Source organism: Eriocheir sinensis, chromosome 2, assembly GCF_024679095.1.
Source record: "Eriocheir sinensis breed Jianghai 21 chromosome 2, ASM2467909v1, whole genome shotgun sequence".
Taxonomy (NCBI): Eukaryota; Metazoa; Arthropoda; class Malacostraca; order Decapoda; family Varunidae; genus Eriocheir; species Eriocheir sinensis.
Genome location: NC_066510.1, coordinates 10,832,036 through 10,904,124, shown reverse-complemented (window position 1 = coordinate 10,904,124; position 72,089 = coordinate 10,832,036). Strand labels below are relative to the sequence as shown.

General features: G+C 43.3%; 1 protein-coding gene and 1 long non-coding RNA gene across 37 annotated transcripts; one reads left to right on the top strand and one right to left on the bottom strand.

The window, feature by feature from the left end:
- Positions 1-35,541: 35,541 nt before the first annotated feature.
- Positions 35,542-70,716, top strand: LOC126999336 (uncharacterized). 2 transcript variants are annotated; one of them, XR_007753261.1, is made up of 13 exons: positions 35,542-35,679; positions 36,186-36,315; positions 55,937-56,527; positions 57,065-57,191; positions 57,307-57,848; positions 59,309-59,390; positions 60,122-60,231; positions 61,666-61,795; positions 62,959-63,096; positions 63,262-63,413; positions 68,918-69,079; positions 69,554-69,700; positions 70,206-70,716. It is a non-coding gene; the product is annotated as an uncharacterized LOC126999336 (long non-coding RNA). The 2 variants fall into 2 exon arrangements; XR_007753260.1 differs by having other exon boundaries at positions 58,620-59,390.
- Positions 50,723-55,919, bottom strand: LOC126999231 (uncharacterized). 35 transcript variants are annotated; one of them, XR_007753257.1, is made up of 3 exons: positions 53,152-55,911; positions 52,816-52,899; positions 50,723-52,731 (listed from the first exon to the last, which is right to left on the bottom strand). XR_007753257.1 is itself a non-coding variant. In XM_050861762.1 (3 exons), the coding sequence occupies exons 1-3, from the start codon at positions 54,049-54,051 to the stop codon at positions 52,483-52,485; spliced, it is 1,233 nt and encodes a 410-aa protein (XP_050717719.1). In that variant the 5' UTR covers positions 54,052-55,840; the 3' UTR covers positions 50,723-52,482. The 35 variants fall into 35 exon arrangements, 31 of the variants coding, with proteins under 31 accessions (XP_050717719.1, XP_050717773.1, XP_050717642.1 ...); XR_007753259.1 differs by having other exon boundaries at positions 50,723-52,647; XM_050861762.1 differs by having other exon boundaries at positions 50,723-52,647; positions 53,068-55,840.
- Positions 70,717-72,089: the final 1,373 nt, after the last annotated feature.

Below are 72,089 nucleotides of genomic sequence, written 5' to 3'. Positions count from 1 at the left end.
TCTTTCTCAAGAATATATTTTTGTATTGTGTGTCTGCTTTATTGTTCTCATATGCCTCTATATAAAAGTGTGCGTACCTGGCTTCAGCCTAAAAAATGAATGAACAACACTTATCTGTATTTATAAACCCTTGCCCTGTTGTTCCTAGAAACAATAGGCTAGGTTAAAGCCTGGTACCCATACTATTATATAGAGGCATAAGAAAACAAAAAATCAGAAATACACAATGCAAAAATGTACTCCCAAGGAAGGCGATAAATAATGATATACGAATGTGAGTTGGCCCCGCCCCCCGGCGTGACGTCATAACGCAGGAGCCAATCAGCGAGCAGCGGGAGCGGCGGCGACACGTAAATTCTCAAAATCTTTGCATTAAAACAGCCTGTAATCCGCCATCAGATTGTTGGGGTGTTTGCTGCTATTGTATATTTCCCTCACATCAATGTAGATTTATACAGGCTACTTGATATTTTTGTTTGTTTTACGGGAGAGGAGAAAATTGAGGAGGAAAAGAACTTTCTCCCAGGCAGAGCATTGACACACATTTCGCGGACGGGCTGCAGCAACAACACTAATGGTTGTGATGGTGATGACATGATGACGGTCATGTTATAATGGTGAATGTGTGAGATACTATGAACCACGAGGCACATACGGTGATAGAATCCAACATGTGGATCAGGGCAGCTTCACCTCCCTGTCTTCCCACCACATCCGGCGAGGATGGGTCCAGGGCCCAATGCTTCCACACACGCCTCGTGTGGAACTAATCTCCGAAAAGAAGCAACAGCCAAGGAGCCTGTGTTGTCGCCTGGATGAGGTGTCGCCTCTCGTTCTGTGCTCAGGTCGGCCATCCCATGCTTCAGGGGCACCAGGACACTCTGGCTCCAAAAGCCACCACACATCTACAATATGGACTATGGAAGCCACAGTGGTGAGAGTGACATTAGGGTGTGTAGTGACTTGAGTAGGGAAGGAAAGGGGGATCTTAGACATATATATATATATATAGGTGATTTAGTGTCAGGTAGTATTAGTGATATGGTTGGATATATATATATATATATATATATATATATATATATATATATATATGACATCAAATATTTTGATGTTTCAGTCTCAAAAATAAACATGTGAAGTGTCATTTACTGTTGTGTAGTAGTAAATAGTAGTAGTTTAGTAGTAGTAGTAGTAGCAGACATGTAGTAGTAGTAGTAGTAGTGTAGCAGTAGTAGTAGTAGTAGTAGTAGTAGTACTCAGATGGTAGTAGTAGTAGAAAACATTATTATTATTATTATTATTATTATTATTATTATTATCACCATCGTCAGCATTTTCATTCCTATCATCACCATTATAACATAGCCATCATCATGTCATCACCATTATAACATAACCGTCATCATGTCATCACAATTATAACATGACCATCATCATGTCATCACCATTATAACATGACCATCATCATGTCATCACCATTATAACATAACCGTCATCATGTCATCACCATTATAACATAACCATCATCATGTCATCACCATTATAACATGACCATCATCATCTCATCACCATTCTAACATAACCGTCATCATCTTCATCACCATTATAACATAACCGTCATCATGTCATCACCATTATAACATGACCATCATCATATCATCACCATTACAACATAACCGTCATCATGTCATCACCATTTATAACATGACCATCATCATGTCATCACCATTATAACATGACCATCATCATGTCATCACCATTATAACATAACCATCATCATGTCATCACCATTATAACATAACCATCATCATGTCATCACCATTATAACATAACCGTCATCATGTCATCACCATTATAACATAACCATCATCATGTCATCACCATTATAACATAACCGTCATCATGTCATCACCATTATAACATAACCGTCATCATGTCATCACCATTATAACATAATCATCATCATGTCATCACCATTATAACATAACCATCATCATGTCATCACCATTATAACATAACCGTCATCTTGTCATCACCATTATAACATAACCGTCATCATGTCATCACCTTTATAACATAACCATCATCATATCAACACCATTATAACATAACCATCATCATGTCATAACCATTATAACATAACCGTCATCATGTCATCACCATTATAACATAACCATCATCATGTCATCACCATTATAACATGACCATCATCATGTCATCACCATTATAACAACCATCATCATGTCATCACCATTATAACATGACCATCATCATATCATCACCATTATAACATAATCGTCATCATGTCATCACCATTATAACATGACCATCATCATGTCATCACCATTATAACATAACCATCATCATGTCATCACCATTATAACATGACCATCATCATGTCATCACCATTATAACATAACCATCATCATGTCATTACCATTCTAACTTGACCATCATCATGTCATCACCATTATAACATAACCATCATCATGTCATCACCATTATAACATGACCATCATCATGTCATCACCATTATAACATAACCATCATCATGTCATCACCATTATAACATGACCATCATCATGTCATCACCATTATAACATGATCGTCATCATGTCATCACCATTATAACATAACCATCATCATGTCATCACCATTATAACATAACCATCATCATGTCATCACCATTATAACATAACAATTATCATGTCATCACCATTATAACATGACCATCATCATGTCATCACCATTATAACATGACCGTCATCATGTCATCACCATTATAAGATAACCATCATCATGTCATCACCATTATAACATGACCGTCATCATGTCATCACCATTATAACATGACCATCATCATGTCATCACCATTATAACATAACCATCATCATGTCATCACCATTATAACATAGCCATCATCATGTCATCACCATTATAACATAACCGTCATCATGTCACCACCATTATAACATAACCATCATCATGTTATCACCATTATAACTTGACCATCATCATGTCATCACCATTATAGCATGACCATCATCATGTCATCACCATTATAACATGACCGTCATCATGTCATCACCATTATAACATAACCGTCATCATGTCATCACCATTATAACATAGCCGTCATCATGTCATCACCATTATAACATGACCGTCATCATGTCATCACCATTATAACATAACCGTCATCATGTCATCACTATTGAATGTCAAGTCGGCGAAAAACTGGATGGTTGTGACCATCACCTAATCCGCCTAAAGATCAGAACAGACCATGAACTCACCGAAAACACGTCCAAGATTCCAAACTACAAAAGAGCCAATTTTAATTTCGCTCGTGAGCTGCTAACCCAGACAACTTGGGAACCCATGACCTACACTCCTGTGGACGGAGCGTGGAATGGCTTCAAGAACAAACTCAGGGAGGTAGAGAGAGCAACTGTTCCCATGAAGACAAGGAGAACAAATAATGCCACAAGCCCACCATGGATGACTACCCAGGTTCGACGGGCGATTTATTTAAATAAGAGAAAATACAACTCGCTCAAAGAAAACGGCACTGACGAGGCACGCGAGCAATACCATCAAAGCCTCAGAGCTTGCAGAACACTCATTCGCCAGCGTAAACGCGACTATGAAAAGCAAATTGCACGCGAAGCCAAGTCCAACCCGAAAAAGTTCTTCACGTATATAAGAACCAAAAAGGAGACAAAAAGCAATATCGGTCCCTTAAAAGATGAAAGTGACGTACTAACACAGGACAGTAGACAAATGGTCGAAATCCTAAACAGAAACTTCGCGTCTGTGTTCACGGTCGAGAATACCCAGTCCGTAACCGAGAGCCCTACCCCACCGATGGGAATCACTCCCCTAGAAATTGGCACAATCGAAGAACGGGATGTGAAGAAGTACCTAGACAAACTCGAGACAAACAAGTCTACCGGACCCAGGCTGCTCAAGGAACTCAAGCAGCAACTCCTCAAGCCACTCACCACCATCTACAATCTGTCACTACAACAAAACAAAGTCCCAAAACACTGGAAACAAGCGAATGTAACTCCGATCTACAAAAAGGGAGACGAAAGTGTGGCCCTAAACTACAGACCAATCAGCCTGACCTCTGTGGCGGGAAAAATCCTCGAGAAGATCATCAGAGACAAACTCGTTAGGCTCCTTGAAGACAACAACATCATTTCCGATGCTCAGCACGGTTTCAGGAACAAGCGCTCATGCTTAACCAATTTATTGGACTTCTTCCAAGGTATCTATGAAAGCTGGGATAATCATATCCCCAGCGATGTTATATATCTAGACTTTCAGAAAGCCTTTGACAAAGTGCCACACGAAAGACTCCTCAAGAAACTCAAGTCGGCGGGATTAGGCGGCAATCTGACAGCGTGGATCAAGAACTGGCTCACTGGAAGAAAACAACGAGTTGTACTCAACGGACAGGCCTCCGAATGGCTCCCGGTCACAAGTGAAGTGCCACAGGGGTCAGTGCTGGGACCCATACTTTTCATCATATATATCAACGACCTAGAACTAGGATTGAAATCCAATCTTTCAAAATTTGCCGACGACACAAAGGTGGGTGGGAAGGCCCTCACAACGGCAGACTGCAAAATTATCCAGAGAGACCTGGAACAAATCACTCGGTGGTCAGAAAAATGGCAGATGTCCTTCAACACTGCCAAATGTAAAGTAATGCATATCGGATCCAAAAACAGCAACCACATATACCACATGGGTGGCGAACCACTACATGTTGTGCAAGAGGAAAGAGACCTCGGGGTCACCATCAGCAGTGACTTGAAACAAATAAAACACTGCAAGTCCGCCTGTAAGAAAGCCAATACAATGCTTGGGTTTATATCGAGGAACTTCGAATACAAGACGCCGGGAGTTATGTTATCCTTGTACAATTCGCTGGTAAGGCCCCACCTGGAATCCGCCGTGCAATTCTGGTCTCCTAATTACAGGAAAGACATTGAATTACTTGAGAGAGTACAGCGCCGCGCCACGAAGATGATACCATCACTGAGGACGAAGCCCTATGAAGAGCGACTCGAGCGACTCGAGCGACTCAACCTCTTCACGTTGGAAAAGAGACGCCTGCGGGGAGACATGATACAAGTCTTTATTAATAAGTACCTGAACAAGCTCAGCAACGTTGATCACTCCAAACTCATCACGCTACAAACCAACCTGAGAACAAGAAACAACGGAAAAACAATTCAAGCAAAGCGATGCAGTACCGACATCGGCAGGAGTTATTTCTCGAATAGAGTTGTTCGCCACTGGAAGAGCCTTCCTGCAGAAGTGGTTAGCGCAGAGACCATCAACTCCTTCAAGAAACCCATTGATCGCCACTTTGCTGCATCGGGAGTGAACTGAACGTTCCCAAGAGTAGATACACAAGCGCTTTAATCCTTCCCTGCAAGCCACTCCTATGGCAAACGGATTGATTAAATCACTGAACGCAGGCAGCCTAGTAATGAGCCAACAGGCTTTCTGCTGCCTGCTAGTCCGTAGTCCGTAGTCCATTATAACATGACCGTCATCATGTCATCACCATTATAACATAACCGTCATCATGTCATCACCATTATAACATAACCATCATCATGTCATCACCATTATAATATAACCGTCATGTCATCACCATTATAACATAACCATCATCATGTCATCACCATTATAACATGACCGTCATCATGTCATCACCATTATAACATGACCGTCATCATGTCATCACCATTATAACATGACCGTCATCATGTCATCACCATTATAACATGACCGTCATCATGTCATCACCATCACAACCTAGTGAAGTGACAGTATCAGTAGCCTGTATAAATCTACATTGGTGTGAAAGTTCTACAATAGCATTCGTATACCATTATTTATCGCCTTCCTTGGGAGTACATTTTTGCATTGTGTATGTCTGATTTTTTGTTTTCTTATGCCTCTATATAATAGTATGGGTACCAGGCTTTAACCTAGCCTATTGTTTGCTGGGAACAACAGGGCAAGGGTTTATAAATACAGATAAGTGTTGTTCATTCATTTTTTAGGCTGAAGCCAGGTACGCACACTTTTATATAGAGGCATATGAGAACAATAAAGCAGACACACAATACAAAAATATATTCTTGAGAAAGACAAAAAAAATAATGGTATACGAATGTGAGTTGGCCCCGCCCCCCGGCGTGACGTCATAACGCAGGAGCCAATCAGCGAGCAGCGGGAGCGGCGGCGACACGTAAATTCTCAAAATCTTTGCATTAAAACAGCCTGTAATCCGCCATCAGATTGTTGGGGTGTTTGCTGCTATTGTATATTTCCCTCACACCAATGTAGATTTATACAGGCTACTTGATATTTTTGATTGTTTTACGGGAGAGGAGAACATTGAGGAGGAAAATAACTTTCTCCCAGGCAGACAGCATTGACACACATTTCGCGGACGGGCTGTAGTAATGACGTCACTAGTGTCACCGTCTCCACGTGCTCGCCACCGCAGAGGCTCCGGCGAGGCTTAGATGAAGACTTTCACCGCCACATTGTGTCCAGCATGGCGGAGGGCAAGGCGGCACGGCTGAAGGCCTTCATCCCCAAGCACTGTGACGGCCAAGAGATGGACGCGGCCGGCCTGACGCCCCTCCACCGCGCGGCGCAGCGCGGGCTGTCCCCGGATATGGTCAGCGAGCTGCTGCACCTGGGCGTGAGCCCCCACGTGCTGACCCCCGACGGCATGACCCCCGCTGACCTGGCACGGCGGGCAGGGCACGAGGAGGTGCTGGCGGTGCTGACCAAGCACCAGTGTGGAGAGGTGAGTTGGGGCGAACACAGTCCTGATAGCGGTGGTGGTGCTGCTACTACTACTACTACTACTACTACTACTACTACTACTGCTACTACTACTACTACTACTACTACTACTACTACTACTACTACTACTACTACTACTACTACTACTACTACTACTACTACTACTACTACTACTACTACTACTACTACTACTACTACTACTACTACTACTAATACTACTACTACTACTACTACTACTACTACTACTACTACTACTACTACTACTACTACTACTACTACTACTACTACTACTACTACTACTACTGCTACTACTACTACTATTACTACTACTGCTACTACTACTACTACTACTACTACTTTTTTTTTTTTACTACTACATAAATGATACCTCCACCCATGTTTATTTTCCCGACACATAGTCATGGAGGGCTCCATAGCTTGGAGGTCATTAGCCCCAACTCTGTTCGCTAATGACTGTGGCATCCAACCATATCACTAATACTACCTGACACTAAATCACCTATCATCTATTACGTCTAGATCCCCCTTTCCTTCCCTACTCAAGTCACTCCCGACCCACCCTAATGTCACTCTCCACCACTGTGGCTTCATAGTCCATATTGGAGATGGTGGTGGCTTCTGGGCCAGAGTGTCTGGTGCCCCTGAGACATAGGATGGCCGACCTGAGCAGGGAGAACGAGAGGCGACACCTCATCCAGGCGACAACGTGGCTCCTTGGCTGTTGCTTCTTTTCTGAGATTAGTTCCGCGAGGCGTGTGTAGAAGCATTGGGCCCTGGGACCCATCCCGCCGGATGTGGTGAAGACGAGGGGGGTGAAGCTGCCCTGATCCACATGTTGGATTCTTTCACCGTATGCCCTTGTCTTCTCCTGCTCGTTCCTGTGGTGGGCGGCTTGCAGGGGCAGCTCACGGTGACAGGCAGCCATCGGGTCGAATATGCGGATGTCCATGAACGCCCGCTGTCCGCGCACCCAGAATCCGCGGGTACTTACATAAACCCGTGCCTCCTGTGAGGTATTGCCTGTCCTGTACCGGAGGTGTTCGCCGTCCAGGGGAAGCAGTGCCGGCTCGGTAGTGACGTCTTGGCATACCTCCCCAAGCATGCTGGCTGTCAGATCCCTCACTTCATCGTGTCGAATACAGACGAAGCCTCCTTTTTTACATGTCATGGTGTGGGTGACATCATTTGGTGATCCACATGCACAGAGATCAGGCAGTCCCTCAATCGGCCAGCCATATCTCAGAGCAATGGCGTCGACAAATTCTTGTTTGTTGAGGCTGAAGCCCTTTGCTCTGATTGGTAATGACGTTAGCCAGTTAGAGGCGCCTGCCTCCTGTGCTGTGTGTATTTTTCTACCCATTTCTGTGGACAGGTGGTGTGTAAGACGGTCCAGCTCGTCTTTTTGGGCCTGTTGCCTTTCTTCTGAGATTTTTCTTTTAATATCTCTTATTTCTGTTTGGTCTATCTCGCCCTCTGCCTCCTGAGCGATGATCCTGTTGATGAGTGACCTGGTAAGGCTGATGGAGTTTTGGTTCTCCTTATCTGCCAGCTTCTCAGGGTTGGTGATCCCCATCCCACCCAGTCTTGGGGGAAGTGCTAGCATATCCCTCTCTTCCTCCCCCAAAGCATGATATTTCACCAGCGCCGGCAAGAATACATTCTTGACGGCATTTTCCAGTGGTCGGAGAAGTGGACTGATGCCGGGGATGGTACTACTACTACTACTACTACTACTACTACTACTACTACTATGACTACTACTACTACTACTACTACTACTACTACTACTACTACTACTACTACTATGACTACTACTACTACTACTACTACTACTACTACTACTACTACTACTACTACTACTACTATGACTACTACTACTACTACTACTACTATTACTACTACTACTACTACTACTACTACTACTACTACTACTACTACTACTACTACTACTACTACGACTACGACTACCACTACTACTACTAGTACTACTACTACTACTACTACTACTAGTACTACTACTACTTTTTTTTTCTTTTCTTTTTTATAACGGGCCTCCATCTATTAGAGTTGCGTTGTGAGCGGTATATTTTCTCAAATCCTTTCACAAAGCAATTCATTGGCCCCACCCCGCCAATGACTGTGGCCGACAACCATCTTTATTTAATATTACAAACTTTACTAAACATTTTATTTTTAAGCTAACAGAGTTTGTGGTTGATACGACTATCAACCACCGTCGCCTCAAAGTCCAGGTCAGCAATGCGGGTGGTTTTGGGTGCAGGTGACCTGGTTCCTCTCAGGCAGACCAAGGCTGACCTCAGGAGGGAGAAGGACAGCCTGCATCTCATCCAGGCGACCACACTGCTTCTTGGCTGTTGTTTCTTATCCGCCAGTGTTTCGGCGAGTCTTGCGTAGAAGCTCTGCGCCCTTGGTCCCATCCCTCCTGCCGTCGTGAATACTACCGGGGTGAAGGAGCCCTGGTCCACATTCTGTATTCTTTCTTCATATGCTCTGTTCTTCTCTTGTTCGTTTCTTCTGTGGGCTGCATCAAGGGTCAGGTCTCTGTGGCAATGGGCCATGGGATCAAAGATCCTTATATCAAAGTATGCCCTTTGTCCACGAGTCCAAAACCCTCTGGCGCTAACATCCACTCGTGCTTCGTTCGAAACATTAGCGGTGCGTCTGGCGAGGTGTTCGCCTTGCAGAGGGAGCAGCATGGGTTCCACAGTCACGTCGTGGCAGACTTCTTTCAGCATCTGAGCTGTTACGTCTCTTACTTCATCATGTCTCATGCAGACGAAACCTCCTCTCTTGCATGTCATGGCATGATTTTGGTTGAAGGGTGAGCCACAGTTACACATGTTTGGGAGCCCATCCACTGGCCAGCCATACCTGAGGGCAAGGGCATCAGTAAATTCTTTTTTGTTTAAGTTGAAGCCTTTTGCCCTGATAGGTAGTGTGGTTAGCCAGTTTGAAGCGCCACTTCCTGTGCAATATCTGTCCTCCTCCTTGTGTCTTCTGGGAGTTCTCTCATCAGGTCACTCAGAGTGTCTCTCTGTTCTCCTTCTCTGTTTATGGAGATTTCATTCCTTAGTGACCTAATATCTTGAGGGTTGTCTTCACCCCTTTCATTTTGATTGGTAATATATCCGGTCAAGGAGGCTGTGATTCGGATTGAGTTCCCGAATTCAGACTCAGCCAGATTTTGCGGGTTGGTGATGCCGAGCCCACTACTACTACTACTACTACTACTACTACTACTACTACTACTACTACTACTACTACTACTACTACTACTACTACTACTACTACTACTACTACTACTACTACTACTACTATTGCTACTGCAACTACTACTACTACTACTAATAATAATAATAATAATACTGCTATTACTGCTACTACGACACATAACACAGGGTAACAACCAAAAAATCGTCAGGGGTTTCTCAGCTGATTCTGACTAATTTTGGTGTTCTGAGTCCGAATATCACACTGATTTTGCTCTATCAGATCAACTTTTTGAGATACAGCCATAGGCCTACCTGACGAGCTATACATATGCTAATATCAGGGGTTTTGAGTTCAATCATATTTTTCTTGAAGAATATATCGAATTACAAAACTAACTTACTTCTCTAAATTAGCTGCATACGTGTCAGTCAGTCATCCTGCTGACAGTCAGCTGCATCCTGCTATTACATATTACATATATTTTTTTTTAATATTTTTCAGGTCATTGATATGGCTTCGGCGCGACGGTCATGCAGGAATAATCCTGACGTTTTCTGCTACATCTGCGGAGAATACACGCTGTCAGTGGACAGGAAGAACATCACAGGATTTGTGAAGCGCGCCTACCAGGCTTACTTTGAAGTCAAGCTGGGTGACCAAAATAAGTCCTGGGCACCGCACACGGTGTGCAAGACGTGCGTGGAATACCTCCGGCGGTGGACGAAGGGCGCGAAACTTCACTGAAGTTTGGGATTCCGATGGTTTGAGGAGCCGTTTGACCATGCATCGGATTGTTACTTCTGCGCCATCAATACTACTGGCATCAAACGGAAGAATCGGCACAGCCTCCAGTACCCCGACCTTCCATCTGCCCGCCGTCCAGTTGCTCACTGCGAAGAAATTCCTGTACCAGCGTTTAGAGAGCTTCCTGACAGCGACGACGAGGCCACCACTACAGACGAGGGAGGAGATACAGAAGAGGAGTATGGTCCGCAGCCCTTTTCACAAGGTGAGCTTAATGATCTGGTTCGGGATCTCAGCTTGTCGAAGACTTCCTCCGAGCTGTTGGCCTCTAGACTCAAAGAGAAAAATCTACTTGGCGAGGACGCGCGTATCACTTTCTTTCGTAGAAGGCATGAGGACTACATGGGCTACTTCTGCCAGGAGGAAGACCTCGTGTACTGCCGAGATGTCGCCGGTCTTGTTGTTAAACTCGGCGCTTCTAAATACGATCCGAGAGATTGGCGACTCGTCATTGACAGCTGCAAGCGCTCTTGAAGTGTGTGCTCCTCCACAACGGGAACCAGTTCGCTCAATCCTCTTGCGCACTCCACAACTCTCGAAGAGAACTATGAAGCAGTGAAGTACGTGCTCGACAAAATCCAATATGAGCAGCACCAATGGATCATCTGCGTCGACCTCAAGATGGTGAACTTTCTACTTGGTCAGCAGTCCGGGTTCACAAAGTACCCATGCTTTATATGTATGTGGGACAGTCGAGACAGAGCCCAGCACTATGTAAAGAAAGAGTGGCCGGCGCGAGAGCAGTTAGTACCTGGGGCGAGAAACATCATAAACGAACCTCTTGTTGACCGGGAGAAGATATTGATCCCACCGCTGCACATGAAGCTTGGGTTAATGAAACAGTTCACGCGCGCTTTGGACAAGGATGGGAGGTGCTTCAACTACCTGTGCTGAGCCTTTCCTCGACTGACCATTGAGAAGCTGAAGGCCGGCATTTTCGATGGCCCACAGATACGGCAGCTCATCAACGACACAGAGTTCCAAAACTCCATGAACACGCTGGAGTGCGCCGCCTGGAAATCGTTTGTGGAGGTGGTGAACAACTTCCTGGGGAACACGAAGGCAGCAAACCACGCCAGACTCATCAGCAGCATGATAGAGGCTTTTCAAAAACTCGGGTGTTTGATGAGTATAAAGATGCACTTCCTATTCTCACACATGGAGAAGTTTCCTGAAAACCTTGGGGCGATGAGCGACGAGCAGGAGAAAGGTTCCATCAGGACATGCGCCAAATGGAGGAGAGGTACCAGGGAGGTGGATGCAGTCATGCTGGCGGACTACTGCTGGTCGCTGAAGAGAGACAACCCAGCAGCTGCTCACGCACGGGAATCGAAGAAACGCCGATTTATGCCGTGAACTCTGAAATTTTGTGTCACGTAACGTTTATTTAGAAGTATTATATGCTTTTCAAATTTGATGGAGTAAATAAAAACTGAATGAATTTGGATACGTTGACTTTTATTTCTTGAGGAAAACGGAAAAAATCGTCAGGGTTTCTCAGCTGATGATCCGCAGAAATTTGTTTTTTTACGAAAAATCGATTATAAAAAAAATTCTGTAGCAAAAAATCTTGACCTGATTGAGCAAAACCAAGGTCATTTTCGGACTCAGAGCATCAAAATTAGTCTAATTCAGCTGGAAAACCCTGGACGATTTTCAAAAAATATTTTTTTGTTACCCAGTGTAATCATGGAGGGCTCCATAGCTTGGAGGTCATTAGCCCCAACTCTGTTCGCTAATGACTGTGGCATCCAACCATATCACTAATACTACCTGACACTAAATCACCTATCATCTATTACGTCTAGATCCCCCTTTCCTTCCCTACTCAAGTCACTCCCGACCCACCCTAATGTCACTCTCCACCACTGTGGCTTCATAGTCCATATTGGAGATGGTGGTGGCTTTTGGGCCAGAGTGTCTGGTGCCCCTGAGACATAGGATGGCCGACCTGAGCAGGGAGAACGAGAGGCGACAAATCATCCAGGCGACAACGTGGCTCCTTGGCTGTTGCTTCTTTTCCGAGATTAGTTCCGCGAGGCGTGTGTAGAAGCATTGGGCCCTGGGACCCATCCCGCCGGATGTGGTGAAGACGAGGGGGGTGAAGCTGCCCTGATCCACATGTTGGATTCTTTCACCGTATGCCCTTGTCTTCTCCTGCTCGTTCCTGTGGTGGGCGGCTTGCAGGGGCAGCTCACGGTGACAGGCAGCCATCGGGTCGAATATGCGGATGTCCATGAACGCCCGCTGTCCGCGCACCCATAATCCGCGGGCACTTACATCAACCCGTGCCTCCTGTGAGGTATTGGCTGTCCTGTACCGAGGGTGTTCGCCGTCCAGGGGAAGCAGTGCCGGCTCGGTAGTGACGTCTTGGCATACCTCCCCAAGCATGCTGGCTGTCAGATCCCTCTCGTCATCGTGTCGAATACTGACGATTCCTCCTTTTACATGTCATGGTGTGGGTGACATCATTTGGTGATCCACATGCACAGAGATCAGGTAGTCCTCAATCGGCCAGCCATATCTCAGAGCAATGGCGTCGACAAATTCTTGTTTGTTGAGGCTGAAACCCTTTGCTCTGATTGGTAATGACGTTAGCCAGTTAGAGGCGCCTGCCTCCTGTGTTGTGTGTATTTTTCTACCCATTTCTGTGGACAGGTGGTGTGTAAGACGGTCCAGCTCGTCTTTTTGGGCCTGTTGCCTTTCTTCTGATATTTTTCTTTTAATATCTCTTATTTCTGTTTGGTCTATCTCGCCCTCTGCCTCCTGAGCGATGATCCTGTTGATGAGTGACCTGGTAAGGCTGATGGAGTTTTGGTTCTCCTTATCTGCCAGCTTCTCAGGGTTGGTGATCCCCATCCCACCCAGTCTTGGGGGAAGTGCTAGCATATCCCTCTCTTCCTCCCCCAAAGCATGATATTTCACCAGCGCCGGCAAGAATACATTCTTGACGGCATTTTTCCAGTGGTCGGACGATTGGACTGATGCCGGGGATGGTGCGCATCAGGAACGTCCACCGATGTTGGATGCCGTGGGTGTACGCTGAATAGGCAGCGTGTGGCTCAGTCTTGGCAATGGCAGACAAAGCTTCTATTTCCTTCACCCATTCAGCTACTTTGTCTCCCACGTACTCCTTCTTATATACCTCTGTCCCGATCACTGCACCTAAGTGTCGTTGTCCGTACTGCTACTACTACTACTACTACTACTACTACTACTACTACTGCTGCTGCTACTACTACTACTACTACTACTACTACTACTACTACTACTACTACTACTACTACTACTACTACAATTACTACTACTACTACTACTACTACTACTACTACTACTACTACTACTACTACTACTACTACTACTACTACCACCACTACTACCACCACTACTATTACTACCACCACTACTACCACTACTACTACTACTACTACTACTACTACTACTACTACTACTACTACTACTACTACTACTACTACTACTACTACTACTACTACTACTACTACTACTACTACTACTACTACTATTGCTACTGCTACTATTACTACAACCAATAATAATAATAATAATAATAATAATAATAATAATAATAATAATAATAATAATAATAATAATAATAATAATAATAATAATGATAATAATAATAATAATACTGCTAACCACCACCACCACCACCACCACCAACTACACCACCGCAACCACCACAACCACCACCACCACCATCACCACCACCTCCACCACCACCACCACCAACAACAACAACAATAACAACAACAACAACAACAACAATAACAACAACAATAACAATAATAATAACCAATAACCACCACCACCACCATCACCACCACCACCATCACCACCACCACCACCACCACCACCACCACACACCACCACCACCACCACCACCACACCAATACCACCACCACCACTACCACCACCACCACACACCACCAATCACCACACCACCACCAACCCACACCCCCCCCACCACCACCACCAACAACCACCACCACCACCACCACCACCACCACCACCAACACGTACCACCAACACCACCACCACCACCACCACCACAACACCACATCACCACACCACCACATCACCACCACCACCACCACTCACACCACCACCACCACCACCACCGCCACCACCACACACACACACACACACACACACACATTACTACACTGCCACACACCACCATTATTATTACCACACACACACACACACATTATCATTATTACCATCATTATTACCACATTTGTTGCTGCAGTAGTAGTTGGTAACAGCAACAATACAGTAGTAGTAGTAGTATCATTATTAGTGCCAGCAGTTGTAGTAGTAGGATTAATAGTTGCAGCAATGTTGTAGTAGTAATAGTAGCCAATAGTAGTAGTAGTAGTAGTTGTAGTAGTAGTAGTAGTAGTAGTGGTAGTAGTAGGAGTAGTAGTAGCAGCAGTAGTAGTAGTAGTAGTAGTAGTAGTAGTAGTAATAGTAAAAATAGTAGTAGTAGTAGTAGTAGTAATAATAGTAGTATTAGTAGTAGTAGTAATAATAGTTAAGTATTAGCCTTTATTTCATAATACAGAATATATCCACAGCTGTGATATACAAATGTATTACATAATCAAGAATACAAATTTTCCTCTTCCACGAAAACAGACAATCCTTAAAAAGTTGTATGCACAGTTTTAGTTGTCATAATCACGCGCACTAAACCATTCCATCAGCAGCCCTAAAACATGCAGGGCGTGCGTCAGGCTGCATGCCCTTGCACCCATTCAACACGAGGTCTTAACATTTCTGAATTTTCATAAAGATTATTAATATTATACACATCATAAAATCATGCTGCCTAAAAGAGTCCTCTTAAAAACCGGTACACTGTTCCTAACGAGAGGCTAAGTGGCCTGGGCAGCCTCGTCCAGTGCCTGGCCCGGACAAATGCAGTGTGGTGCCTGAGAAGCAGCTGGTCACACCGAGCCGCCGGGATGTGGCTGCTGGCAAACTCTGGAGCTTCACAAAGTCTGTTCACTGCCTTACTAAAAGCAGTGTCAAAAAATTCAAAGGAGTTAGGATTAAAGGAGGAGTGATAGTTCCGTATAGGAAGTCCGTAATCAGGAAAACACAATGATTTAAAAATAAATAAATGTGTCTTTATCAGCGTATTAAAATTCCCTGAATATGCCATAAAATTCCCTGAAGAAGCATAACAATTAGTGGGTCTAAAATCTATGCCATTAGCATATCTAAAGTTAAAACAAATATAATGTCCAAGACACTTGAAAGCCTTTACCGCCTGCAGCACATCACCATTCAGCTCAGCGTTACGTGTTGGCTCGTCCGTCCTGTTACTGAATATTACACATTTTGTTTTGGCTGTGTTGCTTGTAAGGCGGTGCTCGTCTATACATGTAACAAGTTTATGATATAAAATCTCCATTTGTCTAACTGTTTCTGTCAGTAAAACTTGATCATCTGCATAGGCTACAATATTGCATCTATAATCCCCAATGCAGCAACCAAAATTAGTGTGCGATATTTCATTAACGATACTGTTTATGTAAAAGTTAGGCGAAAATGGGGACAGAACACCCCCTTGTCTCGCACGTTTCTCTATGAAGCAATAATCACCGACGGAACTCTGCCATTCAACACTCACTCGCTGGCTCCTTGAGTAGTGCATAATCAGCAGCACCGCATCAACAGGGACGGACGAACTTAACAACTTTATCCCAAGAATGAAATCAAAAGCTCTACTAAAAGAATGAACGTGGCGAGGTCTGACCTCCTGTGTTTAGAGTACTTCATAGTAATCTCTTTCAAGAGGAAGCAGGCATCAGTGGGGGACGAACCGGTTTCAAAACCCACTTGTCTAAAGCTCAAGGGAAGCTCCTCAGCTGATATATCTAAAACAAGCATCTCAGAGATTTCCAACAAGCATGAAGACTGCATCACATTCATCACATTCTTTTTGACATTTTAAAGCACGGGCAACAGTACCCATTAGAAAACTACCAGGGAGTAGCAGTGAGCGAAACACGCGTTATAAAAATATGCAAGGTTACATAAGAAACAGTCCGAGGCATTCTTCAAAACAACGAGTGCACCTGGCCATGTCCTTGGCCTGCGTTAATTAAGGCGACAGATAAGTTCTTAATTTCTTAATTCTTAATGTTACGCTGGATGTTAGTAAGTACATTTTCCTATCACAAAGCCAGAGTCTTATAATTTCGTAACAAATATCCGCCTCTGCATCAGGATTGCAGAGAGGCTGATTGAGCGAAAAACGTTAGAAAATATTAATATTGATGTCACCACTTTGACCGCCAATAACGTCAAATAATTTGCTGAAACTTTTATTTTTCTTAACATCTTTCACAAATTGGGTTTTATCTTTTCGATGAAATATATTCACAGTAGACAGACACATTTCATTGTGTTCATTCTTTATACACTCCTTGAGAGCCTTCTTGAGCTCCCTTCTACTCATCAACATCTCGTGAGGACTTGTGCCTCGTAACCTGCCATGCCGAACCCAGTTGAGGTATTTTTCTCTGGCAATTCTGTGTTTGCCCTCAACACACCGGTTCCACCGTGGGATGACACTAAATTTACTCTTCTTAATATATACCTCCTCATATATCTCTGGCTGGATCTCCGAATGGTGTGTGTAAGATTTTGGTAAAGTTCATCAATGACTTTAAGATGTTCCGGGTCACGGCAACCTGTCCTACAACAGCTGTAAAGGGATAGTGAGGAGACGTCATGGAGGTGGGCACCAACAGTGTTATTAATCTCATCTGTTTCATGATCCTTAAGTTTATTTCATCTGATGTATCTTTATCAGTGGAGGGCACGAGAGGTGGGATCGCAGAAAGACATCCTGCAAAGCCAAGTGTTGCATCCAGTGGAAAATGATCCGAACCAAACACACTCTGCAGCATACTAATGCTTTTGTCCTTAACACAGTCATGTTCCTTACCGAGAACGTGATCAGGCTATTTACAAACAGACTTACCGTAACCAAGGAATGTCTATGAACCGTCGTATTATTTAGCCACAATAGAAAAAAAGCAATTTCTCTCCACAAAGTCAGTCAAATTTTTTAAAAATGCACAATGAAAAGTACAAAATATCAAGATAATAATCTAACTTGGACAGGGATTCTAGGTAGGTATTTAAAGTTGCAGTTTCCCATATATCACTGTTCAATAACACATTGATGAAGCCAACATTAACGCCACAGAAATTAAAACTAAAAACCATAAAATTCTTCCCTAAAGCCCCATTATTCATCTCCAATGGAAGGTTTTCTTCCACAGGCCAGCCAGCCCCCCTCCGGCCGGCCCCTGTGCTGGCCAGGCCCTTTAGTACGCGGCCCCAACACAGCACACTCATAGTCCTCATACACAGAACCTAAAGTGCTAAGTTTCTCAAAAGTTATAAAGCTTTCTTGTAAAAATATAAGATCATGTCCTACGGTGTTTAATTCCTAAATGAGTCAGTGTTTATCCTCAAAGAACAACAATTGCAAGTACACCAAGCTAATAAACTAGACTCCATCATAAATGAGGCAAAACAGTCACAGAATCAATCACCAACCAACTCTCAGGCACCCGTCTCTTAGATCTGTTAAGACTTCATCTACAGCAGTGTGTGTCCTCGGGCCAAAGGTCTGGGTGGAACAGTTCCTCCCTCTCAGCAGGTTTCAGCATGCCACAGGCAAGCACGTCTCGTTGAAGGCATTAAGCTCCGCAGACCACTTCACACAGCCGTGGCAAGCACAGGCATATCAGAGCAACTTTGCAAGATCAACACAGATGTCCTCCATTTGTTGACGATAAACTATTAGCAGTAGTGGTAGTGGTAGTAATAATAATATTTATAGCAGTAGAAGTAATGGTAGGAGGAGGAGTAGTAGTAACAGTAGTAGTAGTGGTAGTAGTAGAGGAGTAGTAGTAGCAGTAGTAGTAGTGGTAGTAGTGTAATTATTATTGTTATTATTATTATTATTATTATTATTATTATTATTATTATTATTATTATTATTATTATTATTATTATTATTATTATTATTATTATTATTATTATATTATTATTATTATTATTATTATTATTATTATTATTATTATTATTATTATTATTATTATTATTATTATTATTATTATTATTATTATTATTATTATTATTATTATTATTATTATTATTATTATTATTATTATTATTATTATTATTATTATTATTATTATTATTATTATTATTATTATTATTATTATTATTATTATTATTATTATTATTATTATTATTATTATTATTATTATTATTATTATTATTATTATTATTATTATTATTATTATTATTATTATTATTATTATTATTATTATTATTATTATTATTATTATTATTATTATTATTATTATTATTATTATTATTACTATTATTATTATTATTATTATTATTATTATTATTATTATTATTATTATTATTATTATTATTATTATTATTATTATTATTATTATTATTATTATTATTATTATTATTATTATTATTATTATTATTATTATTATTATTATTATTATATTATTATTATTATTATTATTATTATTATTATCATTATTATTATTATTATTATTATTATTATTATTATTATTATTATTATTATTATTATTATTATTATTATTATTATTATTTTTATTATTATTATTATTATTATCATCATCATCATTATCTTAATTATTATTATTATTATTATTATTATTATTATTATTATTATTATTATTATTATTATTATTATTATTATTATTATTATTATTATTATTATTATTATTATTATTAGTAGTAATTAGTGGTAGTGGTAGTGGTAGTGAAGTGGTGGTGGTGTGGTAGTGGTAAGTTGGTGGTAATTGAGTGGTAGTAGTAGTGGTGGTAATTCAGTGGTGGTGGTGGTGGTAGTGGTGGTAGTTAATGGTGGTAGTGGTAGTGGTTGTGGTTGTGGTAGTGGTGGTGGTGGTGGTGGTAGTGGTGTTGAAATGGTAGTGGTAGTGGTGGTAGTGGTAGTAGTGGTAGTAGTGGTAGTGGTATTGTCAGTGGTAGTGGTAGTAGTGGTAGAGTGCCAGTGGTAGTAATAGTGGTAGTAGTGATCGTAATAGTGGTAGTGAAGTAGTTTTAGTAATGAAAAGTAGTAGTAGTAGTAGTGGTAGTAGTGGTAGTAGTGGTCGTGGTAACAGAAGTAGTAGTAGTAGTAGTGGTAGTAGTGGTCGTGGTAACAGAAGTAGTAGTGGTAGTAGTAAGTGGTTGTAGTAGTAGTAGTAGTAGTGGTAGTAGTAGTACTAGTCCTTGGTAGTGATGATAGATGGTAGTAGTGGTAGTAGTAGTGGTAGTAGTAATACTGGTGTCAGCCCTTCCTTCACTCCTCCCTCCCATGTGGTGTCAGCCCAGCCCTTCCTCCCTCCCATGTGGTGTCAGCCCCACCCTTCCCTCCTCCCTCCCATGTGGTGTCAGCCCCAGCCCTTCCTCCTCCTCCATGTGGTGTCAGCACCACAGCCCTTCCTCCTCCCTCCATGTGGTGTCAGCCCACAGCCCTTCCTCCATCCCTCCCATGTGGTGTCAGCCCCACAGCCCTTCACTCCATCCCTCCCATGTGGTGTCAGCCCCACAGCCCTTCCTCCCTCCCTCCCATGTGGTGTCAGCCCCACAGCCCTTCCTCCATCCCTCCCATGTGGTGTCAGCCCACAGCCCTTCCTCCATCCCTCCCATGTGGTGTCAGCCCCAGCCTTCCTCCTCCCTCCCATGTGGTGTCAGCCCCACAGCCCTTCCTCCTCCCTCCCATGTGGTGTCATCACCACAGACACTGCCTCCCTGTGTGTCAGCCCCTCAGCCCCGCTCTTTCCCGCGATGTGTCAGCCTCATGGCGCCTCTTCCTCCCAGTCCTCTTCGTCATGGAGGAGCTGCAGAACAAGCTGTTTACTCTCATCATTGAAGGCGACCACGTGCAGAAGGTGTCCCGCCTGCTGTGTATGGGTGTCCCCATCAGGCCCATCGCCAGTGACGCATAACTCCCTCTCAGACTGGCCGTGATTCTTGACCGCTGCCGGACGGTCAACCTGCTGCTGGCAGGCAGCGCGATGCTTCCTGCCTGCCTGCTGCAGGATGCCTGGCAGAGCCCCGATGTGACCTCCAGGGTGCTCGCCACCCTCAAAGCCGTGAGTACTTCCCTCGCTGTCCTGCCGGAGAGAGAGAGAGAGAGTATCTGTGTGTGTGCTTGTGTGTGGATGTGAGATAGAGAGACTGAGAGTTTGTGTGTGTGTGTGTGTGTGTGTGTGTGTGTGTGTGAGAGAGAGAGAGTATCTGTGTGTGTGTGTGTGTGTGTGTGTGTGTGTGTGTGAGTATCTGTGTGTGGTGTGTGATAGAGTATGTATCTGTGTGTGTGTGTGTGTGTGTGTGTGTGTGTGTGTGTGTGTGTGTGTGTGTGTGTGTGTGTGTGAGAGAGTGTGTGTGTGTGTGGGTGTCAGTGGGTGTGTGTGTGTGTGTTTGTGTGTGTGTGTTGTGGGTGTTTAACCAATCTGGCAGTGACAGCTTTCATCAGAGGTAGGGGTGGCAGATGTCGCCTGTCATAGTAAATAGGGGCTGAGCCCGCAGCGATAGCCTACGCTTTACTGAAGGGAACTGTATTTAGCGTTAGTTAGACCTCATCTTGACTATGCGGTTCAGTTCAGGTCACCTTACTATAGAATGGATATCAAAATGTTAGAATCAGTGCAGAGGAAGATGACTAAGATGATTCAGGGGTTGAGAAACTTGCCATACGAGGAAAGACTCAAACAGTTAAACTTGCATTCTCAAGAAAGGCGAAGGGTGCGTGGAGACATGATCGAGGTTTATAAATGAATGAAGGGCTTTAATAAGGGAGACATTCATAAGGTTTTGTTGGTAAGAGAACCGGGTAGGACACGAAGTAATGGGTTTAAACTGGAAAAATTCAGATTCAACAGGGACATATGCAAAAGTTGGTTTACTAACAGGGTTGTGGATAAGTGGAATAGGCTTAGCAGTCATGTGGTGAGTGCCAATACAATTGTCACTTTCAAAAATAGATTAGATAAACTCATGGACAGCGATATTAGGTGGGGTTAGATACACGGGAGCTTAAGTTCAAAGGAACTGCCTTGTACAGGCCTACCGTCCTCTTGCAGACTCCTACGTCCTTATGTTCTTATGTTCTTATAACAATCCAAGTGTGTATAATCATTTCATGAAGGGTTTTCATTCTGTTAGGCGGAGTGATATATCTTGGGCAGGACTCTGGAGAGGTGTCACCTTGAAACAGATGCTGATGAGAAGCATAAGGGCCATGGGAGGCCTCACCAGAGGGAGGGGGTTAGAGAATCCCGAAGAGCAATTTGGATCCTTGCACGCCCTGCGCGCAGGAATGGAGAGAGATTACTGCGATGTACAGCAATCAGTTGTGTTTTTGGAAGAACCTAACCTAACCCTAACCTGAGAACCATGACTACAGGTGTTGTTGCTAACAAAGGTGTTAATGTTGATGAGGCAGGAACTGTAGGGCAAAACATTATTGAAGGAATGGAGGGAAAACAAATCTCTGAATTCTCATTTAAAAAAGAACAATTAGTGTTGATGACTGACAGCTCCTGTGAACAGACAGATGAAGGTGAAGTGCGTGCAGACCCGCAGCTTCTGTTCCGGCACCTGATAGCTGCTGCATGAGCATGAGCTGTGCACGTGTCCATGAGCATGCTCATCTGCTGCGGGAGTGTAAGAAGTCTGGGTTCTGTGCAGATATTCAGAAGGTCTCTGGGTGCATTGCAAGGCAGGCCTAACAAGTAAAGATGTTGCCCATGTTGTAGATGGTTCTTCACTGATTGCAATTATTATCCCCAGGGGTAGAACATACGATCGGCTACGTGATATGTATGTGGAGTATGTAACTAGAAAATATGAGAAGGGTACGTAAGTGTTTGATGGATACGAAGGAGGTGCGAGTACGAGGGATGATGTCCACCGACGGCGTACAGGTGGGCGAGTGGGCAGTGAGGTGAAGCTTGAAGGGGACTTGGCCAAAGAAAGAAGACTTTTAACACATAGCAAGAACAAAGAGAATTCATTAACCTGCTAAGAGGTAGGCTGTGGAGGCCAGGAGTAGAAGCGCTTCACGCAGAGACAGATGCAGGTCTGCTCATTGTACGAACTGCCATCGAGAGTGCGACAACTCGAGAAGCAGCACTTGTTGGTGAAGATACGGATTTACTTGTGCTTTCGTGACATCACCAAAACACTTGCCACATAGGCTGTGCACTAGCCCTGAACCAAAAGCCGAGTTCAGGCGTCCAACACGTGGAATACTGAGAAACCAGGAAAAGTCTTGGTGAAGATATCGGTAACAATATTCTGTTCCTTCATGCTGCACCGTGCTGTGACGCTACATCCACACCATATGGTACTGGAAAAGATGCAAGTCTTGTACAGTTCAGAAAACTTTACAGGCAGAAAATGCAGATGTGTTCAATAGAAACGCTGGGTCAGTTTCAAAGAAAGAAATTATAGCAGCTGGAGAAACTGCTGCGATGTTGTTGTTTTCTACAGTAAGGGAACAACTCAAGGGCGCTCAAACAAAGTAGCAACAAAAAGCCCGCCTAGCGCTACTCCAGCAACAGAAAGCAGAACAAGAGGCCGAAAGAGGTCAATTTCAGGAGAAGAGGTGTCTCAAACTCCTCTCTTGAAAGAGTGAAGATGCAGATTAACTCTTCCATAAAGGATATGGACAGTATAGGGGTGAGCAAGAGTAGAAAGTCAGTGAAGCGGGGCCACAGGAGGGGAGGCATGCAGTAGCAAGTTCAGAAGAGCAGTCAGCATGATAATATCTGTAGAAGATAGAGAGAGATGCAACACTACGGCGGAATTTAAGAGGTAGGAGACTGCGTAGTAGGAGGGAGTTGATGAAACGAAGAGCTTTAGACTCCATTCTGTCAAAGAGAGGTGTGTGTGGAACCCCTACATGAGATGCATACTCCATACGAGGGCGGACGAGACTCTTGGCCTGAGGATAGCATCTGTGTGGGGAGAAGAACTGGCTAAGACGAACTAGAACGCCTAACCAGGAGAAGCTGATTTATTAATAGACGAAATGTAAAGTTTCCAGTTATTATTAAGAGTTAAGGATAGACCGAGGATGCTTAGTGTAGAAGAGGTGACAGCTGAATGTTGCCGAAAAATAAGGTATAGGTGTTTGGAAGATTGTGTGGAGTGGATGGGTTAAGAAAATGAGTTTTAGTCGTTGAAGGACACAAGTTCCTCTTACCACATATCAGAAATGAGAGCAAGGTCTGATGTTAATTAAGCGTCCTGCAGCCTCCACTCTGGAGTCTTGTAATTCCTGTTGGGAAGGTCTTCTGTTGAAAGTAGTTGAATAACGCAGAGTAAGTCATCTGCGTACGACTGGATAGGATAGTTTGTTATGGAAAAAGACCATTCATAAATAACATAAAGAGTGTGGGAGATAGGACAGAGCCTTGTAGGACACCTCTGTTGATGGGTTTAGGGAAGAACAGGGACCGTCTACCACGCAGAGATGGGAGCAGCCGGAGAAACTGGAGATAAAAGTACAGAGAGGATAGAATCCGTTGGAGGTAGTCTAGAAAGCAAGATTTGCGAGACTCTGTCGGAGGCTTTTGATATGTCAATGGCAACAGCAAAGTTTCACTTAATCAGCTAAGAGAGGATGACCAGGAGCCAGTCAAGAAAACAAGAAGATCACCAGTACGGTAGAACGCCCATTGAGGAACCCATACTGGTGATCAGATAGAAGAGTCAAGTGGATAGATGCTTAATAATCTTCTGATTAAAGATTGATTCAATAGCTTTAGAAATACACGAAAGTAAAGCAGTAGTTTCCATAGCAAAGGTAGTTGAGGACTGGATCGGTCACCCTTCTTAGGTACAGGCTGTGCGAGGACGTACTTCAACAGGAAGGAAAGGTAGATGTTGAAAAACAGAGACGAAAGAGTTTGACCAGGCAGGGTGTCAGCACAGGCTTACAGTCTTTAAGGACAATAGGAGACATAATGAGGTCCATAAACATTCTAAAAAGCCCATGTTGGAGGCATAAACAGGCTACGTAGGATTGCATTCCTAGATAAGGTTGCCAGCAATCATGTGTGCACCAAACCAGAGTTTTACCACCTACTGGTGATGCATGTCAACATCATAGTTTAAAAGTGTATTAGCACATCTTAGAGTGGAAAGGCATTTCAGGCTCAAGTGTTCTAGACTATGGGTGGGGATTCAGAAATGGTGTTTCAGAACCAATAAAGACATGTGAGGGTTTGTACTAAAATATTCCCCAAAAGTATTAGATATGGAGGTAAGTGGATGCAAAACAACTATCTGTACTTGTCAGAACGCTGGGCATTGTTTGTAGTCTGAGGTGTAGGAATTGCAGGGGCGGATGTGGCAATTCTGAGAAGCCAGACCTTAGTACTGAGTAAATGTTATTTTCTGCACACTGCCTATGAAATAAAGTAGAATAGCGTCACAGTGCATGACAGTGTTGAAGATGATATGGTTTTCATTCATGTACTTCTTTCTGATATATTACATTTGCTCTAAATATATAAAAAAAAGTGTGTGAATACATGAATTCCCTGCTATTTTTTTTTTTAAAGTGGAGAGATATTTCTGAGTCCAGTGATATAAGACTCAATTCCGTACATGTCGAAAACTGGGCACTGACTGTAGTTGATGTGCAAAGACTGCAGGATTCCTCCCTCCCACGACCTCACCAACACGACTTTCTGAAGCTCATCCCTTTCTGTCCAAATCCCTTACGCAAGAGTTAGCATCTTCACTCTTTCATCCCTCACGCTGGTAAACTCTGGAACAATCTTCCTTCATCTGCATTTCCTCCTGCCTACTACTTGAACTCTTTGAAGAGGAGGATATCAGGACACCTCTCCTTCCGAAATTGACCTATCTTTCGGCCACTCCTTTAACTCTCTATAGGAGCAGTGAGTAGCGGGCTTTTTTTCACATTTGTTACCTTTTTATGACCTTGAACAGCTCCTCTGCTGTAAAAAAAAAAGGTGGCTGTGTGATTTCAAAGCAGCCAGACCAGACTTCAGTGCTCGTTATATGACATTGTTCTGTGTTTTGCACATTGTCTGCATACTTAGTACTAACAGTTTCACTAGATATGACGAATTTGAAGATGATGCAGTTTCCATTTGTCTTTTATTTGGCTGACATTGTACATTTACCGCACAATAAAAATGAATGGATGAATTCTTTTATATTTTTGAGCGAGAAAACATTGTTTTCAGAGTTCAGTGACATACGACTCAGTACTGTTCAGATTGTGTCTAGGTCAGTCATCATATTGACTGAACTAACAACATCCACTTTACCTCCTCAAATCCCTCCAGGTGCTCGCTCCCAAAATAAATCCCCTGCAGCACAATAACTTCCTGTGTCCTCTCAGCGGCCTGGAGCACGCCAGCCTCTGGCACTGCCCGCCAGCAGGAGAACTCCTCAGGCACACCTGAGCTGGCTCAACAGAATACTGGAGCAGGACGCCAGCGACGTTGTCAATCAACGCAGAAACTCTTCAAGATGAGGAAGGAGAATCAACCTTGTCGCGATCCGTGGGAACACCCTCTGGCCGGGACAGATTGCCGGCGAGGAGTGGAGGAAAAGCAGCGCCCCAACCCCGCCGCCTGCTACAACCTCACGGTGTTCCCAGGGTGATGATCCCCCGAAGAGTGCACTGCTCCTGTGTGCACACCACCGCCCACCGCTGCATGGACGAGCCACTGCGACTTATCAAGCACACTGGCTCCCTTCGGCCTGACGGCTACACTCCTGCAGAAGACGTTTCAACACGGCTGTGGCGGCGCCCATGGTGTTGTTCACGAGTCGATCGTGCCAGTCTGTTGATCCGTCGCCGGGAGGTGGCGAAAGGAACGCTGGGAGCTTCAGAAATCTGAGGCAGCGTTGGCATGGACAGCCGTCACGTCTGCAGCCAACACTGCCTGACGCTCGGCGGCTGCGGCCTGACGCGTTAAGACGTCATGCCGCCACAGGTGTTATCGAGCAGCTGGAGTCTGTGCTTTTAGGTTAAGCACTCAAAGCTACTGACTGACAGCGCTGACAGCTTTCGCTGCCATCCGCTTGTCGCCGGTGTATGTCAGTCTGATATCGTCGTGCGCATGGCGATCTGTCTCACTGTTAGTCTGTACGTTATGTATTTATGTAAAATATATATATTCATAATACGACTGCATGGTGTTATGAATGGCATGGAATTTGAGGGAAAGACAGCGACTCAGTAAACCTTATATATCAGCAACGTTGCTCATGCAACGATGCCGCCTAATGACCTTGGCAGCAGGCACCAGGCCGCACCATTCAGCGTTCCGCCACAATGACTACTCAAGCAGATGTCACTCTCGCGCCTGCAGCTATGAGAGAGAGAGAGCCTCTCTGAGGAGATGTAATAGGTGATGTGGCTCAGCACGGTCTCAGTGGAAGTCCCTGAATCGCGGGGCTCAAAGTTAAAGTCTCGATAGCTCCGTCGCTTACACCCCCATGGAAGGAACTCCTGGCAAACACCAGGTGAATTATGGAGCAGAAGAGGACGGCCTGCTCATCGATGTGCAGGCTCAACCTCGAATGGCTCGGCGACGAGCGACGGCGGCAATTGCAGTTAGGAAGACAATTCCAGGGAGAGAGTGCATTGCGGTCACTCTTGTATGTGGCTCTATCAATATTCAGGTGTGTGTGTGTTATTAGCATGTGTTTCAGCTCGCCTTATGGAGTGTGTTTGCACTTGGCTGAAGGACTAGACATGGTATGTTTTTTAAAGCTACGAGGGTTCATCGAGTTCCATAACCGGCAGGAGCAGCGTTGGTTATCTTCCCCTTTCCTGCAGCCCATGCCGCCTCTACACAGCAGCTCGAACTCATGTCCTTACTGGTTCCCTCAATCAGGTCCTCCTCGCACCTCGAGGGAGTCGTTAGTGCGAAGTTCTCTCAGTTATTGATACACCCATTTCTTACTGTCTCTCAATACGGGTACAGTCCTGTTTTTTGCATTTATTGCTATTGCGCCAGCCGGTAGGCATCTTCCAGTGGGGCTAATTATGGTCATTGAGGCACTTATGGAGAAAAGCCAGGTGGGGCTGATGGGTCGTGCCCAGCCGTTCTGGCGCAGGCAGGTGTTTTATAGTTGGCGCCATCTTGCATTTGGCTCATTTTTACTGCCCCCAGGAACTCGTTTCTTGAGTTCGCTTGGACAGCTTCCTCACAGAATTGGGTTGATGAGTGGTCTTCAGGACAGCATGTGGGTAGTTTTAAAGCCACTCAGCGGTGACTGAAAGAATTCGGAGTGGTAGCGTGAGTTCAGAACCCGCGTCGTCCATCACCTGCAGTGAATGTGAGCCAATACGCCTACCACCTTACTGCCTACCTGGTAACTTGATAGCAAATCGTCCCTATGTTCCTATCGTTTGTGGATATCAACTAAGCACTTGCCTTTACAAACTACATATCTTACCAGTCCCCTTTGACATTGTTTATCTCGCCAACTGAGAAAGGGCCTTGCTGAGAGATGTTAGTTAGTGTTGACAAGCGGAAGGTTTGTTGCTTTCGCTTCAAAATTGTAAGCTCTCGTTATCTGCCATCCGTTTACATTTGGCGGCTGGCCAACAGCAGGAGGTTCTGCATTTACCTAATGGTACTTATACTGACTCCACGCCATAATTTGAGCGACGTTTCGTCATCTTCGAGTTAATGAGGACAACCTTGCTGTGTAGGGGTCCGTAGCAGCATTATGTAGAATGAAACTGGTATCTTCTTTTCTTGTTTGTTTTCCTTAGTATTTTGAATGTAGATTATCTTTCAGCTGAGGCTTTGTCATCGTTTTTATCATAGATCAGGTGCATTTAAGCTATTCATCGGCAGTCATTCCAGCCCATATGCCGGGCATGGATGTGACTGTTTAGTAAAATTGTGACCATTATCATTTCTGACGACTGGGCACCTTAGCGAGGAAAGGGTGACGGCAAGAAATTGAGGAAGGCTTGTGGGAGAGGAGGTTTCTTGTTCCGTTCACAGCTGTCACAACACTCTTAGCATCATCGGCTTCCTGACCCTCTCTCTCCCACAGAAATTACTGCGCCCTTGGCGGCTGCGGGCGGAACGTGGCCGTGGACTCCAACAGAACAGAGTGAGGAACGCCGTCTGTCTCTTTATAAAGGGCATTGACGACATCCTGAAGACTATCAGGTGATACCTTGGCAGTGAGCCGCGTGAAGCCCCAGGACAAGCCAGAAGGCCTCGAATTACCCTCATGGTGGAGGCTGTGCGCATAAGTGTCCCGTGACCGCGGCCTTCACTGCACCAGGCCAGCGCGTGGTCCTTCCTCAGGCAGGGATAGGGGCCAGTGCCTTGCAGCCACACCCGCGCTGGAGGAGGGCCACAAGAGAACATCAGCCAGAGCTGCTGGTCAAGCACTGCAAGACCAGCATCTACTCCGACGTTTCATCTTCCAGAACACGCATAAAACCCGAGGAGCGGCGGTGGCTGGAGCAGGTGGGGTCGTAGTCCCTCATCACCCGACTGCTTTTTTTCGGCGTCGCCTATACCGCCAGTGAACTCTCTTGAGGGCCATCTTAGACGAGCCCAGCCTGTAGGTAAGCGCAGGTGTGCATTATGCGTAGTATGGCTGCCGCGATGTAAACCTGGCAAAACTCTGGGTGTGGCTTTAATGCAGTGTGATAGTTACGGTGAGGTTGCAGTTCGTAGTATGTTCCTTTTGTTTTGTACATATAAATACCCATATGGAGTTTCTTTAAATTGAAAAGTGTAAAAGTATTTGTTTCCTTAAAGAGTGGTGAAATTATGCGTAATATTAAGCTGTTTTGTAATTCTTATTATTTTCTTTTGTAATTGGAAAAGGGGTAACAGATGGGTTGGGTAAGTATTACACCAAATGGGTATGCAATAACTTAGAATGGGTAAAACATGAGCATCATATATGATTTTCAAAACATGACAAGGCATGTGATCTTTAATTTTATAGAGAAGGGAAATTATTCTTGATAGTTTAAGGCACATATTTGATATATGAGGTTTGAATGTTAGTGAGTCATCAAAAGTGATCCCTAATAGTGTATGCTGGGTTGTTGTTTTTATTATACTGTAATTGTAAAATAATGGAGGTAGAGATTGTGTATGTTTGTTGGTGAATAGCATATAATAAGTTTTAGAGTTAAGATTTGTTTAGTACGTACCAGTATCTCATTACCTTGTGAAACATCAGTAGCTCTTCATATATCTTTCTACAAACCTTCAACAGTCATGGAAACGCTTTGAAAATCAATTCAAGGATAATGTTTATGAAAGCACTCTGGCGTGACCTGGCGATGCTGCAGCAGTGTTGAAAATACCTCCTCGCTGAAATAAGTCACATATACATGGGGGTTGAGGGTTAGCGCCAACCCCGTTAGTAGGTTGTAAAGTTAGGTTGGAGTAGTTTAAATATGCTCCTAACCCTAAACCTCTCTGAGCTATTCTGCGGTGACTGCAAGCGTCGCCACAGCCACCGCCAGAGGAAGCGGCGTGCTTTAAACATTATCCCTATTTACAAGAGTAAAAAGTCCTTGAATCAGATTTTCAAAGTGCTTCCATGACTGTTGAAGGTTTGTGAAAAGATATATGAATTCATCAAACAGATAATGAGATACTGGCATGGTACTAAAACGAATCTTTACCGTTTTATTTGATTACTGTTAATCTATTGCTCACACCTTTTATAGAAGATATCAATTTCATTATTGGCTTTATGTACAATCGCAGTTGTGACTGTACCAGTTATATATAGAGTGGAGTCATCGACAAACAATATAGTTTACAATTTTTAATATATGTGGTAGGTCATTAATGTAAATTGAAAATAGAATTGGACCTAGAACACTTCCTGTAATTATTCCATATTTAATAAGCTGTGGTGTGGAGGTGGTTGAGCAATTTAGTGGATTGAGTTCTGTTTATCAAGTAGTCTCTGAACCAGTCATTTATGATCCCTCTAATGCCATAATGATATAATTTTTCAATAAAATGTCATGTCGAACAGTGTCAAATGCTTTTGAAAATCTACATAGATACTTAATAGAGAATTTTTTTAATCTAGTGTAGAGTAGATTTTTTCACTGAAATTATTTAAAGCATTAAATGTACTTATCCCTTGTCTGAAACCGTATTGATATGGAGTTATAACTGACCTATTCTCTAGGAAATTACTAGATTAGCTTTCATTATTTTTTCGAATATTTTTGAAAATACATTTAAAAGAGAAATTGGTCTGTAGTTACTTAAGAGATCTTTATGGCCCTTTTTATAAATCGAATTACATTAGCATGTTTTAGACATTATGATAATTTACCATAGAATATAGATTTGTTAAATAGAATTGTTATAGGAATGGCTAGTTGTTATTTGTTGTTTTTTATAAGAGATACAGAAATTTCATTTATACTAACTTTTGTGTTTTAAGTTGTTAATTATGATTACCTCTTGGGGGTTAATATGAGGAACTGCCATAGATGTTGGATAATTGTTGGGAGAAAGCTAATAGGGTTAATATTAGATGGTGGAATATTACTATTTAGGTGAGTGCAATGCTCACATAGTATTTCATTAAATGCTTCAGTTATTTCATCTGGACTTGTTAATATTTGTTGCTATAGGAAATGTAATTTAAGGACGGAATTGGGAGAGGCGGCCACTACGCTGGGATCTAATGGCATGCCCGATGCAACGTCAACAGATTGGCTACAAGGTTATATTGGAATAAATTACTGAGTATGTATTGGGACTTTCTTTACTTTGAGACAGGGAATGTTCCTGATTTTGGGATTTTTCTTGGGAAATTTTGGAAGCCCATTTTTAAGTGATTTTGGCTCCCCCCCCAAAAAAAAAACTTCCCCACAGTTCCCCAGGATTGTCTTGGGGGGTAGGGGGGGCTGGAGTGGCGGAGGGGTTAGGCGGACTTCTTATAAAGTATTACCATATTCACTCACTGGTAGCACGTACCAACACGAGAAGCAGGTTCGGTACCATGTATGAACGCGTGAAGCAGGTTCGGTACCACGTATGAACGCGTGAAGCAGGTTGGCTTTGATATGAAACGCGTGAAAGCAGGTTCGGTTTCCCGTATGAGCAACGTGAAGCAGGTTGATTTACCATGTATGAATGCATGAAACAGGTTGAGCATGAGTTAATTGTGTTCGAAATATTTTCATTCGAATTCAGATTATTGGTTATTCTCTAATGTTTGTTAGTTGCTTTGTTGGGTATAGGTCCAGTATAACTCCAGCGCCTTCATTTTGGTCTATTTATTTCCAAACCTTCACAAAACCCTTTGTATACATATAATACATATGTAAAAAGTGGCGGACACCTAAAATACTCCGGCAAATAGGTTGGGCTGCATGTTCTATAAATAAAAATAAAAATAACCACGCGTGGTGAACCTTGTCTCACTTTCGTGGGCTAATCGCTAACCAACCGCAAAATGCAGGCTCTCGAACCTCCTGCCTGAGCTGTTCGAACACGTGAATCCTGACTAACCACATTTTGAATCTGCTTAAAGGGTTCGTGTTTCAAGTAATTGAATGTAATTGTGGAGATTGACTCCATGCCTCCAAAATACGATAATACGCCTCCATACTTTAGTTAAAAAACGAAATACATGTCCCTGAACCATAATATGAAGGTTCAAGTACTTAAAGGTAGAAAAGGGGGAAATCAGTTCTTTTAGGTGAGGAACATATTCCCAACTAACACAATTACGTTTTTACTACGTTGTATAAAGGTAGCGGTTTTGTAACTTTTAAGTAATTGTGTGGACTCCCAGATGCGATCCTTAGCGTATTTCTAGCGTAACTCACAACCTTTATGCAGCCTTATGGCGTCCATTAGTACATTTTCTAATGTTTCTACTACCTTTTTACCACGTCCCCATCACCATCATCATGACGTAAAACCATTATGTAGTGTATTTGTAGATGTAACACGAATGTAAAATGTAACACCATCGCTAACCAAGAGTACCATTGCTAACCAAGAGTACCATTGCTAACCACCCTAAAACAGCCCGGAGCCATGAATCAATGTCATTGGGGCTCGGGCTGAGAAGAACAGAACCCCGGATGACCTTGAGTCATGAAAGCAAGGCTGTTAGTGGTGATTGCATTATGTTAACAATATTATCCTTATGGTTACCAGTTAGCGAATTGTTAATTAATGTTAAGTGCAGATAAAATGGCACGGCGATGGGCGGATCATGGGTAGCAAGTGGTTTTGCTTGTGTCAGTGATAAACAATGAAGATACACCGTGTTTGGTTCCATGGGCTCTACTAGCAGGACAGAAACCTTGCGATGAGGTGACAACCTACTAGAACCGGTGGTAGCGAGAGGGCATGAGTGTGGTGTGAAAGGCGGTTCATGTGGCGCAGCTGGCCGAGGCGCCACGCCAGGCAGTGAGATGAGCATCGTTTGGTGGGTTCACTACACTTCTCTCCCAAAACAAGCTTGGCCTCCAGTGGGAATGTGTGGTTTCCGTATGGGGAACAGTAAATTGTCCATAACACTTATTCTAGTGGGCGCGGGAGGAAAAAATCCTAAATGTAGGGAATTTCCCTAGATCTAGGGTATTTTCTCCCCAACCACCAATAAATATCCGAATGCGATTGATTTCGTGTCCCCAACCTGAAATACTGCATTTCAACAGGTCCTCAAGATTGTGTTGGGGGTGAGGGGAGATTATGGGAAAACACTAGAATTTTACCCCATGTTTTCAAATATCCTCGTATATACCATCACCAAGGTGGACATGTTTAAATTTATGGTAAGATTTACTTCATGCAGCCCTCCTTTTTTTTGATTAAATTATTTGTTTCTGGCAGATTTAGATGTGTTTTGATTTATTCAGGCAATTGTTTTTGCATTAATTACTGTAATCAGTGTCATGAGAGTTGGCAGGGATAATCATTCAGGGATGGATTAGCAGACTTGGCACCCTTGCGTGGGTGACTCTCTTGCTCTTGCTGTACAGGGACCTGTTGAGAGTCATGCCTTAATACCGGCACAACCTGTAAAAGAAAAGAAGAAAAAAAAGACAAGCAGTATCCATCAATACCTTCTTATTTCCTATTTCTTACACACCACATCTTTTCCTGAAAACTCATGACTTTTATAATTCTCTCATTTGCTTCATCACTTAGTCCCAGCAGCAGCACCATCCATTCCCTCTATGTTCATGCAATCCTTCCATTCACATCCCACCCCATCTCACTCAGTACCACCCTCATCATCTCCGTCCTTTCTCTCTGATACTTCCCACACACCACTGTGACACCAGTATCACATGCACCACAGTTTCATCCACACTCCTGTCACACATCTGACGCACTTTGCTGTGGGACTCAGAGAACCTGAATTTCTTGCATTCACATTCATACACTGCGCTCAAGCTTGGAAGAGAAGATCACCACCCAAACTTCCATCATACCAGCTGACACACTGCAGGGCTTCCTTTTCCCTGTACCACTCCAAAGTACTCTTTCGCTCCATCACATTTCCACCTCCTCAGACCGTCACCTTTCACTGCACTGTCTGTCTCTCTCTTCCACTTTCTCACATCCCATTCTAGACCTTCACTGTTCCTGTCAGTCACCTTCCATTCAAGAATTGCCTCCCTTCCTCCCTGCTCTCCCACTTGACTTGCATACCACTGTCACCAACCATTCTCATGCTCTCATGCACACTCCACAAGTAAACCTTCCATGCCAGTCTTGCATCATCCATTCGTTCTAGTCTAACATCCTATGTCTTTCCTTAAAAGTACTACTACACCCCATATCACCCCTCAAAGGTTCCACTGCAGCATACCTTGGTGCATTCAGAGCTATCCTACTGACCCTATTTTGCCCTACTTCCAGTTTATCCATTTCAGACTTACTCCATGTAATCACCTCCATCCCATACATAACACTCAGCACTGCTACACTCTTCCACACCTCTCTCAGCACATCATACATGCCCTCATTCTCTTCCCAGACAGCCCACCCATTGATTTACTAGACCAGCGGTTCCCAAACATTTCAGGCCAAGCATCACCTACCAGGCTGTGACAAAGTCCACACATTCCCTCTAAGATTCGAGCAGTACTAAGGTCCCGTCGATTTCCTGAATTTTTGTCCAGTTTTTAAGAATTTTGTGCCCGCAAAGTGTGAGGCTCTGAGCAATGGCTATCAAACTGAACGAAAATGTACCTGGGGGTGGATGAATGTGCCAGAGTCTGGAGAAGTTTCAAACAAAGAAAAGACAACTCCGCTAAAGTGTGCAGCATAAGTTAGTTTTAAAACAATGGCAGTTAATGATGTGTTTGAAATTTCAATGAGACAAAATCTGCCATTATATTATTTTTCCTTCGCACCCTAGTGATCAGCTCACGCACTTCAGGGTGCGCATTTACTTTAGGAACCACTGTATGTATGCAAAAACAACAGATGAAGACAGTCTTCGAGTTGCTTTTTTACTTATTTCATATTTCAGAGAAGCACCGCCGTTCTGCCCTTCCCTTGACCTTCAAACCGAGCGGGAAGTTGGTTGACTTTGTCTCAGAGTTAGAAGTCAAGGTTCAAGAACACCCTCACCATCAACCCATCGCAACAGCCGCAGCATTGGGGGCTCCACGTAAGGCATCTCTCACCTGTGGTTTTGCAAACAATCAGGACATTCCGAGAATTCTTGCTTCATGAAACGTAGGGACTCTACACACTCAAGACAGGGATCTGATAGATCAGGGGATACAGGGACCATCACTCATCACATAGGAACCCTAGGCCAAACCATCAGCGGAAGGCTGCCTTTTGCCATGTCCACGGGAATTGTTTTCATGATTCAGACAGTTGTTATGCAATACAAAAGGCCAAGGAGGAACAGAAGAATAAGTCCTCGGCGGACAGTAAACCACACTCCTCCTCTTCTCAGAATAAAAAGGCATGACTGCGTGACAGCCACAAGGCGTACATCCAAGTATCCCATGAGGACGATACTAATTGGGAGCAACTTGATTCAGTCATTGCCGCCTTGGGACGCACAAGCGTAATTGCCCTCCCTTGCAAGGTGGGCAAAATTTCACTCACCTTAGTGGTAGACACAGGTGCGACAGTAAATGTAATCTCAGACTCTGCTTACAGGTCACTGACACGACAGGCGAGAGGGGAATATTGGCCGCTCCAAGAGAACGACCTGAATGTGGTAGGCGTGACAGGCACCACTTTGGGAATCCTAGGGCGAGTACCACTAACAGTCAGCTTACATGAAAAGGTATGTCCCTTTCGAGATTTCTTTTATGTATCTTGCAGGTTTGCCTTACTTGTAGATGGGATCTTAGGATTTAACGCCTTGAAAGATCTGCACATAATCATAAACCCTGAAAGCAACGCGATCGTGTATCAAGGACAATGCATACAGGGGATGGTAAATCCATCACCTATGTCACCTGTAATCCCGCCCTCAGAGGGGAAAATGACCAACCCACCACAGACTCAGGGTCTGCCACGCCCAAGTGTCACCTCTTACGGTCAAACCACACGAACACATTACAGACTTGTGGCGGACAGTAACGGCAGTTGTAGAAGGTCCTCAAATAGTTCCGGATCGTGCTGCAAGACTTGTTAAAATCCGGTTATCTATCGCCCTTCCAACGGGCAGTGATGTGTGTATCGACGGAGCACCTCACATACACTGAATGATGGTGGAGGTAACTCTCGCGACAGTCAAGGAGGGAGGTATTGCAGAGGCATTGGTAATAAACACATCAGGATCCCCTGTATCCTTAAAACACGGTGTTAGATTATGCCAGTGTCTAGTGTATGGGAAAATGTGGCCCGGAACCAGCTGAATACTCTTCAGCCCAAGTCTCAGGCATAACCTCGGCGTGTCAGGATTCTCACAAACAAGACAGCTAATTTAGAGGCATTCCTAAAAGTTGCACACTATTCCGAACTTAAGCCAACCTTAGTCCAGCTGCTGAAACATTATAGGGGGGCGCTTGCTCTACCAGGCGAGCCGCTTGGAGTTACAGTGTGCTGAACACCACATTAAGTTAACCCCTTGGCGGATGTTCAAAAAGCCCGCCTGGCTGATATCACGGTGTGCTTTCGACATGGTATGAAACCTGAGCGGCATGTATCTGCTTGTCGCCTCCGTATATTATGCTGCTAATTTTCAGTCAACATGTCATGGTCACGTCGAAAGGTAGAGACCTCTCTCTTGGAAGAGAAGGCCGAGGTTCAGTTTCTCTCTCTCTCTCTCGCTCTCTCTCGAGAGAGAGAGAGAGAGAGAGAGAGAGAGAGAGAGGTGGGCGAGACGTGATGGTGTCGGCGCCTCGGTGTCTGAGAGAGAGAGAGAGAGAGAGAGAGAGAGAGAGAGAGAGAGAGAGAGAGAGAGACTTACTAATTTTAGACACAAGGCGGGACGAACGCGGTGCATACTGTAGCTCATTTTTTGTGATTGGTGGGAACAAGGATGATGGGAGGAGCAATAGGATTTCAAGGACAGCATACGGCGTCTTTACTTAGTAACCAACACAAAGTACGGGACAACTCAGTAGAAGAAGAAACAGAATAGAAATATGACACATATGTAGGCGTCATCGTATATGCTACTGGGGCTTCATGACGCCTACGTAGGCGTCATCGTATTGAAAGGGTTAAAACCCAATACCAATCCTGTATATAAGCTCCCCCACAGTCAGAGGGAAGTAGTGCAGCAACTTATATCTGATATGTTAGAACAAGGTGTCATCAAAGAATCGAACTCCCTGTGGAATTCACCCTTGTTTCTGGTTCCAAAGAAAGACGGTTCTTATCGTCCTGTGATTGATTTCCGGCGTGTGAACAACGCGACCATGGATGATCATTTTCCGCTTCCCGTTCTTAGAGATCTTATGATGTGTCTCGGTAGAGGAAATGAAGTCGTTACGAGTCTAGATCTGGTCAGTGGCTACTGGCAACTGTCCATGGCCCCCTGAGTCCCGTGAAATAATGGCTTTCGGCACACCTCATGGCCACTATGAGTGGATGAGGATGCCGTTCGGGCTCAAATGAGCTCCCTTGACCTTCCAAAGGACAATGAACAGTATTTTTTGGGACTTGCTGGGCAACTCTGTCTGTGTATTTAGACGACATCATCATAGCAAGTAAAGACGTGGATGCACACATGGAAACACTAAAAGCAGTCCTACACAGACTTCAAGAGGTAGGATTAAAGCTCAAACTCACCAAATGTGAATTCTTAAAGCCTTGGATCAAGTTCTTGGGGCATGTCGTGGACAAATTCGGCATCCACACAGTGGACAACAAAATAGAAGCTATTGCCGAGTTCCCTCAACCAACGTCTACAGACAAGGTACGGTCTTTCTTGGGAGTCGCAGGTTATTACAGGCCTTTCATAAAGGACTTTGCAGCCTGTGAGTCCCCTAACCCATCTATTAAAGAAAGACATACCATTTCAGTGGCTCCCAGCTCAACAAACGAGCTTTGGGGATTTAAAGAAAGCGCTTACACAGGCTCCGGTCCTTGTCTTTCCGGATTTCAAGGACCCCTTTCAGCTTTGTACCGACGCTTCGGCTAGTGGAGTAGGAGCCGCTCTTATGCAAACAGATAAGTCCGGCAAAAAGCATGTAATAGCGTTCGCCAGTCGAGTACTAACAGCTCCGGAAAAGAACTATTCTGTTACCCACCTAGAGGCTCTTGCAATTGTGTGGACTCTGAAGCATTTTTGAGACATAGTGATGGGGTACAAAATTGTGGTGTATACGGACCATGCGACCATCACTGATCTTTTCAAAGGAAAAAACCTACACGGTCGTCTGGCAAGATGGTTCTTAACGATCCAAGCATAAAATCTGGAGATAAAATATATCATCGGGAAAACAAATGTGGTCGCAGATGCCTTATCTCGAAATATTCCAATAGGCGCGATTACCACCCCAGAGGTCATCCACAACTTCACTTCACCTGAGCTACACACTGCTCAGCAAGACCACCCAGTGTGGAAGAGGTTAATTTACGCCCTAGAGTCGGGAGACGAAACAAACCTTCCAGAATTGCCAGTTCCCTTTTCACAATTCTTCCTATCAGAGGACAACCTCCTTTGTAGGTCATGGCCAACCACGGCGCCATATGACCATGGCTGTTGCGGCGCCTAACTTAAATCTAATCAATCAATCAATCAATCATCGCCAACCAAACCAGTACCTATAGAACAACTGGTCATCCCAGACAAATACGTCCCCGTGACGCTTAAGCTGGTCCATGACACACCCATTGCGGGTCACCCAGGAAGGGACAAGACACTATCTGTCACCAGACAAAAATACTACTGGCCCACATTACGGGTTGATGTAGAAAAACATGTCGCACATTGCGTCGTTTGTGCTAAGCACAAGGGGTTCGTAAAAGGGCCAGCACCTATGTTGCAATACCCAGTACCAGAGGCGCCATGGGATGTTGTAAATATAGACTTTTTACAGCTCCCCCAGAGCCAACATGGTTCGCGCTACTTATTGGTATGCGTCGACCAGTTTTCTTGGTTTCTAGTTCTAGCGCCTCTCAAGGACAAGACAGCCACATGCGTGGCCCATGGCCTCGTGACTCACGTGCTGTGTCCCCATTCGTCTCCTCAAATTCTTTTGAGTGACAATGGCACCGAGTTTAGGAACACAGTATTGAGCGAAATATGCGCTCAGTTTAACATCACGCAATCCTTCATCACAGCTTACCACCCAGCTGCTAATGGGTTGGTGGAGAGGGCTAATAGGAAAATCTTACAGGTCCTCAGGCCTATCGTGAACGATATCCACGATAACTGGGAGGATTGGCTATCGCACATAGCCGCTTCCATAAATACGTCGGTAAATGACTTTACGGGGAAGTCTCCCTACTACATCTTATATGGGGTGGAGAAACATCTTCCGTACGACTTCCTAACAAAACCACACCAACCTTTCTACAACATTGATAAGTATGCGCAACAGCAGATGCATATGTTTTCCAAGATACACTCTGAGGTTAGGAGTACGTTAAAAGCTACAAAGGTTGAAATGATGTCAAAACAACACAAACAGGCCGTCCCGGTGGAATTAAAAGAGGGTGACACAGTCATGATTAAGCAAGCGGAAAGGAGTTCGAAACTGGGGGCTAAATTTGTGGGTCCTTACCGAGTTGTTCGGAATGTCAGGGGAAATAGGTTCGAGGTTCTTGGGTCAAATAGTGGAGTCAGTCTAGAAGTTCACAGTGATTGTCTGAAAGTCATTCCCTCACCCTTGGACCTTGATATTGGTAATTCCCCTTCAGAGTCAAATGTTCAACAAGATCATCCCAACACCCATAGCTATAACTTGAGACCACGGGATTAAATACTTCATTCCCACCACTTTCAGATCATGATGTTGCATTTTCTGATCATCTTGTTGTACCTCGGCTCCCTGCTTGCAACGACACCCATCCACCTGAAGTCTGGCGCCTTCATGGCACACATAGGAGAGGTCTTCCTCATAAAAGATGTGCTCCTCGTAAAATATCCATATACTTCCTTGACCAACACCACAGACACAATCAGGATAGTCTCAGAAAAACTACTCAGCATGGCAGACGCCATACGGGCAACCAAGACTAGGGAATCAAAGGCACCTTCTAGTACCAACTCTCTGAATCTTTTTCAACTACTGGAGGATAGGATTCTGTTCTTACGGGGAAAAGTTGATGAAGTAGACATGGATTATAGTTTTCACTCAGTTCACTCTCGGGTAAAGAGGGGGTTGCTCAACATCGTTGGGTCCACCTCAAAGTTCCTCTTCGGTACGGCAACCGACGAGGACGTGCGCGATTTGCAGGACCACTACACTCATGTACTTTCCTTTGCTGCCCGAAATCACCGTGTGATCAACACCAATTGTAGAAAACTTGCGTGATTGCATACTCACATTGAGGAACTGCTAGAGCAAACAAATAAGATGGTTGAAGTTATCAACATAGTTGTCCAGCAGATCGACCAGGCGAATCAGTTTCTCCTAGATCAGGCCTTGCATGTATTGGAAAATGTCATTAACTCTGTCGCAACGGCAAATCAGCAGGTTATTAGCAACATGGTTGATTCAGTGCACGGTAGAGTCACACCTGCCTTGTTCCCTCTACACGATTTGAGAACGACTATCCATATCGGGTATCAAAATTATAGTCTCAAGCCATTGTTCAACCCAGACATGAGTCAATATTTTTACCCCTTGATTGAGTCCAGCCTCATCCCTGATGCCATAATCATTCATGTTCCGTTTCAGACGGCGGACGTGTTTGAGGCCCATGAAATTATCCCATTTCCCTTTTCCGCTAAGGACAGTGTGTTAGCCCTGGACACGTCCCCGTCTCTTGTCTTAATCGCGAAGGATTTCGCTCTGTATTCAACGAGTAGCTACTCACTCTTGCAATATTGCAAGGAGACGGTCTTCAGACGATTCTAATGCTCTGCGTCTCTTTTTGCCTTCCTACAAGTTCGGGGAGGAGTGTGCGAGATCGCCCTCACCTGGGTGAACGCGTCTGACGCTCTTTCCCTGTGCCCTTACAAGCAACGACCCCCAACACCTGTTTTCCATAAGAACTTTCAGGGTCTGCATTATTTCTATTTTCCTCAGTCCTTCTATGTATCGGTCATCTGCCTGGAGGGTACCACTTATCAACGGGTTACTGGTCACTATGCCATAGCGGAAGCATGCTATATCCGCTCCATAACATAATAACGTACCCATCCCGGATCCGTCTGGTTTTCACGGCCAATATTTCCCATCGAGTGTTTCCTCTGCAGTCTCTCGATAACATTCACTTCTCCAGCATCTCTGTGACTAATTCCCTTAATTCATTATCTTTCGCAAACGAAACAGAGTTTGCGGAAACCCTGGAGGAAACTCTGCCTGAATACTTGCACCTCACCTACTTGTACCCTGGAAGTTTTGTGCTAATGTTTCTGATGTTTGTCAGTCTCGTCGTCATGTGCTACCTTATTAGGAGGAACTCTGTCCTGCACGATTATTTGATTGTGCAGACAAGGCGACAGGATGCAGGGAGGCCACTGGCAAGGTAGTTTTTTTTTTCTCTAGCGAGTGAAATGACAGAAAACTGGCATTCCCCTGCTCCTGTATCTTAACATTGTACTGTGTTTCACTGCTGTATTTTTTTTTTAGGAGCTAGATGAACATTTCATTGTCTGTAACTATGCCAGTTGATAGCTACTTGTACATGTGTCCTTATGTTTATCTTTTGAGAGATTTCTTATGATTCATGTCACACACGTTGTGTTTTACCTCTCCCTATTTATATTATGACTACACAAATGTTCTTACATAGCCCGTGTTTTCATGAAATTGTATCATAAGCAGTCTGCTCAACAAGATCCCTATATGTATGACAATGGTAACTAGACTGCTAGTTAGATTTTTGTAAATCGCGAGGTCGTGATCACTGGTAGGTGACCGAGCAGTGTTATAGTAGGATATCAATGTATTATTATTATTATTATTTTTATTATTATTATTATTTAATATCACCGTGAATTAGGCATACAATTGTCAATGGAAAAAACCCACGACAGATAGATCACGCCACCTTATAGGAATGTCGTCCGTCAGTGTTTACCGTCTCAGTTTGTATACAAAGCATTTCAGCAAGCTTGGAGGTCACCTTGACATACGTGACCAATTGTAACTTCATTATTTTCCAATCTGTAACTCGTCACTCCTTCATGAGAGTCCGACTGACACCTGCAGTCTCTCTCGCTCAGACGCTCCTGTACATATAGGCTTAAGAATACATTCGCCTTAAGGAAGCTGAGTCTTAATCAATGCCTTTAAACGCCCCCCGGTACACCGTTACATTGTGCCACGTACCAGTGATAACGTAGTGCACATATTACGTCCTATAAATCGCTAGTTGACTGGATATTGGAGAGATATCACAAATTCTTCTCATCTCACGGGGAGAAGCCACCATTAGCTCGTGATGTCATCAGGCTGAGGCGGAGTACAGCAGACGACAGTACTAGCTTGTGTCCATTGTTTTTTCATCAGCTATGGCCACTCCAGCTCCAAACTGCGCCCAACAGGTATGTTATAGGTGCTTACAGAACACCTTAAGAGTGTTGGAAATATGCTATATTATTAAAATGGGAGTGAAATCAACCGATTCGCCTCTGCTTTGCAGAAAATAGTTGAGTTCACGATTAAAAGTTAGTCCGAGGGGAAACTATTGAGAATAATCAAGGTTGAATTTATATCAGTATTATGGAAATTTACCTAGCCTAACCTAGAGAAAACAATGGCTCTGGAACGTCAGAGAAAGAGAATCAACGCCTGAAGATGAATAAGAAGAAAACGAATGCAGACCAATATTCTATGTATAATCAGAGGGCGTGACAGTAGAGAGAATAGTTGAGTTCACGATGAAAAGTTAGTCCAAGGGGAAACTCAAAAAATTACTGTAGGATTCACTAGCACAGACAGAAATATCTTCCGTGGAGTACTTTTGTTCGTATATATATACTCTTGCACATTGGCACACATCACCAACGACTGCGGGTTACGTCTCCAGGCAATGCTAGCCACTAGAAACATACACCACAACACGAAATCTCGGAGTAACACAAAGTTGGCGGCCTGCTGACTGCATCGTGACGTCACGACCAATCAGCACCCGTTTCCAGGTCACGTGATTTTTCCTCAACATTAATCCATATTTTATACCACATTTACTATTTTACATGAAGAAAAAATAGCACCATAGCTGAATTTAGGGCCAATTTTATCCACACAGACAGAATTTGAAATAACTATGTTGACCAGAAACATGTCCATTCTGGCGAGAGGTATTTTTGGGGCAGGAGGCATGAACGTAGCACCATCAGCTGCGTGCTGCACTCAGATCAAAGCTAAAAACGTTGAGGACAACGTTGAGTGAACTCGGGGCAACACTCATATGATGATTGATATTCTGAAACAGCACCCCTGCATCTGGCAGGTGAAAAATAAACAGTACAAGGATAACAATGACTGGCGAGGCGGTGCAAGAGTCGCCTCGTGAGGCCTAGTGTGGACACAGCTTTCGAGTCTGTAAATTACGTCACTATAGTAACATTAGCCTAGTCATATTCACATACATAAATTACTCTTTAGAAGGTAAAGCCTTAGATTATATAAAAATGCATTTGTCCCGCACCAGGTACAGCGGTTAGTCGGTTTAACTGGGTTAATTAATGGAGTGAGCGCCAAGTAAATAAAGCGACTTTGTGCCTGCGCGTTTCGTTCATGATACCTTACCAGGATTAAATAAATCAACGATCAATAATTATTGCTTAATTGAAGAAACTATTTAGCAACTTGTATAAAAATAATTGTAAGAAGTGAGTGGTGAGGTTTCAAAATGTCTGCAGTCAGTTAATTGTTGCCATGAGAACGTTGACCACAATTTTTTTTTATGTGATCGGTGATCGGAAGTTAGTTTGTGAAGTTCCGATCTCCACAGTCCGATTACCTTTTACAAAGATGATCCAATCTTTGCATTCCAATCGCCAATTGCTGCTCCGATCAGGGACGATCGGATGTGCCCAGCTCTGATGTATGTATATATATATATATATATATATATATATATATATATATATATATATATATATATATATATATATATATATATATATATATATATATATATATATATATATATATATATATATATATATATATATATATATATATATATATATATATATATATATATATATATATATATATATATATATATATATATATATATATATATATATATATATATATATATATAGAGTTATTGTAAATACTTTGAGAGCTGATTTATCAGGTAATTCTAAGTGAATATTAATCTATACACTTATTCTCTTTTTTTCTTTATTATGAGAAATTGAGTGTTTAGGTGTGGCGGTTTGTGTGCTGCCGGGGCTGCGGGGCCATGTTGTGTAGGGAGCAACAGCTGACTGACTGCCAGGCGTGATGTAATCTGTAGCCTAGTGATAAACATTTGCATTTATTACAACATGGGGCTGCATTATCAACAAATAACACTTACTGAGTGACCAAATAAATTACTGTGCGGGATAATCAAAGAAAAAATACTCGAACTTAACAATGGAACAGTTAGAAAAACGCTTTATGCAGACATGGCAACTCACAGCAAGGAATGCCGACAGTCTGTTGAGGCGCCAGAACGTCGCACTGAGAAGTGTTTCCTGACTACACTTTATCGAAATAACCTCTGGAAAATGCCCTTTACCTTCACTAATATTGAATACTCAGACATGATGTTCATCTACGGATTCTGTAACGGTAGCTCCTGGGCTGCCGCAAGAAACTCAGAACAAAAATATCCTGACAGAAGACATCCTGACAGCAGACTATTTTGCCGAGTTTTCCAGCACCTAAGAGATTTTGGAACTTTCCCGGGAGTGCTTGCAACAGCTGAGCGTGCAGAAGGGGCACAGGAAGGTAGGGGTGTTGTTCAAGCAGCATTAAGAAGCCCGAGCATAAGCACACGGAGGCTTTCATCGCGTCTGGGAGTTACACGCATGTCAGCTTGGCGCACGCTGAGGAGAGAAGGCTTTCACCCGTACCATTTACACAAAACACAACACCTAAAACCAGAAGACCATGAAAAGAGACTGAATTGTTGTCACTGGCTCCTTCAACACCAACACCACAGCAACCACATTCTGTACACAGACGAGGCAACATTTACACGCCACGGAGTAACAAACACTCACAATGATCACTGGTGGGCAAAGGAAAATCCACACCAAACTGTTGAAAGCAACTTCCAGCATCGCTTCTCCGTAAACGTTTGGTGTGGCATTGTGGATGACCTACTTCTTGGACCTTTCATTTTCGAGGGCGCCTAACAGGGGACGTCTACCATGACTTTTTGAGAGATGAGCTTCCTCTCCTTCTGACAGAAGTTCCACTACACATTTATGAACATCTCATACTACAACAGGATGGTGCACCACCACACTCCAGTAAACGAGTCAAGGAATACCTCAACCAGCTATTTCCTGAGAGGTGGATTGGTCGAGGAGGCCCTCAGCAATGGCCAGCGAGATCCCCTGACCTAACACCACTGGATTTCTACTTATGGGGTCACATGAAGTCTTTGGTGTACAAGAATAAACCGCATTCAAGAGAACAGCTAATTCAAGCGGATCCAGGAAGTGACACAGGAAATAAATAACAACACACCAATGTTGAGGAGTGTGACGACATCGTTCCTGGATCTAGAATGGAAGTTTATTGAGTGTTATGGATCTCAGTTTTAACACTTGTTGTAAGGTTAGTTATCACACTGGCGTTTAAACACTACACTGTGTCAACTGTCACAGCCCACAGTGAGCGCAGTGAGTTGCCATGTCTGCATAAAGCGTTTTTCTAACTGTTCCATTGTTAAGTTCGGAGTATTTTTCTTTGATTATCCGCACAGTAATTTATTTGGTCACTCAGTAAGTGTTATTTGTTGATAATGCAGCCCCATGTTATAATAAATGCAAATGTTTATCACTAGGCTACAGATTGGCGGCATCACGCCCAGTCAGTCAGCTGTTGCTCCCCACACAACATTGCAGCACACAAACCGCCACACCTAAACACTCAATTTCTATAATAAAGCAAAAACGAGCATATATATATATATATATATATATATATATATATATATATATATATATATATATATATATATATATATATATATATATATATATATATATATATATATATATATATATATATATATATATATATATATATATATATATATATATATATATATATATATATATATATATATATATATATATATATATATATATATATATATATATATATATATATATACACACAGCGCGAACCGCAATCAGCGCGAGCCACCATCTACCAAGAAAAAAATTAATTAGCGCGAAAGCCTCAGGTAGTGCGAACAGCTACCACGACTGAATTTTGAAAATTGCGCCAAGCTGCCACGATGCGCGGTGGCCTGGGTGGCCTGCCTCACACCACAACACAGCCCCATGCCACCACTTCCCACACGGTCCCAGTCTCTCATGCTCCCTAATGTCGTCCTACCCCCCCTGGCCCGCCTCACCTGCCGCCTCCTGTTGGGGGCGGTGCACAGCTCGCCGCCCGTGTGGCGCCGCAGCAGCCACTGTCACACTCCTTGTCCCGGCCCTGCCGCCACCTCTGCCACCATCCTCGGGGCGTCGCCACGGGTGTGAGCTTCTCTGCGTCGGCCCCGCGGGGCATCACTATTACCTGCCACGGCGGGGCAGATGAGGCAAGGCGTCACTATTGACTGAGTGGCCACCGTCACCGTAACACGCTCGATAATAATGAGTGTGATGTCGGCCTGGCCGGGCACGACGCCCACACCCTGCCCGCCGAACTTTTGCTGGGGCCGAACTCTTGTCACACCCACTTGCTGCCGCTGCCGACACCTTGGGCCGCAAGAGACACCATCACAGCTCGATAACTGATGACTGCGTATTTTGAGTAATTATCAAACCCAAAAATCAGACCCATGTGTGCACCAAATAACTTTTTTCATATTGGTTAGTTTATTCAATTAGCGCGAATTCAGTTAGCGCGACCGCGTTCATCCACCTAATTCTCGCGCTAAATGGGGCTCTACTGTGTGTGTATGTATGTATGTATGTATGTATGTATGTATGTATATATATATATATATATATATATATATATATATATATATATATATATATATATATATATATATATTTTTTTTTTTTTTTTTTTACAACAAAGGAGGCAGCTCAAGGGCACAAAAAAAGAAAACAATAATAAAAAAAAATGCTACTCGCTGCTCCCAAAAAAGAATTAAAAGAGGTGGCCAAAAGAAAGATCAATTTCGGGAGAAGAGGTGTCCTGATACCCTCCTCTTGAAAGAGTTCAAGTCGTAGGCAGGAGGAAATACAGATGAAGGAAGATTGTTCCAGAGTTTACCAGCGTGAGGGATGAAAGAGTGAAGATGCTGGTTAACTCTTGCATAAGGGGTTTGGACAGTGTAGGGATGAGCATGAGTAGAAAGTCGTGTGCAGCGGGGCCGCGGGAGGGGGAGAGGCATGCAGTTAGCAAGTTCAGAAGAGCAGTCAGTGTGGAAATATCGCTAGAAGATAGAAAGAGAGGCAACATCGCGGCGGAATTTAAGAGGTTGAAGGCTATCAGTAGGAGGAGAGCTGGTGAGACGAAGAGCCTTAGACTCCACTCTGTTCAGAAGAGCTGTGTGAGTGGAGCCCCCCCACACATGAGATGCATATTCCATACGAGGGCAGACAAGGCCCTTGTATATGGATAGCAACTGCACGGGGGAGAAGAACTGGCGGAGATGATATATATATCTATATATATATATATATATATATATATATATATATATATATATATATATATATATATATATATATATATATTATATATATATATATATATATATATATATATATATATATATATATATATATATATATATATATATATATATATATATATATATATATATATATATATATATATATATATATATATATATATATATATATATATATATATATATATATATATATATATATATATATATATAAAGAGAGATAGATAGATAGATAGATATAGATATAGATATATATTATAATATATATATATATATATATATATATATATATATATATATATATATATATATATATATATATATATATATATATATATATATATATATATATATATATATATTTATATATATATATATATATATATATATATATATATATATATATATATATATATATATATATATATATATATATATATATATATATTTCTGATAGAAAGAGAGGGAGAGGAGGAAGAGGAGGATGGGGATGAGGAAGAGGGATATCTTTATCAGGAAACACTGGTTCTCCTCCTTTTCCTTCTCCTTTTCTGTCCTTCCATACTGCCTTCCTAACTTCCTCCCTCGCTCCTCCTCCTACTCTTCTTCCTAATTATTATTATTATTATTATTATTATTATTATGATACAGATGAAGGAAGATTGTTCCAGAGTTAAGTATCTTTTGTCATCATCATCACAATCATCATTATGACCTCCAGTTCCTCCTCATCTCTTTCCCCCTTCTCCCTCTCTATCTCTATCACTCTCCGTCTTTCTCTCAATCTCTCTCTAAATGGGTAAAATTACAACAATCATTCCTTTTGTCATATATTTTTTGTAAGACTCTAAGGGTGAAGTCAATTACTGTTGTTATATGTTGTGTTCTGAAGCTAAAAATAAAAAAAAACTAACTTACCTGGCTGATGAAGAGTTGACAAAGGTGTTGTCGACAGAAGATCAGATGAGGTGTTGCCATTAGCGTGGAGCAAAAACTTTTGATCTAAACATCTAACAACACGTCCATGTGAAGGTTCACTGTCACAGGTCACATGTCCGTTCTTCATGGCTCTATGAATTTCACTGACCCAGCTTCACCCCGCACGGGGTCAAGTGGAGTTGTCGGGTATCGCTATCGCCTCCAACTATGCCGAAATTAGCCTGACGAGGCTGGCCGAGACCGGGTGTTTTGCTTCTTCCTTCGAGCGCCCTGAACAGGGTGTATCGCTTCGTATGGTTAATTGCTGTCAGCAGCGTACGATATGTTTAGAAGCAGTAAACAACCTCCCGCGCTCTGATTGAAGGGACATAGGAATGCATCTTGTTGAGGCAGCGGCGTGCCAGCCGGAGGAATGTTGAGTGGCAAAATTTTAAACAGTACCTCATGGCTATTTATTACCCACAAATAATGGAAATACATTTCAGGATAAATGATAGCACAGTGAAAAAGAAGAAGGTTCTTGCCTTAGGCCAGTGTATACGTTATGACTGTGTAGCATCATTACACTTTCTGACTAAAAATATACCAAGAAATCTTACAATAAATGAGTTAACAAGTGACTTTTTTTGTGTGTGTAGACTGTAGCCTAACACTTGTAGTGGGGGAAAGTAGGGGAACAAAAGTCTAGCCTTAACAGGCCTTAAAACTATCAAGCTTGCAGCTTCTGTCGCTGGATATTGTCCGTTTATGAGCAGTTCCAAAATAGTGTTATTATGAATGTCGCTTCAGGTTTATTTAGGCTAGTTCAAAAGGCACATATTTGTCAGTAAAGATATTATTGCCTTAGTTTATATCAGTGTAATCCTTGAAACTAAAAAGGGTTATCAGTAGGAATACAAAGTTAACTTCATGCACGTTAGAACAAGTCAAGACTTGGCCGATGACTGCACAGTACCATGACCAAAGCAATGATACCAAGTCCACGAGTCCCTCCCTGTAGGATTATCCCCGCCAGCTCTCGTGACACCAACTACTGTTCCCACCCCCATCCTCATTCTAAAGTAGTTATTCCCAAGAATAATCAATAACCAGAATGATTCCAAACATATCAAAACCTATGAGAAAAAAAGTGTAGTCCTCGTAAATAATGTAAGACCAGCGATGTCATCAACCCGCACTATTTGCCCCACCCGGCAGCCTGGGGCTTGCCTTGGGGGCACCCACCGCTGTTCCAATCCCTCCCACCATGTTCAGTTTATTAACCGGACAATTTCTTTTGCAGCGCACGACTTTGTGTCCCAGCGGCCACCACTGGTGCTGGCGTTGAGTGAGGCCGTGGGATAGGTGCTGTGGTCAGCGCCTCCTCCGTCCTTGCTGCCGCTGACTTCAGGACTCCTTGGTGCATCGCACGCCTTGCCTGTGTAACGCCTTTTTTTTTCAAGGCAACGCTACATTCCTTCTGACGGCCACTGATTTGATTGTAACATGGTAGCGGGGTGGTTGTCTGGCTATTTCCGAGCGGTTGTCATTGATGTTGAGAAGAGCCTCAGGACAAGTGCACACTTGTTCTGGGTTGTGATGGTTACCTTTAGTGCGGTAATGATGGAAGGTGGGTGGATTCCCGTGTGAACCACTCTGAGACAATGTTTAGTTAAGGGGGGAGTGGTGATAATTCACTAACGTGCATGTGGAGGTGGGGGGGTGTTCAGTAATGCCCAAATAGCAGGTTGACAGGCTTGAAATTATAGCACTTAGAGTAACTTAATAACTTTTCTTGTATATGAATATAGTTAGAGCCCCTGAGCGGTTAGCGGAGTGACATTTTTAAATGAATACATACATAAATGAATATTATTGAACCGAACTAACTATCTATCAGGGAGATTGGGGAACTGGAATGCTTATCTGTATTGAAGACCCTTGAAGTGATGACTGGTGCAGGATGGAGGAAGGCACTGGGGCGAGTGAGGCGCCGGCGGGTGTAGACTGCCAGGGCCGGTAATTGTAGCACCGTTGTTGACGAGGCCGGGGTTGTGTTGTTTAAGAGCTGAGGCGTGGTTGAAGAGGCCATGGAGGTGGTTATGAGCTGAGCGTGATTGAAGAAGAGGCCGAGGATGTGTTTATGGGCTGAGCGTGATTGCAGAGGCTGAGGATGTGGTTATGGGCTGAGGCGTGTTGTGGTGCTGCTCCTCTCCTTGTTTCGCCTTGCCAAATCGTGCTTTGCTCCGCCTTGCCTTGCTCTGCTCTGCTGTGCCTTGCCTCGCCTTTGCCGTGCTTGTGGTGGTTGGTGGTGTTCACAGGGCTGTGATGGACGGTCACGCCAACCTCTCACACGTGTGTCCTCACGGTTCGTCGGTCCCGCTCTCTGCCTCTCACTCTCGCCCTGCCTTGCCTTCTCGTCTCGTCTCCTCGCTAAGCTCCTCCCCCTTCTTCACGTGACTCCCTCTCTGCATTACTAGATAATCTATCACTAGCTAACTAATAAACATTCTAGGGTTCGAGATTGGAGGTGAGGATTTCAGACACGTCTTTCATCCATTCACACCCTCATTCATGCCAGTAATCTCTACTTATCACACACTCGTTCACCTGTCCACACATCCGCTCACTTGCTCGTTTGTTTTAATATATAATCATTCACTCACTTGCATTCCATACTCATTCACTCATTACACTTTTGGACTGTTACACCTGCTTGACTGGTCCCTGAGTGTGGCTCTGTAGGAGCCTTGCTGCTGCCTGCTCCAGCATCTCTGAGGATCCTGCAAGGCCAGCTGACTCCTCCCACCTGGAGCAGTGTTGCAGTGGAGGCTGCAAGGCAGGGCAGCAGCTGGAGTGGCTGGGATCAGCAGGAACAGACTGCTACTGGTGTGAGGTTCAGGAGTGATCAGAAACACCACTAACAACAACAGCAGCTACTGCTGGCATCTCATCCACAAAGGGGGAAGTTTGAATTTCAGAAGTGTGAGAAGATCTGAGAGTAAGAGCAAGTTTACTAGCTACAACCAAGAGTGTGGGAAAAGACATGCAGGGAAGGATGACCTCAACAAATACACCCACACACTCTGGTGTAAGACCTCACAAAAGCCGTCAGTGTGGCAAAAGGTTTAGTTATAAAAGTAACCCCAAACATCACACCCATACACACACTGGTGAAGGAAATCATGAGTGTGAAGTTTGTGGGAAATGTTTTAATCAGAAGAGTCACCTTAACACACATACCCTTACACACACTGGTGAAAGAAATCATGAGTGTGAAGTTTGTGGGAAATGTTTTAATCAGAAGAGCCACCTTAACACACACACCCTTACACACACTGGTGAAAGAAATCATGAGTGTGAAGTTTGTGGGAAATGTTTTAATCGGAAGAGTCACCTTAACACACATACCCTTACACACACTGGTGAAAGAAATCATGAGTGTGAAGTTTGTGGGAAATGTTTTAATCGGAAGAGTCACCTTGACACACATACCCTTACACACACTGGTGAAAGAAATCATGAGTGTGAAGTTTGTGGGAAATGTTTTAATCGGAAGAGTCACCTTGACAGACACACCCTTACACACACTGGTGAAAGAAATCGTGAGTGTGAAGTTTGTGGGAAATGTTTTAATCGGAAGAGTCACCTTGACAGACACACCCTTACACACACTGGTGAAAGAAATCATGAGTGTGAAGTTTGTGGGAAATGTTTTAATCGGAAGAGTCACCTTGACAGACACACCCTTACACACACTGGTGAAAGAAATCGTGAGTGTGAAGTTTGTGGGAAATGTTTTAATCAGAAAAGTCACCTTGACACACATACCCTTACACACACTGGTGAAAGAAATCATGAGTGTGAAGTTTGTGGGAAATGTTTTTATCGGAAGAGTCACCTTGACAGACACACCCTTACACACACTGGTGAAAGAAATCATGAGTGTGAAGTTTGTGGGAAATGTTTCAGTCTGAAGAGTAACCTCAACACACACACCCTTACACACACTGGTGAAAGAAATCATGAGTGTGAAGTTTGTGGGGAATGTTTTAATCGGAAGAGTCATCTTAACACACACACCCTTACACACACTGGTGAAAGAAATCATGAGTGTGAAGTTTGTGGGAAATGTTTCAGTCTGAAGAGTAACCTCAACACACACACCCTTACACACACTGGTGAAAGAAATCATGAGTGTGAAGTTTGTGGGAAATGTTTTAATCGGAAGAGTCACCTTAACACACACACCCTTACACACACTGGTGAAAGAAATCATGAGTGTGAAGTTTGTGGGAAATGTTTTAATCAGAAGAGTCACCTTAACACACACACCCTTACACACACTGGTGAAAGAAATCATGAGTGTGAAGTTTGTGGGAAAAGATTCAAACAGAAGAGTGCATTGAACCAGCACATCTTCAGACACTCTGGCCATAAAGGGTTCAAGTGCGATGTTTGTGATAAACGTTTCATGACTAAGGGTGAAATTGCCAAGCACATGAAGGTCCACTTCCCCTGCTGAGGCTCTGTGCTGATTCAGTTCTGCTGTGTGGGGGAGCGCAAGTGTTTGTTGTGGTGGTGTTAGAGGGGCGTGTGACTGTGTGTAGCACAGAGAGCAGAAAATAATCATTTATTGGAACAAATGTGACAGCATGATCTATTATTCACTTTCCAACTTTGGCTGCATGTGGTTGGTGGGTCCTGTGAAAGGTCTGATCTTTTTGGTGACTGCTGGGCTGGCTATTGTGGCCGGGGCTTATTGGTCAAGTGTGTGGGTGAGCATTAATAGCAGTAATAAACAGTGTATTTGGCCTTACCAGCCGCTAAGCTTAGAATGTACATATTATAGACACAATGTAAAGAACAAGTACAAAATGCTGGGGTTGGAGTTCAGGGATCTAACCTCTGATCTCTAATATAACTGGATTGGTTTTCTCTGTACTAGCTTGGTAGGAATCCTGCAGGCCACAGCCGCCATCTTAAAGTTCTCTCGGGCTGAGTCATTTATGTAAAGATTCCGCCATCATCACTCGCTGAGTGGCAGTGGGACGTAATAAAACATCTCATGACAAATTTATTGATTTATTGAATTTTTCAATGCCCTAACTACTAGCTTTTTATTTGTTTGTGTAAAAAAAACACTCGTTACCTGTCTCCGTATATCACACAAAACAACACTTTCACGTTATTTGACCGTCACATCCTCTATGCAGCAAATGTGACATGTGTTTTGTTTCAAAGTACTATGTCCTTAGCTTGGGAAAGAACAATGATGCGCTTCACTAAAATAAAACACGAAATATGGGTTTGTTTAATGCATTTCTTTTAGTTACCCATTGAAAAGATTATCAATATTCTACATCCGAGATTTAAAACAGAAAACACAAACAACCGTACAATACACATACACTAAAAAGACCAATAACTCTTTCTTTTCCTTCAAGACACAGCCACAACTGTATACATACATACACATATTCATACACATACATGCATACATACACACACACTAAAAAGACCACTAATTCTTTCTTTCCCTTCAAGTCAGACAACCATGACAACAATGTACATACACGCACATACACACATACATCATACATACAATAAAGAGACCAACACTTCTCCCCTCCCTCCCTTCTTGTTGCCTTGATCTGCCACTCGCTGTTCTGGGCCTGGCGGGTGAGGAAAGGTGGGAGTAAAGGTGGATCATGGGGTGGAAGATAGGTGGAGGAGATGGTGTTGTGGAAAAGCAGAGTAGGTAGAAAAGTTTATAATAGTGTGGAAGAAAGTGGATGATGGTCTTGAATGTAGGTGGATGAGTAGTAGATGGTGTGGAAGACAGGTGGAGGAGAAGTAGATAAGGATATGGAAGACAGGTGGAACAAGGGAAGGAAAAGTGGTTATGTAGTGGAGTGGAAGGCAAAGGAGGAGCAGGTGGAAGAAAAATGGACGATGGTCTACTCAAAGGTGCCATATAATAATCTCAGTCCCAAAGAGTCCTGAATTTTATGAAAAGTTTGGCAGCATTAAATCTCTGCACTTCTTTCTTTCTATTTTTTATGCAGTAGCTATTCCTCTTTTCTTTATACACGCCTCAGAGCAAAATAAAACTTCATGTTATCATTATTATCTCGGTGTGTGTGATGCGGGAGAGTTATACAGTGGTGAAAATTAAGGCTCAATGTCTAGCTATCTCGTCACCCTATTATGCGGGTTTTGTGCTGGCCCGCGATGTCGTATTAAAACTTGTATAACTGGGTATTTGCCATTTTTCTTCTGAACTATCAGTCCTCCCCTAAACATCACGAACACATGCTAATTCTTATTAATTATGCATTGACTCTTGTCTGTTCCCTTTTTTTCTTCCCAATTCCCTTTTTTTGACACTGCTTATCCCATTCCTCATTATGTTCTTTTTTCCTTATGATTCGTTTGCTCCTCTCCAAAGTGTCAAGTTAAGAACACACACAGACCAGCACTCTACATCCTGCATTACACTTACAACACTCTTCCAGACCCAGACGGAAGGACAGGAAGAGGAGGAGAAAAATCAAGGATGAAGAGCAAAACAGAAGCACAAAACCCTAATGACAAAACAAGCTGTGAGAGGAGGTGAAGAAACAGAGGACAACACAAGGAGTAGAAAGAAAAAAAATGAACTAGTTGAACATTACAAAGGAAGAAAAGTATTGGAAATGTCAAATCTTAACACCTTTATAATGCGAGGGTCAGGAATGGTGGTGGGGGACGAGGAGATGGAGGAGGAGGGGGAGCGACGACTACACCACCCCCACCACCCCCAACACCACACAGCACCACCACAACCCTCACCCCATACCTCATACCCCACCTTCCTCCCTGCAACAGCTTCCCTCACCCCTTCCTCCCCCACCACCACCACGACCTTCCTCACAGGCCCCACAGACACTTTCTTGACCCTCCCAGAGCAGGGGGAGGGGGTGGAGCTCTTGGGGTCAGGGGAGGGGGAGGGGGAAGGGGAAGGGGTGCCACAAGGGTCACTGCTGTATCTTGACTCTAACTCAGCTCTTCATGTGTTGGTCCATCTCTTGCCACAGTCTGCCCATCAGCAGCCGACCCCACCCCAGGTAAGAGAGAGAGAGAAACAGAGAGAGAGAGACGGTTTGATATATATAGACTTTATTTATAAGGCCATTTCATGATTCTCTTTACATGTTATTTTATTGCACAGTAATCCGTATATGTTTTTGATCTTAAGTCGAGATGATTTGATGTTTCATAATATGTTCATGTTATTTCCTTATAGTCTTCATACAGTCAAACCTCAACATCTGCAGATTTGAATATCTGCAGAGTAGCTTGTGGATATTATCTAGTTCAGGATTTTGGTATTCGCGAGTTCTCTTGAGCTTTTTCATACCCGACCGAAATCCTTGTGGCTCACTGCACACCCCGCCACCACCCCGTATACCTTCATACTTGCAGTAACCATGCTAGTAGTTGCTGTATGTGGGCAAGCATCTGCCAGCAGATTCACAATATCCGTCGGTGTGTCTGTTACCTGACCCCCGCGGATGTTGAGGCTTTACTGTTTTATCCATCTTAAGTCAGTTGGGTTAATAACTTTTTCATTCTTTCCTCTCCTTCCTTTTCCTCCTCCTCAGCTGGTGGAAGAGGAAGGATCTCAGGAGCAGTTTGTGGTAGTTGGCGCACAAAAGACTGATGCCCTTTGTGGCCCCCCCCCCCACCAACCCCTGCCATGTCTGTGGGTGATTAGCATCAATAGTAGAAGTAAGAAATTATAAAAAGTTAAAGAAAGGAACATCACCAGTTTGCATCATGGACAAATACAGATACACAAGAAATAACTAAGAACGGAAACACCAATTTTTTCCTTATATTTCAGAGCGTTATCTTGACGAGGACCTGGCTGGGGGGGGGGAACCTACCTACCCCAGACCCAGGACCCCACCCCAGCACCCCCCAGCACCTGCCGTCTACCCCAGTACTGACCCTGGTGGGGGGCGTGGGTGACGGGGGAGAGGAAAATGCATCGGGGGGCATGGGCATCACCCTGAACTGAGTCCTCCACATCATCCTAGAGGAGATCATAAAAAAAATTGCCTCGTCACCTGATTCTCCGATGAGCGACATAACTGACCCTTCCATCACCACCACCACAGCCACCACCACCATCAGTGCTCTTATCCCACCCTCATCACCACCACCACAGTCACCACCACCTGTCACCTCCACGGCTAACCTATCAGCCAAGGTCAAGGTTAAGCTGCTACCTGAGGCTATTAAGGATGAAAGGGTGGAGGGTGAGGCTGAGAGTGATGAGGGGTGTCTGTGTGATGTGGTGTGATGTACAGGTGTCGGGTGTGTGGGAAGGGGTTTGAGGACAAGGGACGCCTGCTCCAGCACCACCACCTGAGGCAAAAACAGGTGAGGGAGGGAAGGGGTGACAGGTGTGTTGAGATTGACAGACAGAGGTAGACAGATATGCAGAGACTTATAGAGAGGCAGAGAAAGAAAGGCAGACAGGTAGGCAAGGTGACAGACAGGAAGAGAGAGAGAGAGAGAGAGAGAGAGAGAGAGAGAGAGAGAGAGAGAGAGCGAGAGCGAGAGAGAGAGAGAGAGAGAGAGACGGGGTGGGAGAGAAGGTAGACACACACAGACTGACAGACAAAGGAAAATCAACATAGACAAACAAAGTGACATATAGAGAGGTTGAGTGCATGTTTGGTTTTACTGACAGACTGATGGACATAGACAGGGAGACTGAGAGAAAGGAAATGCACATATACTTTCTGACAGACAAAGAGAATGAGAGAGAGAGATATACATAGAGATAGACATTCAGATACAGAGAGATATACAGCTACAAATAAGAAGGTAAAGGCAGAATGAATATGTTTAATGTATGTTCATAGAATTTTTTTATAACACACAGACTGACATATGCACAGAGTGGGGGCATGCATAATATAGTGATTTTTCCTTCATATTCTAGTGCCTATTGCAGCCATAAACAAATAACAAATATATTTCCGCTGTGGGTACTCTATCTTTTTTTGAACTGATACATATTAAAAATTCTGGTCCTCCATTATTTGATCACTACAAGAACTTACAGCATGACAGCTTATAATGAAGACACTTGATGGATTCCTTCGCCTCCTTTCCTTCTCCTTCACCTCTCTTTGCTGTGTCCAGGGAGGCACCATCAGGATTATGGTGACCACCTCCACCACCACCACCACCACTACCTCCAACACCACCACTGCCACTGCCACCACCACCACCACCACCTCCAACACCACCACCACCACTGCCACTGCCACCACCACCACCACCACTGCTGCCACTGCCACCACCACCACCACCACCTCCAACACCACCACCACCGCTGCCACTGCCACCACCACCACCACCACCACCACCACCACTGCCACCACCACCACTGAATTAAAGCTTTACCTTCTTTATACATGCTCTGACTTGTTTAACTTTGGTCTAAATTTTTGCTTTAACTATTCATCTTGATATTAAGTTTCAGTAAGACAACCTGGCTTTTGTACATGCGTGCATTCTAGTATAATTTTCTACAATATTCAGTCCGTTTCAATATTCCAAAGACTACATTTTTCCCTACACATAAAAGAAGTTAAGTAAGATCATTTTACATCACTGAAATAGCTAGTGGGTTCCAAGATAATTTTTCTTTAATATTCAAGTTTAAATTTTCCAAAGGTGGTATTTTTCTCCTATACCTTTCACAAAAATCAAAGTAAAGTAAGGTCATCTGATATCAACAAAGTAATTAGTGGTGTTCAGGGTTGTTGGGTCGAGGTGTAAGGTGTTTGAAGTCATGTCAGGGTAACCGATCCTCTGTGTCCCAACAGGGGAGATCAGTGCATCCATTGGTGTGGGTTCTGCTCCGAGGACTTCCTGGGCCCGAGAAAGTGCAAGAAACATATAAGTAAGGTGAGGCTCTTCTTTCGCTCCATTCCTCTCCTCCCGTCTCTTCTCACTTTCCTTCTTGCTCCTTTTATCAGTTCCTTCCTTCCCATCTTTTCCTCTAATATCCACTTCCATCCATTGTTCCCATTTATCTCTATTCTCTTATGTCCCTCCATGCTTCTGTCTTTCCTTCCATCTTCATTCCTGTCGCCATTTATCACTTCCTCCCTTCCCTCATTCTTGTGTTCACTATTTCCCATTTATCTTAGTTAGGTTACCTCTTTCTTTTCATCCTTCCACACTACAAAAAAGAGAAATTTATCGCTGATGTTTAGGCTTCATTCAATTTTATATGAAGTAATTTCCTCCAGTGGGCAGTGTTTTTGTTTACCCTTATTTATGTCGCCCTGAGCTACCTCCTTTCCTGTGACAAAGAAATATAAAACTCACATTCCGCTTCACCCCCCATATTGATCCCCTCTTCTCCCTCCCATTATTCTGCTTCATCCCCTTTTGTTCCTCTTCCTTCCTCACATTCTGCTCCACCCTTCATATTGATCCCCTCTTCTTCGTCCTCTCATTATTCTCCTTCATCCCCCTTTTGTTCCTCTTCCTCCTTCACATTCTGCTCCACCCCCCATATTGATCCCCTCTTCTTCTCCCCCCATTATTCTCCTTCATCCCCTTTTGTTCCTCTTCCTCCCTTACATTCTGCTCCACTCATTTTATTTCCCTTTGCCCCCTTCACCCTACAGGAACACCCCAGCAGGAGGCCGCGGGGGGGTGGTCCGGGGCAGTACAGGTGAAGTACCCGCCCCAGCCTGGCACACCCATGGGCCGCAGGAAGGCATGCTCACCTGGCCAGGTCAGTGTCGTTAGTGTGTGCCTTACCTGTTCTTGTGTCTGTGTGGAGTTTATTTTTACTTTTAACTATTTTCGGTGTTTCCTTTTCCCTTTATGGCACTGCTCTCTTCCTCTCTTACTCTTCACCCATCTTACTCATAAAAGTCCTCTTGTGTCCACTGCCCTCTTCATTTTTTCCCTCCTTTTCATGCCCTTTCTCCAGCCCTTCTTTCCTTCTCTTCTTTTGTGCCTCCTTCTTCTGTCATCTCCAAATTCATGTGCCTCCTTTTTCTGTCCTCTTTCTTGTGTATCTGTCTATAAATGAAGCTCAGTCCTTTGTTTCTCTTGCCATTCAGTTGCCTTCATTCTCCTAGCTGTTTCTCTGTTGTTATAAGACCCCTTTGTTTATCGAGTATTTAAATCCCAGTGTTGTCAGTGTGTGCCTTACTGTTAATGTCTTCCCCTTTCAATGCTCTTTTGTTTCTTATCCTTCTTCATCCTTCCTTCCTTCTTCTCTTTGGCCTCCTTTTCCTCATCCTTGAATTTTCTCCTTAGCTCATTCCAGTCCTCTCCTTTTCTCTTTTCTCCTTATATCACTCCCTCCCTCCCCTTTTCCTCTCCACTACCTCTTCTGTCATCCATGTTTCCCATTTATCATTGTGTTTTACTTTTAACTATCACTATAAGACTGACATTAAAGTTGACTAGATTGCTTTACTAGTATATGCACCAAGTTCCTTTGAGAGAAGTGGTCAGCCTAGATTTCCACTCAGACTCTTTCCCCCTCATTCCTGTCATCATCTTGCTTGGTCATCCCTGCAGTGTTTCCCTGATTACCTAGCATTTAATTCCTATTTTATTTTGCTCACCCTTCTCTTTAAATCCCATACTGGTCTATCTCCCTCTCCTATTTGCCTCAGTTTCATCTTGCCAATCTTGCTCATGATATTCCTCTCTTTGTTTCCTCTTCTTCTTTTGTTTCTTTCTACTTTCTTACTTTTCTATGTTTGTCCTACCCGTGCTCACCTTGCTACTATATCTTGACCCAAAATGCCCAAAGTTTGCCTTGTTTTAGTAATCCTTGTTATCCTTCTACTCACCTTGCTTTCCCTTGACTTCATTTTTTAATCCTTATTCATTTTTTCTTCCCTTCCTGTATAAATCTCTGTTCCTACCCTTGCACACTTTCCTATTAAATCTTTATTAAAAATGCCCATACTACACTTTGTCCTATGTCATCACTACATTCTTCTGCTCACCTTGCTTTCCCTTCATTTCCCTCTACCTCATTTTATAATCCTTGTTCACTTTTTCTTCCCTTCCTGTAAAAATCTGTTCCTAGCCATGCACACTTTCCCATTAAATCTTTACCCCAAATGCTCACAGTTTACTTTGTTTCAAGTCATCCCTGTCACTCTTCTACTCACCTTGCTTTCCCTTCATTGCCCACTCACAGGAAGAGACTACAGGTCCATGTGGAGGTGGAGGAGAGGACGGGAGACTCTGAGGGCTCTGCAGGAACAGTTTTGGCTGCAGAAACAACGGCCAAAACCTGTGTGTTCGGTGGAGGGGGAGAAGAAGCACAAGTAGGTCCTTTAGGGGTGTGGGAAGGGGCTGATTAGGAGTAGTAGTGGTAGTAGTAGTAGTGGTAGTAGTAGTAGTAGTAGTAGTAATAGTAGTAGTAGTAGTAGTATTAGTAGGAGGAGGAGGAGGAGGAGGAGGAGGAGTGTTGGTAGAGGAAGTAACAGTAGTATTGAGATTAGAGAAAGGAGGAAAGATGTGAAAAGTTTCCTCAGCACCTCTTAACCCATTCCAGTATTTCACCCACTTAGTGTAGAATTCATCACCTCATTTAATCCTTGCTAGTAGTAGTAGTAGTAGTAGTTGTAGTTGCAGTAATAGTCATAACTTTACCTTCACTTTTTCTTTTAAGCCTTTATTGTTTTTGACTCCTTTCCTTACTATTCAACCTCTCTCACTTCCTTTGTTTTACCTTTCCCTTACTAATGATCTCGGGTACCTCAGAATACTCCTTAAATATTGTTTGTTCTACCTTTACTTTTTCCTTCATTTTTTGTTTGTTGTTCCTTGTTTCTGATTCCCTTCCTGACCTTACTAATGATCTCGGGTACCTCAGAATACTCCTTAAATATTGTTTGTTTTACTTTTACTTTTTCTTTCATTTCTTGTTTGTTGTTCCTTGTTTCTGATTCCCTTCCTTACCTTACTGTGCAACCTCTCTCATTCCCCCTTGTTTACATTTCCTTTACAAACAGTCTCGGGTAACTCAGACCACCCGTTATAGGTAATAGTAACTCATCCTTTACTTTACCTTTATTAATTCTTGTTTCTGATTTCCTTCCTTACCTTACTGTGCAACCTCTCTCATTCCCCCTTATTTACATTTTCCTTACAAACAGTCTCGGGTAAATCAGACCTCAGACGTTATAGGTAATAGTAACTCAACCTTTACTTTACCTTTAATTCTTGTTTCTGATTCCCTATCTTATCTTACTGTTTAGTCTCTCATTCTCCCTCTTTATCTTTCCCTCACAAATAATCTCAGGTAGCTCAAACCACTCCTTCCTTATATAGAATAGTAGCAACTTTACTTCTTGCTTTTTGTTTGTTTTTTCTTGCTTCTAATTCTTCTTCTTTCCTTACTGTTCAATCTCTTTTGTTCCCCCTATTTATCTTTCCCTTTTAACAATCCCAGGTAACTCAGACCACTCGTTTCCTCCCCCATCAGGTGTTCTCTGCCCACCTGCAAGTACAAGTTTTCCTTGGAGGCCAATCTGAGGCCCATAGGAAGTGCCACGGAGGTGGGGGCAGGAAGGGCGGCGAGAGGGGCTTCTCCTGCTCCCAGTGTGGCTTCAGGTGTGATAAGGTAAGGAGGTGAAGGTGAATTTGTCGTGGAATATCATGAAAGAGAAATGTCTTGAATAATATAATGTGACTTTGTGACTTTGTGACTTGGGATTCATGTTTTTTATTTTTGTTTTGTTTCATGACCCATTTTCTGACGCGTAATGAACCTGTGTGTGTGTTGCAGTGATCGGTGCGTCAGCTTCACCTCTGGAAGGATCACACGCTGGACATGACCTCCTGAGCTGCGGGATCTGCCACACCTACAAGACGTGCACCCAGCAGAGCATCCTCGTCCACCAGAAGATACATTCCGACGTCAGGGAGCACATTTGTACGGTGCGTAGATGTTTGTCTGTGTGTTGGCCCAGTGTTTGTCCCCTCTACTTATTCTTTCTTATGCATTGATTCTTTCTATTACTTAGGTTGGTGTTCTCAGATACTTCCTTCTACCCCTCACATCAACTAATTCCCAAAGAGTGAAAAGGAGAGTAGTAGTAGTAGAGAGTGTTTTCTTAGGTTCACGGTACAGAGGAAGGGTCAAGCTACCACCAGGATCATAAAACTACCCCTGGAAATCACACCCCTCACATCAACTAATTCCCAAAGACTTAAAAAGGAGAGTAGTAGTAGTAGAGTGTTTTCCTAGGTTCACGGTTAGGGTGGAAAAAAAAAACATGATTTTTTTTTTGGGGGGGGGGTTTAATGTTTATATATAAATATATATATATATATATATATATATATATATATATATATATATATATATATATATATATATATATATATATTACCTATGTATTAATGGTTCTTTGGATCAAATTTGTCTGATGAGGAGGAAGAAACAGCAATGCAGTTAGCTTATGATGATTTTCCAATTCTTCTTCCTATTATTCTGTAGCTGAAAGGAAGATCTGAACCCTTCAACAAGCCTTATTTATTCAAAGAATCAGTGTTGAAGAATCTAGCTCCTAACTCTTGGTGGGAATCAATGACGGGGAAAAGTTTCTACTGAAGCACTACAGGTGACTGCTAGTGCATCCAGTGCAAGTGTGGAGAGAATATTTTCTAGATTTGGACTAGTTCATTCAAAGATTAGAAATAAGTTAGGTGCAGAAAAAGCAGCAAAGCTTGTTTTCTTATATAAAGTTCTGAACAAAGATGTTGAAATGGAAGATGATGATGATCATGACTACAAGTAAACAAGTAAGAACTGTGATTTTGGCAACTTTATTCAGCAGGCTTCTATTCATACCAGCTACAGTACCCTTTCGAGTTTCGCGCTCGCTTCGTTCCAAAGGTACAGCGCTAAACTCGAGGATCGCGAAACTTGAGGTATTGAAAACACTGAAAAAGCTCTTATCTGTTCCGACCCGTGGAGATTTTTTGATTTATCTATTATTATTTTTTTTTTTACATGTGGGCTATGGCGCCGGTAAACTATTCATCTGAGCCTGATGGTCGGCCCCAAGCCCGTCATGGCGCAGGCAACTGTTTATAGTGGCGCTATTGCTCATGCTGCCCCCTGGAGCTCACTTTTTTTTCCACGTACCTTGGAAAAAGGAAGAAAACGGGAAGAGAGAACGGGTCGTTTTAAAGCCACAGATGAAGCCTTACGATTGGCTGAGCTCTGAAAACACGCTTGTGATTTGCTGGTAGTCCGATGACGTCATCGCCAGCGCTAACCCGGTCAGCGGCCTCGCTGCCTTGGGGCAGTGTCACACTGGCCGTTTTCCTCTAACCGTTATGGCTACTGGCAACGCCCATGTGCCCATCCGGTAGCGAGTTGTCGGTTGTCCGTAACCTGGTGTCACACTGGGCCTTTTCCTTCCCACCGCTTTGGCGGCAGCTTGGGCAACTGGCAAATCCAACTTTTCCGGGCGTGTGTCACACACAGCCAAGGTCGGTTGGTCGCATCCACATCCACAACGTAAACAAATCACTTGCCCAGTATCAACACGGCGTCGTCTGCTAAAGTAAGGGCTGTCGCGGCTTGTGCTGCCATTACTCAAGTTATGGACTTGTTGCATCAGTCAAATGACAGGAAGAAGCTGTTGTGGGTGTGGCGTGTCTGTGGTTCCTCCGTGCCAGTTCTCATTGTCACCAATGCGCGTGAGCGGCCAACCCACCCATCTTGACTCCGACCACATAAACACGTGGATCGAGTAACAACAAAGAAACACACACACACACACACACACACACACACACATGCACACACTAGACTCATCATGAACCATGGAAGATGTTTCTCACAAACAAAAATGGCTGTGCCATTTCCTAGAGTGTGTTAGAGCTTATTTGGTGAGTGGTTCATACAAACCAAACAAGCCTAATGGCAAGAAGAGAGCAGTGTTAAAGACGACTGCTCTCTTCTTGCCAAGAGCTAGGTTTGGTTCATGTGAGCCACTCACCAAATACGTTTTAACACACTCAAGAAATGGTGAAGTCGTTGCTGTTTGTCAGAAACATCTGCAATGGTTCCTAATGGGTCTGGTGTGTGTGTGTGTTTGTTGTTATTCGATCCATATGTCTATATGGTTGAGTCAAGATGGGTGGGTTGGCCGTGCACGCGCAGTGGTGACAATGAGAACTGGCATGGAGGAACCACAGGCAAGCCACACCCACAACTGTTTCTTCCTTCCATCTAACTGCAGTGACAAGTCCATAACTTGGGTAAAGTGGCTATCACACTGGGCTATTTTTCCTCCGACATCCTACCTCCAACCTCCGATTTCAGCCGGTACCGCCGACACCTGCTACCACACTCGTTTGTTTACGTTTACCTCCAGTTCCAGCAACAATGGCCGACCTCGTCAGGACGACGGGCCTCTATTCGAGAAGAACTGTCGCCGCAGCACTGTTATTTCTTCACTGCAATGATCTTAAGGCCAAGAAGGAGAGGCGTGTGTGGAGGCGGCAGTAGTTAGCAAGGAGAGAACAGTTTGGGGCTGTTTATGTTAAGAGGTCAACTGACAACTTATGTTGTTCTATTATAAAGTTTTGTTTTGGTCTCTTTTTTTTCTTCTTCATAATCCTTATTCTATTGCAAGTTATGCAAGAAATAAAATCATTATGGTAAACTATTTTGTTTTCTCAACAATTTACATGGAATGTCAGTTGACTTCGAATTTTCCTCCAGCAAATCGGTTCCTTCCCGAAAGCCACGGGCTGCAAATTTGCTCCAACAGCCGGCGGAAAAAGTGCTGGAGTTGGGCGGTACCGCCGATTAATCGGAGGGTGGAGGAAAACTTGCCCAGTGTGATAGCCCCTTAATGGCAGCACAAGCCGCGACAGCCCTTACTTTAGCAGACGACGCCATATTGATACAGGGCAAGTGCTTTGTTTACGTAGTGGATGTGGATACGGGCAACCGACCTTGGCCGTGTGTGACGCACACCAGGAAAAGTTGGAGTTGGCGGTTGCCCTAGGTGGCGCCAACGTGGTGGGAAGAAAAAAGTCCTGTGTGACACCAGCTTACGGATAACCGTGAACTCGCTCCCAGTTGGGCGTACGGGCTTTGCCCGTAACCCCAACGGTTGGACGAAAACGGCCATTGTGACACCGCCTTAAGGCAGTGAAGCAGCTGACAGGGTGAGCGATGACGTCATCGGACTCCCAGTGAATCACAAGCGTGTGTTCAGAACTGTAAGCCAATCGTAAGGCAGCCGCTTTCAACTGCGGCTTCAAAACGACCCGCTCTCTCTCTCTCTCTCTCTCTCTCTCTCTCTCTCTTGCCATAGCCACAATGTTTGGAGGAAAATGTCCAGTGTGATACTACCTCTAAAGGTAGCGTGTGTGACGCCGATGGTAAGTAGACGTGACCCGTACATGTCAAAGCAGCGCGAAACTCAGGGTGATAATGCGAATGTCGGGATGGTAAGAATTTAGAACTAACCGCGAAACTCGTGGATCACGAAATTCGGATAGCACGAAACTTGAGAGGGTATTGTACCAAGATTGTAAAATTAGTGGTTAATATGACCTCTTCTTAAGGAAAGAACTTAGAAGATACAATTTTATTATTTTCCTAGGACTGAAAACTTAGGAGATTTATTTATATATTTATTTACTTATTTATGTTTTGGAAATAACTAATATTTTTATTTCAAATATCGTACATTTTTCAATGGAAACATTTACAGCGAGTCATCCCTTTGCTAAAAGCCTAAAATGTTAAAAAATTCTCCTATGTTGAATATTTAAATGGTTAAAGTCTTATAAAATAAATATCATATAACACTAAAATAATGATATATTACTCTGAAATTCCATGAACCACATTGAAAGTTTAAAATATAATGACCGATATTGAAAAAAAATAAAAAAAATAGGTTTATTTAAAAAAACAAACCAAAAAAACATAGTTTAAACCACTTGGTTTAAACCAATCCACCCTGTTCATGGTACAGAAGAATGGTCAAACTACCACCAGGGTCATAAAACTACTACTGGAAATCACACTCTCACATCAACTAAATCTGAAAGACTGAAAAGGAGAGTAGTAGTAGTAGCAGATTGTGTTTTCTTAGGTTCACAGTACAGAGGAAGGGTCAAACTACCACCAGGATCATAAAACTACCCCTGGAAATCACACCCTCACATCAACTAATTCACAAAGACCAAAAAGGAGAGCAGCCTGGTTCTAATGAGTGTTTTCTTAGGTTCACGGTACAGAAGAAGGGTCAAACTACCACCAGGATCAAAAGCTACCCCAGGAAATGCCCAAGACTTTTATGAAAGCCTTGCCCGATATGTGTGACCCTTGTTCTCTTTCTGGGAGTAGCAGTTTTGTATTTTTTTATATATATTCTCTACTTATTCTCTATTGATTCTTTTTAGGGGAAGCTGTAGTTTTGCAGGTGTGTTTTTCCCATTTTATTTACCTGTTCTCTGTCAATTTTGGAGGGTGAGGCAGTGGTCCTGTGTGGTCTTTTTTGTGATGTAATTTTCTATCTTTTTGGGGGTGGGGGTAAGGCAGTGGTCTTGTGTGGTCTTTTTGGGGGGTGGGGGTGAGGCAGTGGTCTTGTGGGTTTACAGAAAGAAAACAAACGTGTAGTACAGTAAGTTTAGTGTGGTCTTTTTTTCCTTACCTCCACCCTGCACTGATATCTTTAAGCCTCCTCACCTATTTCTGTCACCTCATTGTGTGCCTGTGTGTACGCTGCTGTATAAAGTAGTGCGTCTTGTTTGGTCTTTTCCCCCAAACCACCCTCCACTAATACCTCTCCCAGCCTCCTCACCTATTTCTGTCACCTCTTTGTGTGCCGTGTGTTTACCTGCTCGCTGTATAAAGAAGTGTTGTGTCTTGTTTGGTCTTTTCCCCCAAACCACCCTCCACTAATACTGCTCTCAGGCTCCTCACCTATTTCTGTTCCCTTATACTTGTTAAGTCTCATCTAACACACTATTCGCTGCCCCTTAGACCTGTGGCAAGGGGTTCAAAGTAGTGTCTTGTTTGGTCTCTTCCCCTAACTCTACTTTCCACTAATACCTGTTAGGCTCCTAACTTAATTCTATCCTTTCATGTAAGTTCTAATCCCATTTAACACCTTCACCACTCCCTCTTAGACCTTTGGCAAGGGGTTGAAAGTAATGTCTTGTTTGGTCTCTTCCCGAAGCTCTGCTCTCCACCAGTACCTCTCTCAGCCTCCTCACTTCTTACGTTCTCTCCCCTTATGTAAGTATTCCTGTGTATTTACTTAGCCAAAATATGTTATCTTTAGCCTCTTTTCCCCAACTCAACTCCCCTTCCCCTCAACCAATACCTCTCAGGCTCCTAACTTAACTCTATCCTTTTATATAAGTTCTGATCCCATCCAACACCTTCACCACTCCCTCAGACCTGCGGCAAGGGGTTCAAGCATTTGGTGCAGCTCCTGAGCTACCAGGGCACGCACATCACCGACCCCAGGGACATGCCTGCCTGGGCCGACAAAGCGTTCTGCAAGGAGTGCCAGAAGTGGTTCAGGGACAGCAAATCGTTTCAGAAGCACAACACTCTGGTTTGTAGCGATGTATTTTTTGTTACTATGTATTATTATGTATGTATTATGTATGCTGGAAAAGATTCTGAACCATCTAATTCCAAACTTGACTCAGTGGCCACTTTCTGGGTTTTGTCCCCTTGTTTTTTCCAATTTTCTTCTCCTGCCGTCTTTTGTTTTTCATTTCTATGTTAGCTCATCAAGGGACTATGTTTGGATCTGCATCATTTTTTTACCTTGATGCCCTTTCATCTTACTCAGGAAACAAGTTTTATCCTGAATTAAAGTTTGTTTATTCAGCCCAGAACTTCACTGCTTAAACTTCCTTTGTTCAACCCATAACTTCACTGCCAAAGTACATTATGATACCTGGAAGAAGCTTTGGAGGAGGAGGGGAGTGAGGAATGATTTGGCAGGGAAGGAGGCTGGCCACCATGCCTTGACTGTAAAAACAAAGCCAGGATGTTTTCTTGATGGCTTTTCTTCTCACAGGGACCATGGGCGGCGTCGCCAGAGGCAGCCGCTCACCCCAGAGGATGAGCCGTGGGGTACGGCACAATTGGCAAGCCGTGAGCTGACAGACACTGGACAGCACCCTGGCGGAACGTGTACAGAACAGGAGTCTGGAGGCAGTGCAGGGTGAGTCTCAGCCAGGTGATGATCCTTGTCCTGATATAGCCAGCATCTCTCTCCCCTCCACATATGTCCACACCATCTCCAGCATCCTGATATAGCCAGCATCTCTCCCCCCTCCACACATGTCCACACCATCTCCAGCATCCTGATATGGCCAGCATCTCTTGCCTCTACACATGTCCACACCATCTGCAGCATCCTGATATAGCCAGCATCTCTTGCCTCTACACATGTCCACACCATCTCCAGCATCCTTGTCCTGTATATAGCCAGCATCTTTCCTCTTCCACTTGTCCACACCATCTCCCCTTCTCATATACCCTGCATCTCTGTCCTCTACACATGTCCGCACCATCCCCAGCACTTCAAACTTCACCTGCATCTTAGAGGTGTTGAAATTATACATATTTTTGTACTTCAATGGCATGTTTATTGATATTATACAGACGTTAATGGCTGCAGAATGATACAGTATAGAACATGTTGCTAACGAGTCCCTTGTTGGCAGATCCTGGGAAGGGACGAAAGGAGGGAAGAAGGAAGGAAGGAAGGAAGGAGGAAAGAATGAGTGAATGAATGAATGAAGTAAGGGACACACTCTCATATTCTTAACTTCTGTCTTTCTTACTGATGCGATATTTCTCCTCCTCCTCTTCTTTCATCTCTTTCCTCCTCCTCCTCTTCTTCACAATGTGTTGAGTAGGTGGGTGTTGATATAAGCGTTTCTCTCTCTCAATCCATCTATCTATCTATCAGTCCATCTATTTCTCTCTCTCTCTTATTTCCCTTTTTTATCATACTTTCTCCCTCGTCCTCTCATCATTACATTTTCTCTTCCTTCTCCTGTCTCTCATACTTCTCTTCTGTATCAGACTTTCTCCTCCTCTTTTCATAATTCTCTCTCTCTCCCCCTCATCACTTCTAACAAAACTTCTTTTTATTTAAATAGGAGAAGTTAGACACAAACTTTACAATTATAATTTTTTATTATTAACAAAAAACAGACACACCAGCACTGAGGAAAGGGGGAAGGGGGGGAGGTCATATATGTGGCTGGGGAAGGAGGGGGGGGTTGAATCCAAATGCAGGGGAGTTGAGGTGAGGGAGAGAGAGAGAGAGAGAGAGAGAGAGAGAGAGAGAGAGAGAGAGAGAGAGAGAGAGAGAGAGAGAGAGAGAGACTCTCTCTATCTATCTATCTATATATCTATCTATCTATATCTATATCTATATCTATATATATATATATATATATATATATATATATATATATATATATATATATATATATATATATATATATATATGTTTTTATTACAAATAAAAAAAATACACCAAAAATTTGGGGATCTCCATAATGCTAATTATCCAGTTTGGCTTTAAATTCACGTCTCATTTTTACACACACAGTCTCCTCGTCAAGTCCGTTCCATGTTGTTATACTTCTGTATGGAAAACTATTTCTTGATGTCTCTCCTACAGTCGCTCTTCTTCAATTTCTTACTATTCCCCCTTGGCACGTACCACTAAGTCTTTCCTGTCCAATTTCTCCAATCCCTCCTGTATAATGCTATTAGGTCCCCTCTCTCTCTTCTGCTTTCAAGTGTTATTAGTCTTTCTTCATAAGTATGTTCTCTCAGAGTTTAAGGTAGTTTAGTTGCTATTCTCTGTATTCTTTCCTACTTTCTAATTTCTTTCTTCAGTCTAGGTGACCACACTAGTACTGCCTTGTGGGGGAGAAGTGTGCCTGAATGTCGTAAATGTGTGGTTAAGCAAAGTCTTCAAAGGATAGAATGCCAGAATGTTCTATGTGGTTAAGTAAAGTCTGCAGAAGGAAGGAGTGCAAAAACTGTCTGGGTTATGTATAAAAAAAAGCCTGAAAAAGGAAAGAATGCTGGAATGTCTAAGACATGTGGTTGAGCAAAGTCTGCAGAAGGAAGGAGTGCCAGAAGGATGCCAAGATCTGTTTGGGTTACATAAACTCAGTAAAAGATTAAAAAAAAGTGTTTGTACTGGGAGATTAGTGCCGACCCTTATTACAGTGAGAGAACAGTAGAATATGTTTGAATTAAGATAACAACACATGCATATATATACCCTTATATTTTAGAGTTGGCAGTTTATGCATGTGTAGGCTTTACCAAATGAAGAGAGCATTAGAGTGAGTCAGCTGAACATAACTGATCTGAGTCTGGCAAGGAAAAGCACACACACCTGCACATGATGGAAAAAAAAAAGAATAAAAAAGCATGAATTCACACCTGTGGGTGTGGTGGGGGCAGACACACCTGTAGAGGACACATGAGGGAGACAGGTACAAAAGTGTTCAGGCTTGGAAACAGTCATTGCTAACTCCCTTACATAAACTTGTGAGGGTAAAAAGGGGCCACAAAGT

Excerpts from the sequence above, each read along its gene's own strand:
- LOC126999231 (XM_050861611.1), bottom strand. The coding sequence starts at position 54,051 with ATGATTATTTTCTGCTCTCTGTGCTACACACAGTCACACGCCCCTCTA. Across the intron at positions 52,648-52,731 it reads GTAAGGGTGTGTGTGTTAAG|GTGACTCTTCTGATTAAAAC; the intron begins GTGGCTCTTCTG and ends ATGTGTGTTAAG.